This window comes from Protomyctophum bolini (assembly GCF_963924005.1).
Source record: "Protomyctophum bolini genome assembly, chromosome: 11".
NCBI lineage: Eukaryota > Metazoa > Chordata > Actinopteri > Myctophiformes > Myctophidae > Protomyctophum > Protomyctophum bolini.
The window spans coordinates 377,904-449,992 of record NC_137872.1 but is presented as its reverse complement, the minus strand read 5'-3'; the positions used below and the strand labels follow the sequence as shown (position 1 = coordinate 449,992).

General features: G+C 44.2%; 2 protein-coding genes across 3 annotated transcripts; one reads left to right on the top strand and one right to left on the bottom strand.

The window, feature by feature from the left end:
• Positions 1-21,074: 21,074 nt before the first annotated feature.
• Positions 21,075-58,808, top strand: epn2 (epsin 2). 2 transcript variants are annotated; one of them, XM_080777016.1, is made up of 10 exons: positions 21,075-21,241; positions 34,866-35,664; positions 38,503-38,666; positions 46,316-46,428; positions 47,429-47,533; positions 48,366-48,498; positions 48,964-49,104; positions 49,464-49,493; positions 51,182-51,388; positions 54,277-58,808. In XM_080777016.1, the coding sequence occupies exons 2-10, from the start codon at positions 35,234-35,236 to the stop codon at positions 54,612-54,614; spliced, it is 1,662 nt and encodes a 553-aa protein (XP_080633142.1). In that variant the 5' UTR covers positions 21,075-21,241; positions 34,866-35,233; the 3' UTR covers positions 54,615-58,808. The 2 variants fall into 2 exon arrangements, with proteins under 2 accessions (XP_080633142.1, XP_080633141.1); XM_080777015.1 differs by having other exon boundaries at positions 49,464-49,556.
• Positions 58,809-60,638: 1,830 nt separating this feature from the next.
• LOC308323911 (B9 domain-containing protein 1-like) lies at positions 60,639-66,357 on the bottom strand (the record flags this gene model as incomplete). The annotated part of the gene is made up of 7 exons (XM_080775775.1): positions 60,639-60,871; positions 60,992-61,059; positions 61,471-61,533; positions 64,342-64,438; positions 64,864-64,975; positions 66,111-66,179; positions 66,295-66,357. 7 exons carry the CDS (start codon positions 66,355-66,357, stop codon positions 60,708-60,710), a joined length of 636 nt encoding a protein of 211 aa, XP_080631901.1. The 3' UTR covers positions 60,639-60,707.
• Between the last annotated feature and the right edge of the window lie 5,732 nt (positions 66,358-72,089).

Here is a 72,089-nt window from a genome sequence, read left to right as displayed (position 1 = left end):
ACCCCCTTTTAACTCTGGGAGCTGTGCACAGATTCCTGAACCGAATGGACCCAAAGGTCCATTTGGTTCCGTTTTGTGCTCTCTCTCTCTCTGTCTCTCTCTCTGTCTCTCCTCTCTCTCCTCCCTCTCTCTCTCTCTCTCTCTCTCTCTCTCTCTCTCTCTCTCTCTCTCTCTCTCTCTCTCTCTCTCACTCTCTCTCTCTCTCTCTCTCTCTCTCTCTCGGGGGTTATGGAATCAGGAACACTCAGGGTTCTATACAGTGTTATAAATTCATGTGTGAAGAGATATCACTAATAATAAGTTGGCAGGTGGATTGTGGGATTATATCCTTCATCCTGTTTCATGCTCTGCTTGGTGTTCCAGGGGAGCTTCTGGTGCTCTATATCCCTCTGTGTGTGTTTAACCCATTCTGACCGGGCACCCATTTTTGGTGTTGGCATCATGTTATGCTTTATCTATTGAAAAAACAGCAGATCTACAAGCTCATATCGCGCCACCGAGTGGCGCGATACGAGCTTGTAGGTCTGCCATTTTTGAAAAATCGAAGAAACGACTGACATTTTTTAGAATCTGATCTCAGGTCAGAATGGGTTAATCAGACCAGTGTGTGTCCCGTGGAAACCTCGTATGAATCTGATCTCAGGTCAGAATGGGTTAATGCTGCTGGCAAAGAGAGACCCCCACCATCTAGTATAACTGTGCTTCTCTAACTTTTTCATGTTTGATGTACATTTATTTTTACCCGCATGATAGACCCCCATCATGATAGACCCCCATCATGGATAGACCCCCATCATGATAGACCCCCATCAAAAGATGTCGTGACTGCCAGAAGAGAAGTAATAAATATCAAAAGACGAATTCTAAATAGCTCAACAAATTCAAATATTTTCACAGCCTTTCATGATAGCAGATGTATACAAGCTCACAGTGTGCCACGAACTTTACTTGTAGATTGGCTATATTTTCGAATATAGCTAAAGTATAAAATACAAGAGGTTATAGGGCCGCTGCCCTCATATCTACAGCTGATGTTTTGAGATAATTCAGACGTGTTCTTATGCTTAACCCATTCTGACCTGAGATCAGTTTTCTAAAAATGTCTTCTACATCCTGACAGTTTTCCATTCTGACCTGAGATCAGTTTCTAAAAATGTCTTCTACGTCAGTCGCTCTTCGATTTTTTTTTAAAATAGCAGACCTACAAGCTCGTAGCACGCCACTCGGTGGCGCGCTATGAGCGCTATGAGCGCTATGAGCTATGGGTTCCCGTTCAGAATGGCTTAAGTAATGCTCCATAAATAGCAGATCTATACGCTCTACAGTTTTGTACGCGACACAGTCATACACCAAAGTATAAATCAGGCTTCAAACGATTTAGTCTCTTCACAAATCTTTAATAATAAAATGAATCTGATCTCAGGTCAGAACGGGTTAAAGGATGTCTGATGTAGGCCTACCAGACACATGCCCGGTGGGGCAGAGTTCCCCCCAAACAGAAATATACTTTACTTGCCCAGTTTTATGATTATTAATGGTAATTATCAGAACATAAAGGCATATTTTGGTAGAGTATCTGCTATCTGCGTGCCGGTTAGTGGTGGGTTCGGTCTGGGCCAAACGTCAGGACCAATTTTGTCCAGACATGTCCAGGATCTGCTTAGTAACTAAGCAGTCCTGGAGTAGACAGACGGAGTTCAATTAGTTATAGAAAATATAAATTTGTTTTTTTGATACATTTTAATAAACGTTAAATGTAATATTCTATGTCTTGCGTGTAGGTGCACTGTCCAGTTGAATAAGTAAACATCCTCTTGGATAGTTAGCTACTGCACCGTAAGGCAGAAAACACCTATGTCCATATTTTGACTTTATATGTTTTTTTTGTAAAATATTGTCCTACTTCACCATACAGATGAAGTATCGCACACAAGTAGTGAAAGCTGATCCAAACTTGTGAGCTATATATTTATATATACTTATACACTATTTCACTATTTAAAAGAAGATGAAAATAAATTATAAATACGTCTATATCATGGACATACAAGGTTTCCATCTGACATGCTAGTGGTTCATTAATCTTGCACCTGTGGTGTTCACATTGCCACACAGGTACGCGCGCACACACACACACACACACACACACACACACACACACACACACACACACACACACACACACACACACACACACACACACACACACACACACACACACACACACACACATGCACACACACACACACATGCACACACACACATGCACACACACACACACACACACACACACACACACACACACACACACACACACACACACACACACACACACACACACACACACACACACACACACACACACACACACACACACACACACATGCACACACACACATGCACACACATGCACACACACACACGCACACACACACACACACACACACACACACACACACACACACACACACACACACACACACACACACACACACACACACACACACACACAGTACTAGTAGTTATTTATAGTTTAGAGATTGACAGGAAACAGGAGGAGAGATATGCAGTGCATGGTGTACAGTACACTGTACATTTACTCTAGTACTTTATTTAAATGACCACTTCACCACTTTTCAACCTATCTTCATAATTATAATAGGTCCTCACTAATGTTCAGTAACCCGTCCACCAGTGACATTGTTAAGCAGATTCTTTATCATGATCATTAGTGAGGACCATTTGAGTACCACAGACGAAAAACTGTTTTAAGTCCAAATTTCTTTCTGACCCCTCCACGAAAAGGCCTCGTTGTCCTGAACCCGTATCTATCATTTATACATTATGGATCAATAGTGTGGACTTGGACTGTTTTTCGTCTGTGGCATTCAATTATCTGAAGATAAAAGTGATCCTTTAAGTACAATGTATTTTTTATATATTATTTTACTTTGTACCTGAGAATTTCCAACACTTTTACTTCTACTCCACTGCATCTCAGAGCCAAATAAAATATTGTACTTCGTTTATTTGACAACTTAGTTACTATATAGTTACTTTGTAGATTATTATTACAAAATGCAATGTTATGTTGAAAATGTATAATATCGTTAAATGTCCAATGTCTCAGGAGTTCAGTTCAGTTCAGTCAGCTCTGTCTGTCTGTCTGTCTGTCTGTCTGTCTGTCTGTCTGTCTGTCTGTCTGTCTGTCTGTCTGTCTGTCTGTCTGTCTGTCTGTCTGTCCGTCCGTCCGTCCGTCCGTCCGTCCGTCCGTCCGTCCGTCCGTCCGTCCGCCCGCCCGCCCGCCCGCCCGTCTGTCTGTCTGTCTGCCTGCCTGCCTGCCCGTCTGTTGGTCAAACAAGTATCGTTGCTGTCGATCAGATTCCTCTTATGTCCATATTTTAACGTTTTGATCCTCTTTGATCACACTACAGTCTACCGTCTCATACCGTCTGTCTACACATTCTAATTCAATTCAAGTACATTAAACATGTCTAGGATTACTTTATGTATTAAATGTGACGTGAATACAGTAAACTCCAGTTGAAGAATGTATTGCATCATATCACCCCCACCTACCTCTCTCTCTGAGGTGTGTGTGTGTGTGTGTGTGTGTGTGTGTGTGTGTGTGTGTGTGTGTGTGTGTGTGTGTGTGTGTGTGTGTGTGTGTGTGTGTGTGTGTGTGTGTGTGTGTGTGTGTGTGTGTGTGTGTGTGTGTAAACGTGGGTCAAACGAGGATTCTGCCCGTTGCTCTTGGGCAGAATCCTCATATCTCCATATTTTATTTACTTTTTATTTGTTCATTTTCCCATATAGCTTCTGATCATACTACAGCGCCACACAACAGTAGCAAAAAAGATAGCAGATACAAGCTCAAACCACGTCGCATTGCAGATCTGCTATTTTGACTGAATTTGAACCTATAAATCGTGAAAAGCAACAGTTTTTGGACATATGAGGTTTTCTCCTGACATCATGGCACTGCCTGTGTGTGAACCACACACCTGCTAATGCATCATGACCAATCAAATGAAGCCAGCGGTGAAAACACCCTCGCGTGGAGCACATAAAAAGTCAGACCCAGACAGCAACACACCATCCTTCAAGGAGACCCTCGACCCGATCTCCACGGACACAGACCCTTCTAGAAGACCCCGACCCAACTCAGGCTGACATGAGTCCTCAACTCCTGTGCTTGCTAGGCCTCGTGGCGCTAGGTAAGATAATTGCTCTTTTATTGTTTCATATATGCTTCCATGTGGTGTTAAGGACCCCAGTTTGATGTAGCCGACATTCACTTCACACAAGCATTTTATCTCTGAATCCAATCACTGTAAAGTGTTCATTTTTTAAACTCTTGATACACTCAGAATATACAGAATTGTATACAACTTTAGCTTTTTTTTCCAACAAAGGTTCATGTTTTAGGTTGTTAATAGAGAAAGTAAAAATAAAATCAGTTGCTGCTTTCTTTTGTTCTAACGATTTTAGCAATTTTTGACAGGGGGCAGGGGCATTCAAACAAGTGGCTAAATATGTTATGTATTACGGCAATTTCTTTATTATTATTTACTATAGTCCTCCTAGACCCCAGGAAATCACATCTGACCACAACAGATCTTGGGATCTATTGATATACACAGTATGGCAGCCCAGTAGTCAGTTGTTCGTTCAGACACATGGAAAACAACTACTGTGGCCAGATGTAATTTCCTGGGGTCTATAGTAGGACTATGGTAAATAATAATAAAGAAATCGCCGTACAAATCTGTAAAATAAATAATACATATAGGCTAAAGCCACTTGTTCGGATGCCCCCGCCCCCCCCTGTCAAAAATACACTAATCTTTTATTTTCTCTAATAACAATTTAACCTAAAACATGAACCTTGGTTGAGAAAAACTAAAGTTCTCCTTTAAAACTACATTGATGGAGCCGGCACTATAGCAGATCTACAAGAGTGTGAGCTTGTAGATCTGCTATTTTCAACAAAGACATTTTGGTGTACAGTAGAGGGGGAAAAGAGGAAAAGGACCAAGATTAGTATTGGTCGGGGGGGTAGGACCAAGGGATTTGGGATTTGTTTATAAACATTTTGGTATTTGTTTATAAACATTTGTGATTTGTTTATAAACATTTGTGATTTATTTATAAACATTTTGGGATTTGTTTATAAACATTTGGGATTTGTTTACAAACATTTGGGATTTGTTTATAAACATTTGGGATTTGTAAGTCTCATGGGGGGGGGGGGTAGGACCACTACCAGTTGACATGTAGTAAGGCTCATGGTCGGGGGGGTAGGACCAAGGGATTTGGGATTTGTTTATAAACATTTTGGTATTTGTTTATAAACATTTGGGATTTGTTTATAAACATTTGGGATTTGTTTATAAACATTTGGGATTTGTTTATAAACATATGTGGCCCCCACCTAGCTTCTTAATTTTGATCTCAAAGTGCACCAGATTGAAGCATTTTCATGGCAAATTTACAATTTTTATCCGGCGTGGCAAAGCAGGAGGGGGGGGGGCTCTGTATAATATGTTGCCTAGGGCCTCAAAAGGCCTAGAACCGGCACTGGTAGAGAGACCCCTGGGCTATTTATAGAACCATTAAAATAAAAGTTTCTTTTGTTTCAATTTTCTTTGTTTGTTTATTTCTGGAAACAAAATGGCTAATCTTGTGTGTGTGTGTGTGTGTGTGTGTGTGTGTGCGCGTGTGTGTGTGTGTGTGTGTGTGTGTGTGTGTGTGTGTGTGTGTGTGTGTGTGTGTGTGTGTGTGTGTGTGTGTGTTGCGCGTGCATAGGCACCACCAGTCCCTCTGCTGAGGTGAAGCTGGAGCGTGGGAGCTGTCCAATGTTCTGGTTCCAATTCAACGGTCGCTGCTACAAGTACGTACCAGCGCTGACCTGGAACAACGCAGAGAAGAACTGCCAGTCTCAAGGTAACAATCAAGTCAATTCTGTCACCCCAAGACCTGTAAAAAAATCATACACTCATTCATATCCTCCCGCTTGGACTACTGTAACGGTCTCTACACCATGCTTAAGCATTCATCTCTATCCCCACTTCAACTGATTCAAAACACTGCAGCCAGAATACTCACAAACACCAACCGTATAGGGCCCACATTACCCCTCTATTAGCCTCGTTGCGCTGGCTTCCAATTAAGGCCAGAATTGATTTTAAAATCATTTTAACAACCTACAAAGCTTTAAACGGGCTGGCCCCATCATATATCCGTGACCTACTGCCCCCAAAGCCTAATGTACGACCCCTTAGGTCCTCAGACAAACATCTACTGCAGATACCGGAGGACTAACCTAAGAACTAAGGGGCGACCGGGCTTTGGCAGTGGTTGCCCCCACTCTCTGGAACGCCCTGCCCCTCATGCTAAAAGATGCTGAGTCAGTAGACTCTTTTAAGAGACAGTTAAAGACACGTTTATTCCGTTTTTATTTTCCCATGTAGCTCTTTTACCCGATTTATTTATACATACCTACGTTTTTGTAATTCTGACTCTATAGTTTTACCATTTCACATGCCTATGTTTTCAGTTTTTGTCTTGTTTATTCTTCGTTAAATTCCTTATTGTCTTTTTACTTTATTGTGCTATGTTTTCCTATGTTTGTTTTTAACTTGTTGATTGCTTGTTCCGTGTTCTGTTCAGCACCTTGTGACTTTGTCTTGAAAGGTGCTTTACAAATACAATGTACTTACTTACTTACCAAGGTGGCCACCTGGCGTCCATCCACAGCGATGAGGAGCGTGACTTTGTTCTGACCCTCATCCAGCAATATGATCCAACGCAGGGATGGACCTGGATCGGACTGAACGACTTCTACTTCGAGGGTGGATGGATGTGGACCGATGGCTCCAGTGTGAACTACACCATGTGGTGGAGTGGTCAGCCAGACGGTGGTACAAGTCAACAATGTGTGATGATGATGAAGGGTACAAATATATGGAATGACTACCCATGTTCTTATTCATGGCCTTCTGTGTGTAGTCGTACATAAACATGTCCTTGTTGAGTGGAGCGTGTGATTCAACTCTCACTGACCTGTAGGTACTGAGTCTCCACAATAAAAGAGCATGAAATAAATATAATCCATGTGTTTATAGTTTACTGCTGTTGTCATTTCAAAGTGTCTTTCATTGTGAAGCCCATTCAGAGACCTTCATTATTATTATTATTATAAATTAGCTAAGGTGGACTATAAGAAATTAGAATGCTTGAAGTGCATTATTCATTGTTATCTTGATGATCTTATCACAATGAAAACTCATTATTCAAGGTTTTGTTTTAAAAACACCATGACGTATTTGCACACATTATATTACATAAGAAATATGCTTTGAAAACTATTCCCCATTCCCCAGGGCCAGATGACAGTGAAGTGACAATTTAAGGACTTTTAAGACCTTTTTAATACCTACAAAAATAACTCCATCAAAAGCAAAAACAAACTTCACCGTCTGCTTCAACAACTGGTTAAACTTTGGCTAAATTGTGAAATAACAAGAAAGAGGCAAACATTGTGGAAATTGGGGTCCTAACTCCTGAGTTCAAATATCATGATTATTTTGGGGGTCACGACCTGAAAGGATGCAAACCACTGCTAGTGACTGTACAATAAACTTAGCTCATTTTAAACCACTGCTAGTGACTGCACAATAAAGTTAGCATTTTAAACCTGCATGCTACAGAGTTACTGGGAAATGGTCTTGTCTGCAAGTGTTTGGGTTGTCATGGTTACAAGCAAGTGGTGGACAAAGTACTCAGACACCTTATCAGACGATGTCACACTGATTAGCACCAACATGTGCGAGCAGGCCCGGGAGCAAGCCTGTGAGCAGGCCTGTGAGCAGGCCTTTGGGCAGGCCTTTGGCTACTATACTCGCGTGTAAACATCTAACTTTCAAGTGCTGTTTTTCTCCCAGTGTGGAGGAAGAATGGTTAGGATTGTGATCTCTCTTATGGTTAGGATCTCTTATGGTTAGGATCTCTCTTAATGGTTATGATTGTGATCTCTCTCACCCTTGAAATATATAATCCTTGGTTTCTGTTGTGTGTTAAACAATAATAGCAATTCAAAGCAGTTTTTCCCAGAATGGGTTAAAGCAAAATGGGGATGCACGTATACTGGCATCCATTTTATGAGAGCAGGTGTTCTGCTAATATTCTGAACTGGATGGATTTAGTTCGGTTATACAAATGGAGATCTCTTCAGCATCAGCCCACATTTCTTTCCAGTCCACATTATCAATAGAAACGCCAATAAGTCTTTCTCCCAGGACCATGCAGGCCTGGACTGGCCTCTTGATGTATAGTCTGGTGGGCCTACAAATGAACGGGTCGGTTTTCCAGTAAAACTGGTGGTATTAGGGCTTGTTTGTGTTTGTGTGCCTCGATGGAGTGGGCCGGTAGAGGATCTGTCGTCTCCGTGTCGGTATAGTGGTGAGCCGGTCTGGGCAAAATGTCAGGGCCCATTTTGTTTTACCCATGATGCAGTCCAGCATGGTTTTATTTGTGTTGCACTTTTCATTCACAGGGAATCTCAGAGTGCTCATAAGAGAGCTAGGCTTAACCCATTCTGACCGGGCACCCATTTTGGTGTTATAGCATCATGTTATGCTTTAGCTATTGAAAAATAGCAGATCTACAAGCTCATATCGCGCCACCGAGTGGCGCGATACGAGCTTGTAGGTCTGCTATTTTTGAAAAATCGAAGAACGACTGACATTTTTCTAGAATCTGATCTCGGGTCAGAATGGATTAATCAGACCAGTGTGTGTCCTAGTGGAAACCTCGTATGAATCTGATCTCAGGTCAGAATGGGTTAAGGCTTAGCCCATTCTGACCTGAGATCAGAAAACTGAAAATGACAGTTTTCTGAAAAAGCTATGTTTCTATCCTATGCGCTATGAGCTTGTAGATCTGCTATTTTTAAATAGCTAAAGCATAACGTAATGCTAACAATGTTTACTTTTGGTCCTAAACAAGATATCTTGAAAACTGAAGACCGGATTGCTGTGGAATTATAGCTTTGAGGATGAACCATATATGGGCCTTAATTTTCCTCTTGCTTTAGTGTTGTGTTTTTGTAGCTTCGCAGCCCCCCCCCACCCCCCCCCCCCCCCAAAAAAAAGGACACAGCTGTTTGAATTTAACAAAGTCTCATCATTCATGGCCATTGGCCATGATGAGAAGACCAAGGCTGTGTCATTGTGTGCACCACACACACACACACACACACACACACACACGCACACACACACACACACACACACACACACACACACACACACACACACACACACACACACACACACACACACACACACACACACACCACCATGGCCCTGTTTAGGCTGTGTTGTTGTTGTGGTTGTTGCTTCATTTAGAGATACAGTAGGAGGGCATAGGGAGACAGTAAATCATTTGTATTTACAGTAGCAGGGCATATAGGGAGACAGTAAATCATTTATATTTACAGTAGGAGGGCATAGGGAGACAGTAAATCATTTGTATTTACAGTAGGAGGGCATATAGGGAGACAGTAAATCATTTATATTTACAGTAGGAGGGCATATAGGGAGACAGTAAATCATTTATATTTACAGTAGGAGGGCATATAGGGAGACAGTAAATCATTTGTATTTACAGTAGGAGGGCATATAGGGAGACAGTAAATCATTTATATTTACAGTAGGAGGGCATAGGGAGACAGTAAATCATTTATATTTACAGTAGGAGGGCATAGGGAGACAGTAAATCATTTATATTTACAGTAGCAGGGCATAGGGAGACAGTAAATCATTTATATTTACAGTAGGAGGGCATATAGGGAGACAGTAAATCATTTATATTTACAGTAGGAGGGCATAGGGAGACAGTAAATCATTTATATTTACAGTAGGAGGGCATAGGGAGACAGTAAATCATTTATATTTACAGTAGGAGGGCATAGGGAGACAGTAAATCATTTATATTTACAGTAGGAGGGCATAGGGAGACATTTATCATTTGTATTTACAGTAGGAGGGCATAGGGAGACAGTAAATCATTTATATTTACAGTAGGAGGGCATAGGGAGACAGTAAATCATTTATATTTACAGTAGCAGGGCATAGGGAGACAGTAAATCATTTATATTTACAGTAGGAGGGCATATAGGGAGACAGTAAATCATTTGTATTTACAGTAGCAGGGCATATAGGGAGACAGTAAATCATTTATATTTACAGTAAGAGGGCATAGGGATCCAAACAAGGAACAACTTGGTCCACGAGGATGAGATGAGCCACTAATACTATACATGTACTACGTAGTGTATAATGTACATCATCCATAGGGTCATTGTACTATACTAATACTATACATGTGTGTATGTACAGTGTAGTGTAGTGTATAATGCACATCATCCATAGGGTTGGGGAGGTGCATTCATCTCATTACATGCCTGTCCTTCACTGATAACAGGAAGCTTGAGCATCAAAGTTGGACCATATTATATAGAATAGTCCCTTTGTGTCTCCTGTCGTCTGTCGTCTTCCCCTCTTCGTCACCTACCCTGAGAACATTGTGACACAACGCGGGGAGGAAACCACAGGCTGTGACTCAACACGTAGAGTATAGACTGACTCACTATACCAGCCGTGTTGCCAGGGCTGCTTATTATAAGCAAATGTGGGCCTGTTTGTCCTGTGAAGTTGCTTGTAAATATCGATAGTTGTGGGTTGCGTTTTCTTTTTTTTTGTCTAGTTCCTAAAGTGTAGTTACTTATTTGGGCTTGCTTCCAACTAAATAAACATTCCACTTTTTTTTTCTCCAGATGTTTTGAAAATAGCAGATCTATAAGCTCACAACATATTGCGACATGCTATGTGAGCTTGTAGAAGAGCTTATTTCTCTCACAGAATCTGGCCACACTGACTACCAGTAAACATGCAGTGATCTCATGACCACAGGACATGAAGGCACAGTGGCACATGAGAGAGAGAGAGAGAGAGAGAGAGAGAGAGAGATTTCCTCTGGCCTCACTCTTTCCTAGGGCAGCGGTGGCCGAACGGTTTGCGGAGCGGTCTTGATATCGGAAGGTCGCTATAGTTCGTATCCCCGGACCGGCACGTTAAAATTACCACCGCTGAAGTGCCCTTTGAGCAAGGCATTGAACCTCTACCATGAAATGTTCTATGAGCAGGGCCTGGCTGTAAACAAGTTCTTGAGCTTAGTCCAGTTACCCTGGGTAAACATAGTACCTTTCCTTTCCTTAGTCCAGTTACCCTGGGTAAACATAGTACCTTTCCTTTCCTTAGTCCAGTTACCCTGGGTAAACATAGTACCTTTCCTTTCCTTAGTCCAGTTACCCTGGGTAAACATAGTACCTTTCCTTTCCTTAGTCCAGTTACCCTGGGTAAACATAGTACCTTTCCTTTCCTTTATGTCCTGCTTTTAGTGTGTGTAAACACACACTTTGTCCTAACAGTTCAAAAGGTGCCTGTGCTGTGCTTGTTTGTGTGTGTGTGTGTGTGTGTGTGTGTGTGTGTGTGTGTGTGTGTGTGTGTGTGTGTGTGTGTGTGTGTGTGTGTGTGTGTGTGTGTGCACGTGTGACCTTTGTGTGAGTGGACAGTTCCGCTGGGGCAGGATGTTCCCAGTAAAACCCTTGAAAACAGATAAATAACAACCGCTTCCACAATTACAATAACAACAACAACTCAGTCACACACCCCCCCTTTCTCCTATAAGTCATAACAATCTGAACCGAGACACCCTTTCTCCTATAAGTCATAACAATCTGAACCGAGACACTATCTGGTGTTTTCTGCAGGCAAGCAAGGCTAATGTGACCCGTTTCTGAGATCCAAACAAGAAGGAGTGAGAGAAAGCTTTAACTTCTACAGTGATACTGATACGCCTTCAAACTCTCATGACTCAACCAACCATTTATGACAAGAAGGATGGACACAGCAAGCGTAGCTATAGGGTGTCTATTTTTACACTCTTGTGGGTTAAATTGTGGGTTAAAAAGTGAGCACTATATGGACGTAAACCAGGGGTAATATTACAATACTACAACTACTAGAATAAGCTGTAGTCCAACTCTATGCTAGCATTAGTGACAATGTTGTGATTGTATATAGACCGATTCACAGAGGGGTGCCCTGGGCGCGGCCATTACTGAGGTGTAATCCATGGAGCAGGTGCTCCGTAGGCCAGGTGTAGCTAATCAGTGCTGTTTGCACTTAATGGTACACCTCAGTAATGGCCGCACCCAGGAAACCCTCTGTGAATCGGTCTATAGTTTATACCAGTGGTTCCCAAACGTTTTAGCTCAAGAGTAGCCTAAGACCCAAAAGAGAAATTAGACGTTTGACCGGCACCAGAACTATAGTGAAAATAGCAGATGTACAAACAAGCTCACAATGCGTCGCAAGCTTGTAGATCTGCCATTTTCACTACTTCTTAAACTTTTTTTTTTTTAAATTTAGGCTATTTCTTTTTATTTTGAAATACTTGTTTAGAACATTTGTGGAATTGTTTTTAATTGATGAAAAGTATTTTTTCAAGAGGAGATACTCCGTCCCGAGCCACTGTTTGGGAAACAGTGGATTATACTATGCCATGTGGCAAGATATTTTTTCATGTGATGGATAATATTTTAATACTAAACCTTGCACCTTTTACTACACTGTGTTGAACCCAGCTCCCCCTTGGCAGAGTGTACGCTTTGATCTCGCTGGGCTATAGTTCCACACATTGCTCCTATAATGGCTGGAACTATCCCATTGAGATAGAATGAGCACTTCCGTATTCCATTGTTACAATGGGAGTCAAACGCTAGTGTCACGCGACTCGCGCCACTCTCTCTATACTATATTACTCTGAACCTTGGGGTTCAGTAAAGTTTTATCTTATTTAATGCTGTAGATATAGACTTATAGAGTGAGAACAACTATGACCTTATTTGGGCCATGCATAATGTTTAGTTTTATTCTTATTTAATGCTGTAGAATCTGTGCTGTGACCTTATCTAATGTAATAAGGTCATAGTTGTTCTCACTCTCTATCTACAGTGTAGATATAGAGTGAGAACAACTATGACCTTATTTGGGCCATGCATAATGTTTAGCCCTACATGTTGGATTTGAGTTGGTGTGAATGATGGTATGAAAGCAGGCAGACTGCATTGCTGTCATCAATAAGGGTTTCATACCATGGTCGCCACAGTTAATCACACCACAAAAGGACACTCGTAGTTTTGGAGCTCTAATAGAAAGACCTCCTGAGTGAGTTTCTCTGAATTTCTCCACATTATAAACTAAATCTGTCCCTTCTCCAATCAGTGTGTTTCAGAAGAACAGTACAACACCGCCCTCTTTTGGCTCAAAGTAGACATGCGGGGTGGTTGACGATATTGTGACCAGTAGTGAGAGCTGTTTAAAAGAATAGTGGCACCTATTCTTACAGAAATAATGAATAGCAAATTATTGTGGTACTTTTTAAAGGGACAAATATAGCTAAACTGCAGCCATATCCATGGATGAAAAGAGAAGTTTATACCGACTGTGCCCTATCATATAATAATAATAATAATAATAATAATATAATATAATAATACGTTTCTTCTATCATATAGAAGAAACTCACACTGTGGAGTAGCTACATTCCTCACTAAAGGATGATATTTATACCGACTGTGCCCTATCATATAGAAGAAACTCACACTGTGGAGTAGCTACTGTACATTCCTCACTAAAGGATGATATACAATTTACAATTTAGACAATTTAGGCATTTAGCAGACGCTCTTAATCCAGAGCGACTTACATTAAGCAAGAACAAAAAAGCATGGGAATACATCACATAAAAGCATTTAGCATGAAACATGCGTAAGCTAAGAAAGTAACAGTGGAATATCTATAATGAAACTATACATATAAGCTATACATCTATACTACTATGCTATACATATGTACTATGACGCGCTATGACAATAGCACATACAATGCACTTATGCTGTCTACATAACATGCTATAAGACTATCAAATGCTATCTAAGTCTACAGAATTGCTATCTAAGGGGGTGGGGTAAGTGCTATGGGCCATGATGGAGTCTGAAAAGGTTTTCAGACTACGGCGGAAGATTGGGAGTGATGCTGCAGTTCTGACTGCAATGGGAAGTGCATTCCACAGTTTTGGAGCCAGAAGGGAGAAGAGTTTGGGACGTGTTGAGTGTTGTCCCGGCGTTTTTAGTGAGGGTACTTCCAGCTTCCCTGCGTTGGCTGATCTGAGTGAGCGGGAGGGTTTGTAGGGTTCGATCATACTTGCAAGATATGGGGGAGCCAGCATCAGAGTTTTGTATTCTGTGCGGGCAGCGACCGGGAGCCAGTGGAGGGAACGGAGCAGGGGGGAGACATGTGAGAATTTTGGCTGGTTGAAGACCAAGCGAGCTGCGGCATTTTGGATATTACCAGTAATACACCCTTTGGGGCGAGGTCGCGTGCACGCATGCGCCTGGGTGACAGCAGACTGCTGGGCAAGCGCTGGCGCTTTGGCATGGGGGGTCAGATCAACATATGGAATTAATTCTGTACTGGCCATATATGCAGACTAGAGTGTCTTGAGTGAACAGGGTTTGATGAGGTCAGATCAACATATGGAATGAATTCTGTATTGGCCATAATGCAGAGTGTTTAGAGTGAACAGGGTTTGATGAGGTCAGATCAACATATGGAATGAATTCTGTACTGGCCATAATGCAGAGTGTTTAGAGTGAACAGGGTTTGATGAGGTCAGATCAACATATGGAATGTCAGAACAGGTTAGCTCCATATATGGAGATATAACGGGTTTTTTTTCCTACATTTTTTTATCCCACATTTTTGCAACCTACTTTTTCACCCAGTGTCAATTATCTAATGTAATCCTGGGTGCTACACTTCCTCTGCCAACCTGGGGAGTGGGCAGCAGACTGACCTCATGTTTCCTTCTAGGCATGAGGAGTCCCAACTGCTTCTTTTCACCTGACAGGGGGGGAGTTTCCCTGGTTGGACGTAGCGCGTGGAAGGAACACGTTATTCCAACCAGTTCCTTTCCCCTCCATCAGGCGCCCCGGCTGGCCAGGGGGAGGCAGTTTTAGAGACTATAGGATTACTGCTAGCTGTGGGACGACAGCAGTACCGACTGTCGCCACCGTGCCCCTAAGTATCTCACTGTGTACGATTTCATATAGTAAATGTGACCCGCGGTCACAATAACAACAACATCTGTGTCTCTCATTGGTTCTGTGCCTTGAGCCAGAACACAACGGAAACGCTTGACCTTCACAAGAGCAGCAGCACAGAGGTCAGGACATGCTACAACTTAAGTGGCCCCAGCCCACACTACACTGTTCCCAGGTCAGTCTAGGACACAATAAGCTGTTCCCAGGTCAGTCTAGGACATTTGAGCAGCCCACACTATGCGCTGTTCCCACAGGTCAGTCTAGGACATTTGAGCAGCTCGGGTAAACAAGATAAAAGTGCAAGGCCTCCGGAATGTTTCGGATTAGATTATTTGTTAAAATAAACAAAAAAGGTCATTGTGTGTGTGTGTGTGTGTGTGTGTGTGTGTGTGTGTGTGTGTGTGTGTGTGTGTGTGTGTGTGTGTGTGTGTGCGTGTGTCTGTGACTGTGTGAAAAATGCTAACAAGGTCAAACGTTTGATATCTAATCTTAGTGTTTTACTTGAGGTACGACGTGTTGTTTCCAGATTTATTTCTTGACCGAACATAAAATCTCAATCTAAAGCTCATTCTTCTGACGGTAAAGAGTTGAACACACCAAATGCCCATTAGAATAAATAAACTTTAATAAGCCTTTAGACTAAATTATTATTACATAGACATATGGTTGCCTGAGCTCACTCTATATCGTTCAATTAATTTCTTTTCAATTTAGGTTGGAAAAATAATAATCTCTCAAATGTTACTTTTTGTGTGCTATTTTATCGTGATCATTAGTGAGGACCAATTATATGAAGATAGGTTGAAATGTGGTGAAGTGGGCCTTCAATTTCTTATATAACTCATTGAAATGTCCATATGATACTCATCACTGCTTCGTGTACAACTCGCTCAATTGGTTGCAGCCTAAATCAAGAAGGCAATTACATTGATTGGTTTCTCTTCATTTGTAATGTATGTATTTATTTTAGGTGCATGCGCATCTTACCTGAAGCAGCACTTTGCCCAGTCTACTTCGTCTTATCCACTCAGACACAATATACCCCAACATCCTTAATGAGGTCTTTCTGCTACAAAGCTCCATTTGATTGGAATAATCTTCCTCTATATCTCTCATATCATTTCATCTTGATTCCACTTGTTTATGCTTCTAAACCAGGGGTCAGGGGTCAGGGGTGCCCATGCACACTCTTTTGACTTGAGAGCTACTTTCAAAATGAGTAGATCAGCAAGATCTACCATGAACCGAAAACATTATAATACCATTGCTGAAAATGGAATGGAATAGCGGCACTGGCATTACATGTAAGACATGTAATGCCAGTGGGGAATGGGAAGGGAGAAATGGAATAGGTAGAGATTTTGTACTTTGTAATTCTACCGACATTTGTTTAGAATCTAAACAGACATGTATCAACAATTGACATTTACGTATTTGCACTGTCCCCTTCTTTCCTCTGAACGTTTCTGAACAGCTGATGACGTGGTGGCTGGTGGGGTACGTGGGTGTGGGAGAGGGTGAGAAAGCTGTCTGTGTGTATATGCATGTATCTGTATACTACTGTATGTTTTTATGCATCCTGTTCCCCCTTGGAAATGGGGGACCCATATCAATACAAATCTGATATCTTTGGCTTGACACTGAAGTGTCTTCTCTGTTTTTTCAACAATGTATTTATTTTCCTTTTTTACACACAAATGACAATACAAACATACAAAGAACAACAATTACTAATATAAAGAAAGCAAAACAACAATAACCAAAAAACTAAACAAAACAACAACAACAACAACACTATACTCCTCTTCAGCTCCATCCGTTAAATGTGACAAATTATTGTTCTTTATGTATCTTATAAAACGGCCCCACACCTCCTGAAACACTTCTTGTTTGTCCTTAAGAATGTATGCAATCTTTTCCAAAGGTAAACATAAAGACAATCCCCTGAACCACTGAGTAATACTTGGTTTGTCTGGCCTCTTCCAGGACACTGAAGTGTCATTGCGAACGCAGTGAGCATAGCACTTACTATGAGACCTAGCAGATCTGTGTGTGTGTGTGTGTCTGTCCCGCTTTTGTGCCCATATATGGAGCTGAGTGATTTGTTTGTGATTGATGCAACACACTCCATATTTGGACGTATAGCTGCTTTGGGGACTCCTTATATGGTTATGGCTAAGTTAAAAACTTAACTTAAAAATAACTTAACTTAAAAAAAAAATAACTTAAAAATAAATCTTTAAAAAACCCAAATATGTACGAGCTGCGTTCGCTTCCCGCGTTTGCGCGTCTTACTTGTTTAAATGTAATATTGATATTAATTGTTTGTGATATTTGCCTCAGTATTGGTGTTGTGTACCGTTCCAGAAACTGCTAACTACTAAATTCTGTTCATATTGCAATCATTATTATGTTTTAGCAATACTGGATTATGCTGCTGAATCTGCTGATATTGTGTATCAGGCTGCGTCCCAAACTAATCTAATTCCTCACAAAACGGTTTACAATAGAATAAACTATGCAGATGCATTCTTTATATCACTGTACAATGTATGGAAATAACCAGATTTACTTTCTCAAAAGATTCTCAACATTTCAGTTGTACGGTAAAACAATACTACCAATTGAGACACTCCACACAGCTCTATGTTTATGTTCCCGTCATTTCCAAATCAATAAAGCCATTAAAAGCCTTTATGTTCAAAGCTCCTTCTGACTGGAACAACTTAAGCCTCCATTATACCTAGTTGCGTGCCGGTGACACGCTGTTCAAACAGAACCCTATTTTTTTCATGTTTGCTTGGGCAAGTTTTCATTTGATTCTCGAATAGAATATTGAAAAAGCGGTCCAGTTGCAACTCAGGTCTGTTTCACGAAGACTAGAAGGTTTAGAACATTTTAACACACTTTGTCATGGTAATATTATAATGTGATGACTTTGACCATTGCCTGTACATGATGACAAATATGTTGAGTCATTCTTCTCGCTTCCTAATTGTGCAATCATGAGTCGACAAACTCCCACATGAAGACACCACACCATGAGCAGCTAAATATTAACAGAGAGAGAGAGAGGCAGACACAAACATACCTGGCTGCCCAGAGAGGAGAGGCTGTGCTGTCACTGTGATGACGGAGCTATAGAGACAGAGTTACACTTTTTAACACAATGTAAAAACTACACACTGTGATGACGGAGCTATAGAGACAGAGTTACACTTCTTAACACAATGTAAAAACTACACACTGTGATGACGGAGCTATAGAGACAGAGTTACACTTCTTAACACAATGTAAAAACTACACACTGTGATGACGGAGCTATAGAGACAGAGTTACACTTCTTAACACAATGTAAAAACTACACACTGTGATGACGGAGCTATAGAGACAGAGTTACACTTTTTAATACATTTCTCAGAATTTTGAAGTATGACTGTTCTGGGGGAACAGAAAGAATGTGCAGTTTTGGCTGCAAAATATGTCAATTCCTGTCACAAGAAAAGGAACAACCAGTAGTGGCATACAGTATGCCGCTTTATTTTATATGTCATTGATATTATGTTGTTATGTTGTTGTTTGTCATATCTGTGATTGTGCTTTGGCAACACTTGTAAAACGTCATGCCAATAAAGCCTGTTGAATTGAATTGAGAGAGAGAGAGAGAGAAATGGAGAATTTAGACTATAGTAAACCATGTTTAAATGTTTCTTAGAACATATTCAAAGCAAACTTACAGTAATTGTAATATGCATTGCCTCCTTGTATTTGTTTTATGATTGGTAACACCATTATTGATGTTTTGTTATTATTGTTAGTATAGTCGTATTCTATCCACAAGCAGATTGACAGGGCTTTGGCATAATTCTCACCTGTACACGCGGTTACTGTAACTTGTGACGTTATTACATCATGTGACGTGTTATCGTGTTATGCAATGTGATGCGTCTGGTATACCTGCCCCTATTTTTAACCATCTCTCATATCTAGCTCTTTAAACATCTGGTTTTAGCCAGCTATTGATAGCTCCCCATTACAATTTTTTGTTGGTGGCACCTCCCTTCATATCTATTCACAGCATCTGCAGTGACTTCTTAGACTAGAGCCTTACAATACAATACACAAAACCTGTTTGTTTCAGAATTGTGTGCATTAGTTAAGCCTTTAATGGAGAGACGAGAGAGGAGAGAGAGAGAGAGAGAGAGGGGGGGGGGGGTTGTACAGTAGTGTGTATTAATTAATCGTATTCATTGCCTGCGACCCTTGACCCACCCTATGCTCTTGTTAATGTTTCTAAACTATTATGTATTCCATATATACCTCATTACGACAGGATTGTCACTCTTTTATATTAGGCATCATAGTCTGGTGTTTATGTGTCATTGTTATGTCTTGTTTTTTGTTTGTCATATCTATAAAAAAAACTAATATAATATAATACTGTTCTAGTGGTGGTGGGGAGATACTGGACACCTCAATGTGGTAGAATGCTGACCTCTCTCTCTCTCTCACTCACACACACACACACACACACACACACACACACACACACACACACACACACACACACACACACACACACACACACACTATTATTATTGATAAATAACGGCATGCATCTGTCCAAAGAAGTCACACCAAGTCTACTGACTCTGTGGTGAGGCTGGCTCTCGTCATGGAACCTGCTGGATGGCGCAAGACTCCAAAAGTATTTGCTTGAATAGAACCTGATTTACCTGCTGTGATGTAGTTAAAGACGGGAGTGGACCGACAGGTGAGACAGGAACTGGAGGAGAGGGAGAGAGAGAGAGAGAGAGAGAGAGAGAGAGAGAGAGAGAGAGAGAGAGAGAGAGAGAGAGAGAGAGAGAGAGAGAGAGAGAGAGAGAGAGAGAGAGAGAGAGATTTATTGACCTACATTGTGGAACACACACACACACACACACTCTTCAGGTGCAACCAATACATACATTACATTTTTTTTTACTACTATTACTTTTATTTTGTTATATTGCTGTTACAATGTTGAGGAACTGAAACCAAATAGTTGTACTCTTGTGCACTCTCTCATGCAGAGGATAAGAATGTTCACATATTTTCACACATGTGCAATAATTAATGTACAGTGACAAATACGCCAAAACAAGTAAACAACCAAGCCAGTACAGTACACTGAGTACAGTACAGTACAGTACAGCCACAGACACGTAACAATGTAACATCATACCAATTTGTTACTCTCAGCGGGTACAAAATACAGTTCCAATGTAATCACAGTATCACACTAATCACAGTATAATTACTGCATCAAAGATGTTGCAACAGTGACCTAAACAGGTTCACTTGCTCAATGTTTTTTATTTCTTATTTTATATTTTATTTTGAGTTTGTGTTTGTAAACAATTGTAAGTATTGCCTTTGTTAAATGTTAAATGTTTGTCTGTGTCGGACCCCAGGAAGACTAGCTTTTGTCAAGGCAAAAGCTAATGGGGATCCTTATAAACAATAAACAACAATAAACAATAAACAGTAGCCTATAACAAGTGTCTATTTGTAACTCTCTGGGTGGGTCATCATTCACCAAATGCAGTTTCATTTTTTATTCTGCCAGGAGTTTTAGTGATTTACAGTCCATCAAGGAAAGGTTCAGCAACAACAGTGACCAAAAGCAGGTTCAGTTGCACAATAATCCCACGAGTGGATTGTTCTGCAGGGAACGGTTTTGTCTTCTTCATGGTGAGTGAGTCAAACAAACGGCGTCGGTCACACCCTTCCCCGCCTGCCATCCCTCCCTCCCTCCCTCCGGCTCTGCCCGCCCGCCATGTTCTGGGAGCACAGACTCACTAAACCACACACACATCCATGTAGCTTTAGCATAGCAGCAACAAGCTCCTTCCAAACCAACTAATAAGTGCACTATCTGGACATTCCTCCTCGGGCTCGCCGACACCTGACTTATGGGTTTATACCCGTGGATCCGCCCGTCGCTCACAAAGTAACCAGAACACGGCGGTAAGTTGTGCATCTTGTCTTGAGCTGAGTTGTTTTGTTTTTTCCCAGGGAGTCAACACACACACACACACACACAGTCACACACGCACGCACACACACACACACACACACACACACACACACCGAGTCTCCAGATTGGTGATGTCTCGCCTTGGCAGTCTGGCTAACAGTTGCTGCTAAGTAGCTTAGCATGCTAGTTGTTGTTTTTTTTTATTTATTAAGGCGAACATACCCGATCCGATCAGTGTCGCTTGACAACAAACTGCGTCTTTTCAACTGGAAAAAGTGTCGACAAGGCGTGGCGGCGACACCTTTCCATCTGGAAACATGCGTTTTGTCGTGTTGTGATACAGGTTGAAGTACAGTGTGATACGGATGCATTAGTCAGCACAGCAGCGGTAGTATCATTAGCAACTTGGATGGGATGGAATGGATGGATGGTGGTGGTGGTCTTGTGCTGGGGCGACTCCCTATAGTGTTTCACGTCATCATAGCAACTTAACAGCTGGAGTTTATGTTCAATCTTTCAGTCAGTCAGTGTGTTTTTTTTGGGGGGGGGGGGTGATGATGATCAACAGTTGGCGTTAAAGACAGAGTACTAGCGGCGACAGACGGCTAGCTAACATCACTTTGAAGCGTCAGTCAGTTGGCTGGTGGTATTGGAATAGGGTCGCACGACCCTTCCTTCCTTCGATAAGTTACATTCCATAGAAATCAATAACGTCTATTGAACCCCCGCCCCCCCCCCCCCCCAAAGTGTCTAAAATGCGTCGATTTTGTTTAGCAAGAGGGTCGCGCGGAATTAGTAGAAACGAGCCAACATTAGCCAGCGAACACTTTTCTCTTCGCCAAGTTTTGATCTCTCGCAGCGAAAAGAAAACACTTCTAGGTTTGAATCAGGATCTGTCAGAGACATCGGTCTGATTTAATAATTATGATCTGTTATCATGCCCGACAAACAAGCAGCTCAAAACAGGTTCCATGTGATTGTGATATTAAGGTGGTTTACAGGTTTAAGCGCATTACTGACACTAACTGCTTCATAGAGATGCTGATAAGCTCTGCCCAGGCATAGCCTCGGTTTTATTTTCGTTCGCATTCATCATAGGTTTAGGTTATGTCCAAACTTAGGACATATAGGATACTTCACTGTTGCATATATTTTTTTTAAGTTGTACCATTCCCTTTAGCTCACATGCTAATAGTAGCCAACAGTCCAACGACTGTAGTAGCCTAGTGGTTCTATTCTGTTTTGCATACTATATCAAGTCATCAAGGAAGGAATTGTGCGGTGCTGAGATTTATTTATTTCCATGTGATGGTGGACGTTATTGTCAATATAGTCTACTGCTGTCCCATGCACGACAATAACTAAGATTAATGAACAAAATACATTCACGGCCAAATCGAATCTTTCTTGACATGTTTCGGGTGAAAAATGTGAAATGTCTAGGCGGGTTATAAGCGACCCCTCTTAAGTTAACCCTGCTGGTAGATTTGGCTAACTGTGCTGACTATGATTACTGTTTGCAATGCATGACTGGCCTGGGTGTGGGTGGTGATGTTGGCTAGCTGTTCCCTGGGCTGCACACACCGACTGAGTACACATGTAGTCGTGTATATAGTATGATATTATGAACGTGCCACTGGCCGGAGGAGAGGGAGACAGACAAACAGGGGCTGGGCTTTTGTCTATTGTCAGGACGATCAGTCAGTCACAGTGGGTGACCGATGTGATGTCCCGTTCCGGGCTTTGTCTCTCCCCCGGGACCCGGCATGGGCGGACAAAAGACTGGATGACGTGTCGATGTGAAGGGGGTGTCTTGTCCTGTCTCGTCTCCAGTGGTGGGGAAAAAGTACTCAAATGATACGTTTGACTTAAGTAAAAGTATCATTACTGCAACAATGTAGAAATACTCCGTTACTATAATACAAGTGAAAGTCTGGAATTCAAAATGTGCATGAGTAAAATTACAAAAGTATTGCCATCAAAATGTACTTAAAAGTACCAAAAGTAGAAAGTAATCATTATGCCAGAATGTCTCATTTGAAGTTTTTCAAATGTATACAAATCTTTTGAAAATCACAGTTCTATTTTACGAGCTCTCAAGACGCATTGTGAGCTTGTAACACCGTAATGTATATTTATATGTATATATAAATGTATATATAAATGTATATATATATATGTATATATAAATGTATATAGGGCTGAAGTGGGTAATAATGAACGATCAAAATCTACAAAAACTATAGTAACTAACGATACAGTTTTCAAATAGGCCTAATTGTAGTACAAGTATTGGAAATTGGAAATACTCCAGTAAAGTATAGGCCTACAAATAAGTCAAAATTGTAGCCTACTTTAAGTATAGTACTTAACCCATTCTGACCTGAGATCAGATTCATACGAGGTTTCCACTGAACACACACTGGTCTGATTAACCCATTCTGACCTGAGATCAGATTCATACGAGGTTTCCACTGAACACACACTGGTCTGATTAACCCATTCTGACCTGAGATCAGATTCATACGAGGTTTCCACTGAACACACACTGGTCTGATTAACCCATTCGATTTTTCAAAAATAGCAGACCTACAAGCTCGTAGCGCGCCACTCGGTGTCTCGCTATGAGCTTGTAGATCTTCTATTTCTCAATAGCTAAAGCACGACATGATGCTAACACCAAAATTGTTTCAGAATGGGTTAAAGGGCCACTTCACCCCATTTGCAACCAGATCTTATTTTAATGAGGTTTGGGAGACTAGAAACACTTTCCTTTGGTTTTAATGAGGACAATTTGTGTGTTTTTTTTTTTTTTTTTTTAGATATTTCATTATTTCAAAGTGTCTGTGATGTCATTGACAACACTGGGCATATACTGCTGGACGACTACAATGACCGCCACTCACTCACGCCACCTTGTGGAGAGGGAGAGGGCTTCATGTCTTCCAGGAAGGAAGTGAGACCAGTGTCCACGGTGACATCACTGGTGGCACTTTGAAATACTATTCTAAGTAAAAACACGTACTGCCCACATAAAACCCCCCAGGAAAGTGTTTCTGGTCTCCCAAACATCATTAAAATAAGATCTGGTTGCAAATGAGGAAGTAAATGTACTTAGTGTCTGATGTTCAGCGATGTGTATACTAGCACTGCTCAGAGAGACACTGTTATTCTCTCTCATGTGCTGCTGGCTGCAGCCCGGTTGGGGTTGGATCCCACTTTATACAACTCTTATAGGCTTGTAGGAAGTTATAATCCTCACACTGTGGTTAAGGAATGTTTACATGGTGCTTGTGGCCTGCACCATTTGGCTGGAAAGCGTTTTACTGGTGAATGAACAGTTGAGAAGCATTTGAGAATGGAACGGGTTCATGACTTGAGTTCTCTTCATCTGAGTAGATTCTGACAGACAGACTGAATCATGAACTGGCTAGTTGACTTGACGTCCCTCTTTTGCACTCTTTGGCTCTGACAGCTGCGCGTGTGCGCGCGGCGAGCGCCACACGTCACACACACACACACACACACACACACACACACACACAGACACACACACACACACACACACACACACACACACACACACACACACACACACGATTATGCAATCTTTATCTCTACATCAGATTTATCCTTGCTGTTTGAACCTGGTAGGGCAGGCCTGTTCTAGCTGTACTGCTTCTTAAACCTTCATCACAGTTTATACCTGAACTCTGCCAAGACACACACACACACACACACACACAATGCAGTTTAGTTAGGGTAGTTTTGGCTGGACATCGTTAATGGGTGTGTTTTTGTGTTGCTGACTCTGCCAGTGGTCACTCACTCTCAATCCTTTTTGCTGGAGGGTCAGAGTGAGTCCAGTGGAGTGGAGTAAGGAGTTAGTGGAGGGGTCATTGATCAGTTACTGACCGTAGGGTAGGCTAGCAACTTTTCAGTTGCTGGCCCCAAACTCTGGAACTGTCTACCCCCTCATATTAAGTCTGCTCCTTCCTTAGAGGCCTTTAAGTCTTTACTAAAAACCCATTTCTTCTACCTGGCTTTTAATGTTTGACCTAATTAACCTGTGTACTTTTTGTGTTGCTTCGATTTTGTAATGTAACCTGTGTACTTTTGTGTTGCTTTGATTTTGTTTTACTATGTTACTTATGTCATGTTTCCTGTACAGCACTTTGGTTGGCCTCCTGGTCTTTGGAAATGTGCTCTATAAATAAAATTTGATTTGATTTGATTTAGCCAGACTGGTCATTGATCAGTTACTGACCGTAGGGTAGGCTAGCCAGACTGGTCATTGATCAGTTACTGACCGTAGGGTAGGCTAGCCAGACTGGTCATTGGTCAGTTACTGACCGTAGGGGAGGCTAGCCAGACTGGTCATTGGTCAGTTACTGACCGTAGGGGAGGCTAGCCAGACTGGTCATTGGTCAGTTACTGACCGTAGGGGAGGCTAGCCAGACTGGTCATTGGTCAGTTACTGACCGTAGGGGAGGCTAGCCAGACTGGTCATTGGTCAGTTACTGCCCGTAGCGTAGGCTAGCCAGACTGGTCATTGATCAGTTACTGACCGTAGGGTAGGCTAGCCAGACTGGTCATTGCAGTGAGAGGCTAGCATGCAGCCAGCCGCCAGGCGCCAACACCACGACGATTACACAACAAAGTTGGAACCGGCGCTAGTGAGACCACCAACGCCGGGCTGGGAAATAAATAAATAAATAGAACAGTTATTCCCCAATTAGTGCGGGACTATTCAGACCCAAACGACCCCCTCTCTCCGTCTGGGACTATTCAGACCCAAACGACTCCCTCTCTCCGTCTGGGACTATTCAGACCCAAACGACCCCCTCTCTCCGTCTGGGACTATTCAGACCCAAACGACCCCCTCTCTCCGTCTGGGACTATTCAGACCCAAACTACCCCCTCTCTCCGTCTGGGACTATTCAGACCCAAACGACCCCCTCTCTCCGTCTGGGACTATTCAGACCCAAACGACCCCCTCTCTCCGTCTGGGACTATTCAGACCCAAACGACCCCCTCTCTCCGTCTCCGGGCGGGACTACTCTTTGGCCACTCAGAACAGCCAAATGGCATTGACCACGCCTCCAGGTCTTTAGTTTACTCAAGTTAGGGAATAAGACCTGGTACTTAAGACACGCAAAATACAGCCCTGACCGTCTACTGTGAGTTCAGCCGGCGGCCATGTTGTCAGGACTGGGATCTGCATTATCCTGCTTTACTTTTACTTTGACTAAAAAAATAAAGAAAATGTATTCACCTTTTTGAGTGCTGACACTCAACATGCACAGCCACCCAGCACGGTGGACACGCCCCTCAGTCAAAGCAAGCGTTGTCAGACTATAGTACGTTTTTAAGTTGTCCTTTCTTTAGCAAGCTTTCCGTCTACCGACCTTCTTCAGGCTTTCTTCAGTAGACCCAAACAAAGCTTGCTAAATAAATACATTGATTGTGCAACAGATCTGAGAGTGCGCGGAGCTTCCCTTTATTTCTTTCTCATGTTCCCTTCGTGGCTCCTGAGCACCTCTCCTCTTAACCCATTCTGACCTGAGATCAGATTCTAAAAATGTCTTGTACATCCTTACAGTTTTCATTCTGACCTGAGATCAGATTCTAAAAATGTCTTGTACATCCTTACAGTTTTCATTCTGACCTGAGATCAGATTCTAAAAATGTCTTCTACATCCTGACAGTTTTCATTCTGACCTGAGATCAGATAAAAAAAAAAGTCTTCTATGTCAGTCGCTCTTCGATAAAAATAAAAATAAAAGCAGACCTACAAGCTCATAGCGCTATGAGCTTGTAGATCTGCTATTTTTCATTAGCTAAAGCACGACATGATGCCAACACCAAAATGGGTTAAGTTTTTTCAGTGGATGAGCGGTGGTTCTTTTTCCATTTTCGTCTTAAGTTTTCTTTCTTGAAAAACACTCCGCCTGCAATCGGTTCTAATTTTCTGATTTTCTCATAATTGCGTCCCCTATACCGAGGGGTATTTGACAGGGTTCTGAAGGACTCCTCTCTGCCTCTCTGCCACATATGAATGTGCAACGAACACTTCACACACACAGATCTGGCCTGTGTTGTGAAGAGTCTCTTCCAGGCCGATATAAGAGAGAGGAGGCGAGGGGAGGAGGGAGGGAGGGAGGGTTGTGGGGCTTCCGGGGGGGGTAGGATATGTGGGACAGGCTCTCCTCTCTTCCTCCTGTCTGCTGTGGGTGGAGACAGGCTCTCCTCTCTTCCTCCTGTCTGCTGTGGGTGAATAGGTGATTATAACAGCAGATGTGTCATTAGGCCTGGGTTGTATTCATGGGGATGCAGGGGGGAGAAGGAGACACTCCACAGGAATCACATTTCACTGGCTTTAACCCAGGCAGGACTGAGGTCCATTAAAAAAAAAAAAAGGCTTCAAAATCCTAACATTTTTCGGGGAAAAACCCATGTTTCTGTGTCAGCGGGGCTCAACCTTTACCATGTCAAGGACCCCCAGAATTATCTCTATTGGGCCACAGACCCCTCATCTCAAAATATGTAGTTCCAGGGACCCCCCCCCCCCCCCCCCCACCAGAAGCCAATATTTTAGTTAAAAACGTTCGCTCTGAAATATATATTCAAAGATTTGTGACACATTTTCACGACTTTTCAAAAACAGCAGATCTACAAGCTCGTAGCGCGCCACCGAGTGGCGCGCTACGAGCTTGTAGATCTGCTGTTTTTCAATAGCTAAAGCATAACATAATGTTTAAAACACCAAAAGGGGTTCCCGCCCAGAATGGATTAAGTGAATTTACGGGATGTGCCAAGTCGTTTTGTCCCCCCCGTGCCCCCCCTCATCTCTCCCCCCCCCCCAGCTGTCATTCCACAGCATGGCCAAGCAGGAAGCTTTGACATACACAGTACACACACACACACACACACACACACACACACACACACACACACACACACACACACACACACACAGGAGCACTTGTTGCCCTGAATTCTGTGCTGCAAACATACAGTTACTATGTAGAGACACACATAAATATGACGGATGCACAAACAAACCCTTCCTCTAATGTGAAAAGGGTCTGGTTTGCGGCCTGCGGGGCACGTGTGCGTGTGTGCGTGCTCACCGTGACTTTGCATCAATCGGATTACCGGGACAACTCACTGTTGGGCCTTCCTAGAGCTATGATGCACAGTTTGGATAAATAGTAAGTAGCCTTGCCGAGCCATGAGTCCCATAGGGGCAGGAGCCTATCTCCTGTTTCTGTAGCCATGAGGCCCATAGGGGCAGGAGCCTATCTCCTGTTTCTGTAGCCATGAGGCCCATAGGGGCAGGAGCCGATCTCCTGTTTCTGTAGCCATGAGTCCCATAGGGGCAGGAGCCTATCTCCTGTTTCTGTAGCCATGAGGCTCATAGGGGCAGGAGCCTATCTCCTGTTTCTGTAGCGTGAGGCAGTTGATGTACAAGTACACCCCCTGGACATGACGCTAGTTTGTCTCAGGGACTTACCCCCAATCCAACCCTTGATGTTGAGTGTCAAGCAGGGAGGCACTGGGTCCCATTTTTACAGTCTTTGGTATGACCCGGCCGGGGATCGAACCCCGACCTCCCAGTCTCAGGGCGGACACTCTAGGCCACTGAGCTGGTTTTGGATAAATAGTGGACTGATACTGTCTCGATTGTATTCTCGACCAAACGTTTATGATATATTCACATTTCCTTTGCTGAATATTGAAGTTGTAATAATTATGATTTGATGCTACTTGAGAACAAAGCTTTGTGTGAGCAGAAAATTCATCACACTCGTCGTGCATGCATGGTTTGATCAATGTGATTGATTGAATACTTATTATTAGACAGAAATGCAAATGGAAATGGAGTTTAGAGTAAACTTTATTTGTATAGCACCTTTCATACATAAATGCAGCTCAAAGTGCTTCACAGGGCAGGACACAAAAATAGAATACAATAAAACACAAGTAGTTAAAATGATAGAACAATGGCAAAGAACAAAATTGAATATAAGAACATAAAATAAATAAAAACAAATAAAAACACCACATGCAGCAAATCAGTCAAGACAGGGTATAGGAACGTGCATATTAAAACTCAACTAAAAGCAAGAGTGAAGAGGTGAGTCTTGAGTTGAGATTTAAAAATGTCTACAGAGGGTGCGTGTCTGAGCTGGAATGGAAGTTTATTCCAGGCTGTTGGGCCGTAGAAGCAAAAAGCTTGAAGGAACACGACACGTTTGGTTTGTTTGATTTGTACATGATCAAATGTCGCCATTGCTCTGCACACCTACGTTCCACTTATAGCAGATCTACAAGCTCGTAGCGCGCCACTCGTTGGCGCGCTATGAGCTTGTAGATCTGATATATTTTTTTATAACATAATGTTTAAAACACCAAAAAAAGGTTCCCTTCCCGCACAACATGGGTTAAACTTTCAGAGGTGCAAGCTGAGGTCATTTGCAGTACACACTTTTAAAAGTGTGCAGAGTTCACAGGGATATGGCGCTGTTGAATAATAGATAGAGAGACTGAGAGAGAGAGAGAGAGAGAGATGAGTTCTAACTGACTGAAGACCTGAAATGCTTTGATCATCCAGCAGGATGGTGTGTTTGTGAGCATTGCTTCCAGTAAACCTCCGTTTTGACCTTTGACCTGTCGTCCCTGCAATTGAAATCAACCCTTTGTTTAACACCTCAAGCTTCCCCGAAAGCCTGGAGGGAAAGCCCGGATCACATGGATCCGCCACCAGAGTGCCTGGTTCCCCCGGGCCTGTTTGGGGAAGCCCGGATCACACATAGAGCCGCCATCAGCTCTCCTCTACTCTCGCCCTGCCTTGTAATTTACCGTTGAGACGCCGGGTTACTTTAAACTCAAGTGAGATTCATCAAAGTGGAAAAACCCGGTTCACGTTGAAAGCACAGCCTGACCATGCACTGGCCTATTAATAATATGTGGGTGGTATTAGAATAATGCTGATACAATTAATAATCACACATCTACTGTAAATGTGATGGCTTGTACAGTCAGTGGCACTTTTGATTGGTAAAGAATCCAGTCGCAGTGTGCCGCGGGTTCGACTCCCGAGCCCGACACAGCCTTCACTGCATGTCTCCCCCCCCCCCCCCCATCTCTCTCTCCCGTTTCCTGTCAGCCTACTGTCTGTCCCTTCAATAAGCTGCAAAAAATATCTTTAAAAAAAAAAGAAAAGAAAAGAATGAAGGACCTTTTCTAACAGCATAATTGTTAGGTGTTGTACAGTACGGTGTCCTGCATCTCTGATAAACGGAACTATAGCTGTGTCTGCGTTTCATCCTGATGATACGTTGTTAAAACAAATCCATGATGTTAAATCATACTAAAGTCTCCCTCCCATTGGGGGAGGGGGGACTCCATTGAATATGTTCAGTACAGTAGATGTTGTTAAATCATACTAACGCCTCCCTCCCATTGGGGGGAGGGGGGACTCCATTGAATATGTTCAGTACAGTAGATGTTGTTAAATCATACTAACGCCTCCCTCCCATTGGGGGGGGGGGGGGGGACTCCATTGAATATGGTCAGTACAGTAGATGTTGTTAAATCATACTAACGCCTCCCTCCCATTGGGGGGGGGGGGACGCCATTGAATATGGTCAGTACAGTACAGTAGATGTTGTTAAATCATACTAACGCCTCCCTCCCATTGGGGGGGGGGGGACTCCATTGAATATGGTCAGTACAGTACAGTAGATGTTGTTAAATCATACTAACGCCTCCCTCCCATTGGGGGGGGGGGAGGACTCCATTGAATATGTTCAGTACAGTTAGGCCACTTTTACACATGTTTCTGCTAGTTTAGGGGCATGTCAGGCATGTCCTGACTGACGTCTAAATAAAAAGAAACCTTCTGAATTCGGACAGTTTTCTGACATGTTTTTGTGTTAGTACGTGGTGCTCAATTTTTCAAAAATAGCGGACCTACAAGCTCATAGAGTGGCGCGCTATGAGCTTGTAGGTCTGCTATTTTTCAATTGCTAAAATATAACATAATGTTTAAAACACAAAAAGGCGTTCCCCCCCCCCCGCCCGGCCCAAAATGGGTTAATCTGAGCACGGGACGAGTGAATCTCAAATCAATAATGCATAATCTCCGTTCTCTCCTGCCCTGCCGGCTGGCTGCCTGCCTTCTTCCCACCCAGACTTTATGGATGTGATTTTCAGACTCCATCACTGGTACAACTCTTTGTAAAAAGCTTGCAATGGAAGTGCATGATATCCATCCGTCTTTGGTATCGATTGGTTTATAACTTTATGTTCCCAAATTTCTTTGGCACCAACTCTCCGCCTTGGTTCTTTTGACGGAGCTAACAAGCAGGTGGAGTTTAACCCATTTAGGGGGTGGGAACCCCCTTTTGGTGTTTTAAACAATGTTATAATTTGGCTATTGAAAAATAGCAGATCTACAAGCTCATAGCGCGCCACCGAGTGGCGCGCTACGAGCTTGTAGGTCTGCTATTTTTGAAAAAATAGTGAAAATATTTTTTTCAGAAAACTGGAGGATTTTTTTAAATTTATTTCGAGGTACCCATTTTGACCTGAGATCAGATTCTAAAAAGGTTCTTCTAGATTCTCAGTGACAATCTCAGCATCTAAACAGAACATGTAGTATACTATAGAACAGAACAGAACAGAACAGAACATGTAGTATATTATTATACTTGGCTGTGTCTGACTATACCTTATATTCTAAATGTATATACAGTTGGAAAACTATATTTACCCGTATAGTATGTGCTGTGTGCTGTATATACTTCGCTATGTTAGATTATATTGTCACACACGATTCTTTGTCGATTATTAATTAATTATTATCTTTCTTTTTACAAAGAAAGATTTGGGATTTTATTTCTTAAATGTTCAGATTAGATTTAAAATGTCCACCAGTGGATCCTGTGACTGCACTAATCACTAATGTAAAGTACAGACGCTTAACCACTTCAACACCAACATAACATATTCTGGGGCAACGCAACAGAAATGGCAGTTAAGAGTTGACTGTGAGAGTGAGAGTGTGTGCACTTTGTATGCAGCCTAATATTATATAATGCACCCTTTAAATATATAGCAGGGAAACTCTGCGCGGGAACTGCAGGATTTAACCCATTTGGGGCGGGAACCCCTTTTGGTATTTTAAAACCTTATTATAACATTGTTATAATTTAGCTATTGAAAAATAGCAGATCTACAAGCTATCCACTCGGTGGCGTGCTATGATAGCGCTTAATGTAGGTCTGCTATTTTTGAAAAATCGTAAAAATGTGGCACAAATCTTTGAATATATATATTCTTTCAAAGTGAATGTTTTTAAACTCCGGTCAGTGCAATCACTTTGTGACTCTTCTCAGTCCCCTTAAGACAGACAGCCGGACACGGTAACAATTTGCCTGACCACAACACATTTTAACACCATGGGTGCTAAAGTATACATTTGTTACTTACACTGCGTTGGTTAGTATAATGACACCTGCTCTGCACTGTTTTTTTTCGGCAGGTGTTACGATAGGGCGGCGGGCGCGATTGTCATTAATTTATTCTTCTGGTTGCCTTCGCAATCAATATTGGTTGGTTTACTAGATTGAATTATATATCTTTGACCCCATTAGTGCATTCTGGGTATACACTGTCAACACTGACACCGCATTTCTGAGCAGCAAGTTGTGGTTGAGCCTGTATTTATAGACAGAATTTCACTTAGTAAGAGTCTAAGAGGCCACACCTTCGCTCAAGTCCAACCCTTTATTAAATGATAAATGGGGGGAGGAGGGGAACCCGATGGGTGAGACTCAGGATGGGGGGTGTAGTCTCGGGAGAGGACACCGTGTATGTATGCGCGCTCGGAGAGTGGGCGTCTCTGCTCCGGAACTGCCCGGGTTCCTGAAGGAGAAGGAGAGAGAAGTGTGATTATATGGAGATGGAGGTAGAAGGGGTGGATGGAGGGGTTGTTCTGGAGGTGGAGGTAGAAGGGGTGGATGGAGGGGTTGTTCTGGATCACGTAGGCACTGAGAACAGGTAGATGTCGGCGCACACAGGTGTGTTTATACTGTGGTGATTGTGGCAGGATTGGCCAGGTGATAATAATGAAAGGCAGGTGGGTTTGATAAGGAGGGGAGTGATTGATAAGGAGGGGGGGGGGGGTGGTTAAGGTCGAGCGGAACTACGTTGTATAAATACGACTTCCCATAATGTCTTGCTATCAGTGGATGACGGGTAACATTTACCTTGTAATGACGGGTAACATTTACCTTGTACGCTGATTAGAACAAGGAAATGTTCCCGTCTGTGGTAAATCAATGCTTGTTTTAATTCTTCATTGTCTTTACCTCAATTGTGTTTTGCTTACCCGACGATAAGCAAGCTGTTATATTTGTGCGCAAAACAGAATGCAAAGTGAAGCTATATTAACATTCAAAGGATTTAGAGTTTAGACCCTTCCTCTCAGGAGTCAGCACAGCTCCTTATCCAGAGATCAGTCGTATTGTAACTCTCTCCCTACCGGGTTAGCGTTAGGGTTAGGGTACAGGGTTAGGGTTAGGGTACAGGGTTAGGGTTAGGGTACAGGGTTAGGGTACAGGGTTAGGGTACAGGGTTAGGGTACAGGGTTAGGGTTAGGGTACAGGGTTAGGGTTAGGGTTAGCCTCGATACCCAGGCTTTTATTTCGTCTGCGCGAAAAATGAAAGCCTGGAGGAACGCATTGGCTGCCTTGGTCTAGAAGTGGGAGTCAACGCTTCCGGGTGGGTGTCGCTCCAAATGATGTGACGTAGCGCTTCACTAGGTGGGAGAGGAGTGGCCAGGGCTGACGGACAGATCGGTGAGATCCAATCAGGGCGTGCGCTAATCTCAGCCGCGACCCACCCCTATAGACCAGAAACGTAACACGTTAGCTCAGGCTAGGGTTAGGGTTAACCCTAACCAGCTAGGGTTAGGGTTAACCCTAACCCTACCGGCATGTGCACTTGAGCCTCTCCAATTGATCCAGAATGCCGCTGCTTCAACCAGCCAAAATTCTCCCATGTCTCCCCCTCTGCTCCCTCCATTGTCTCCCACTCGCTGCCCCGCACAGAGTACAAAACTCTGATACTGGCCCACAAAGCAACCAAAGGTATGGCCAGGACAACGCTCCACACGTCCCAGACTCTTCTACCTTCTGGCTCCAAAACTACAGAATTAACTCTCCATTGCAATCAGAACTAACCTTCCGCTGTAGTCTAAAAACTCACCTCTTCAGAATCCATCTTAGCCCGTAGTAGCACTTGTCGTAGCCCTTGCTTGTAAATTGTAAATTTAAGCTACGATTAGAAAGTTGAGCCAAAACAATGTGTGATTGAGTTTAAATGCCCGATATTAACATAAAATGAGGTGGGCGGGTAAGACACATGTCACTCACAAGAAGTGAGCCGTGTTGTTGGTTCATTGATTGTCTCTTCTCATGTCTTCTCCTTCACCAACCAGCTGTCTTCTCTGTCTGTCTGTCTTCTCATGTCTCTGCTTTCCCAGGTGATGGCGTGGTCATGTGTGTGTCTCATCTCATGTCTTCTCTGTCTGTCCTCCTCCAGGTGATGGCGTGGTCCTGTGTGCAGCCAGCGCTCTGCGTGTGGAGATGGTTTTAACAGGAGACGTTCTGGAGGACTCGGGAACTCGGGTTGGAGAGGCCTCGTAAAAATACACACGACAGGCATACGTGCTTTTTACACACACACACACACACACACACACACAGGCCGCCTTCGTGCCGGGACAACGGACACGGGTGTGTGTGTATTAACGCAAACCGTCGCCCTTCGGAGTGACGGATTCACTAAAAAACCCTCCCTGACTCTGACTCCTGTGTGAGTCCACCCTGACTCTGACTCCTGTGTGAGTCCACCCTGACTCTCCTCTCCTGTCTTCAGAGAGACCCCCCCCCCCCCCCTCCTCAGCCACCATGCCCAGCTCCACCATCCGGCGCCAGATGAAGAACATGGTGAACAACTACTCGGACGCGGAGAAGAAGGTGCGCGAGTCCACGTCCAACGACCCGTGGGGCCCGTCGTCGTCGCTCATGTCGGAGATCGCCGACCTGACGTACAACGTGGTGGCGTTCAGCGAGATCATGAGCATGATCTGGAAGCGCCTCAACGACCACGGCAAGAACTGGCGGCACGTCTACAAGGCGCTGACGCTGCTGGACTACCTGATCAAGACGGGCTCGGAGCGCGTGGCGCTGCAGTGCAAGGAGAACATCTTCGCCATCCAGACGCTCAAGGACTTCCAGTACGTGGACCGCGACGGCAAGGACCAGGGCATCAACGTCCGGGAGAAGAGCAAGCAGCTGGTGGTCCTTCTGAAGGACGACGACCGGCTGAAAGGGGAGAGGTGAGAGGCACGCACACACACACACACACACGCACACACACACACACACACACACAGCTGGTGGTCCTCCTGAAGGACGACGACCGGCTGAAAGGGGAGAGGTGAGAGGGCACGCGCACACACACACACACACACACACACACACACACACACACACACACACACACAGCTGGTGGTCCTTCTGAAGGACGAGGACCGGCTGAAAGGGGAGAGGTGAGAGGTCACGCACACGCAATTTACAATTTAGGCATTTATCAGACGCTCTTAATCCAGAGCGACTTACATTAAGCAAGAACAAAAGCATGGGAATACATCACATAAAAGCATTTATCATGAAACATGCGTAAGCTAAGAAAGTAACAGTGGAATATCTATATAATGAAACTATACATATAAACTATACATATAGTTTCATTATATAGATATTCCACTGTTACTTTCTTAGCTTATAGACGAGGACCGGCTGAAAGGGGAGAGGTGAGAGGGCACGCACACGCACGCACGCACACACGGGCAACGCAGGCACGCACGCACGCACGGGCAACGCAGGCACGCACGCACGCACGGGCAACGCAGGCACGCTTCTGGGGGAGCCTAAAGTCGGCTCTTCGGTGCTACTGAAAATTTCTGACGAGGCGAAATCATTTCGGCTCTACAGCGCCGAAACAGCGGTAAAATAGGAGTATGAATCGGCCCTTAGACTCTGGCTCGCATCTGTGTTACCTTAGCTTTTAACCACTTTAAGCATTATTTTAAACTTTAGCTGTTGCACAAAAAATCATAAACGTGCACAAATCTTTGTATATATTTTCTTTCACAGGAAATGTTGTTTTCTTTTACTTGTATCTTTGCTTCTGGGGGGGGTCCCTGGTACAAAGATGGGGGGTCCCTGGTACAAAGATGGAGGGTCCCTGGTACAAAGATGGGGGGTCGGCGGCCATAATACATATAATCTTGGTGGTCCTTGACATGAAATAGTTTGAGACTCACCGATACAACAAATACATGTGTTTTTCCCCCCGAAAACAGTCAGGATGTAGAAGACATGTGTAGAGGCTGGTCTCAGGTCAGTAACATGGCATTGTGTCCGCTCAGGTCTTTAGAGTCTATGTGTAGTCTGATCTCAGGTCAGTAACATGGCATTGTGTCCGCTCAGGTCATGGCCCTCATTTATCAATCGAGTGTAAAATCTGCCACAGATTGGAGTGCAGGTTTCGTAGTACACCCACGTCGCCACGGCATTTATAAAGTGATCGCAAACAGCTGATCCTTCCTTAATTTCGTTCTGATGTTAATAATTGTGACGGCTGAAATCTATCTGGCACGCCCTATGAAATCAAGCCTCGCCCTCGTTTTTGCGACATCAAAACGGCAATACGTTTCCTGAAACCATGGTAACATGAAAAAATAAGTTTCTCCCGTGCCTTGCTGCTGCCCGCCTCACCCCCCTCTCTCTTACACACGCACAGACGCACAGCACGCAACTTGCAAGCTGCCCAACTAACTGGTGTGTTGTTAAATAAATAAAAAACGAACACCTGCATGAATTAAATAAAGTTGTAGGCCTACCCTGTCTGTTTCCCTCTCACCTCGCTTGCCTTGCTGTCATGCACGCACGCACCTACATGACACATTAAATAAAGCTGTCTGTTTCTTGCTGCCCGCCTCACCCCCCGCACGCCACGCACGCACGCACATATCGCAATTTGCAAGCAACTTTCACTGTGTGTTGTTAAAGTATTAAAGTATTTTTTATTTAATCTACAACAAGATATATTAGTGAACGAAAACCTGAACCTGAACCATAATTAAATAACAAATAGGCACACACACGCTGCTGTTTTGCAGGTGCTCCTCCTGTCCTGTCTGTCTGTCTCTCTCTATCACTGTGGTCCGTCCGTGACCAACTGACCATGCACGTTCGACAGTCTATTTAGATTGCCTCGCAGTCGTTAGTCGCTGCAGTGGCCAGGCTGTCAACTGTCATTATATATGAATGTGCAGCTAAAACCGTATATAGCCTCATGTGGCTGGTGGTGGGCTGGCTGGGTAGCCTATACCTATATCTCGGATGCAGTTCCCACTTGCGCTGGCAGCCATGGCACGGTACATTTGGCATTCGAGCGACGCAGGTTTATTAGATTGCAAATACCGTAACTCCAGAGTCCAGAAAGACATCGGCCTGCTGTAGATTAGGCTACAGTAGGCTACCCACGTTGGGACTCTCCACAACTGCAGCACTGCACTATACTCTCCAACGTCCCGTCATGGAAATATTTCAGCACAGACAGCCCAAATCCTTGCATGTATGCGCTCATGCAAAACACTGTTTAAATGGCTTAAGCATCTCTTGCAACATTGTTTTTAATTGCGCGATTTTATCTCCTACTAATTTCATATGACACAAAGACACATCGTTGATGTATTCTTTAACTTTTTATTTTATTTATATATTTTTTTACATGTAGCCCCTTTTATCTAAACATTTTAGGAGTGAATACATATATGTTTAGATGCCTGTGACAGCCTCTCAGCTGGTCAAACAATGCTGCTCCGCTGTTCTACCACAGAAAAACAGGTGAGGACAAAGCGTACGACAGGTCCCGACCAGACGTGACTTTTTGTCCTACTCAAGTTCAATTTCAAGCTTTGCCGGAAATGGTAAATGCCGAAAATGTCGGTAATTTCGGCGTGCACCCATATTTTGGCGTACGCACGGTTGATAAATGAGGGCCTGTGTAGAGTGTGGTCTCAGGTCAGTAACATGGCTCTGTGTCCTCTCAGGTCTGTGTGTAGAGTCTGATCTCAGGTCAGTAACATGGCTCTGTGTCCTCTCAGGTCCTCTGCTCTGAAGACCAAGGAGCGCATGGCCCAGGTGGGGACCGGCAGCAGCCAGGCCCAGGCCATGGGCTTCGGGAGGGGCTCGTCTCAGCCCAACCTCTCCACCTCCTACAGCGAAGAGTACGGCCGCTCAGAGGGCTCCCCGGCCTCCTACCACGGATGTGAGTACGCACGCACACACGCACGCACGCACGCACGCACGCACAGCACGCACGCACGCACGCACGCACGCACGCACGCACGCACACGTTCCATTATGTTCAAGCACATGGGCAAAGGATGGCACGCGCACACACACACACACACACACACACACACACACACACACACACGCCCCTCTCTCTCTCTGTCCCAGTTTGTGTAACTTTGGCCTACATCCTGAAATGAGCCCCTCCTCCTGCTGTTTCTCTGGCTTTCAGGCCCACAGTAAGGCTGCATTCCTCAGCTTCCACACGTGCACATTAGTGTGCGCGCACACACACACACACACACACACACACACACACACACACACACACACACACACACACACACACACACACAGAGCAGAGGAGGAAGTAGAGTTCACCCCTCCTTCTCAACATGACGGAGGAATCTGCTTTTTTCGCTAGAGAGAGAGAGAGAGAGAGAGAGAGACACAACATCTTTTCTGAGAAATTAGATAGAGAGAGAGAGAGAGACAACCATCTCTCCTGAGAGATTAGAGAGAAAGAAAGAAGGCTAGTAATGTCTTGGTTTAGTGTTGGTTTAGTTTGGGGAAGAGGTGAAGAAGAGAGACAGACAGACAGAGACAGACAGACAGACAGACAGACAGACAGAGAGGAGGGGGTGGTGTTCTCCCACAGAGCGCTTTTTAGAAGGCTGTGCCGATGAGTTTGATATTAATTAGACTCAAATGTTTATACGTTTTCGCGGTGAAATCTTGGACGATAATTTTGTCAAACACGTTTTTTTTGTTGTTTCACTGAAAAACAAAGAATAATCATTGATTTATTATTGGTACCTTGGTTTGTAGAAAAGGGTCCCGGCCCACTGTGGTAACCTCAGAACAGTGTTGTGTTCTGCGGTGCAAACGTAAAGTACGGGCTGGGCAATATATCACAAATCAATATTGTGACCAGACACAAAGAGCCTGTCTTATCGTAATACAACGTATTGTGATATTTGCTTTTGTCCATACTGGAATTTATATCCCGTCAAACTGTACTTCAAGTTCACTTTCAATCAATTTGTTTGAAAATGTACTTTGTTCTAGAATAAGACGGAAAGGGAACAGAAAAGAAGTCATTAGATGAGGAGAAGAAGAGAGTTGTAAAACTAAATGGAAAGAGGGGGGGGGGGGTCACCCCTGTCCTTTCCTATGACCTCACACACGGGGACACGCATTCACTTTTGACCTTTGACCTGGGATGCACCACGGGGTCACTGTGTAGTCGTATGTCTTATCTTTAGAACATGTGTATGTGCTTTAGAACGTGTGTGTGTGTGTGTGTGTCCAGTCATTCTGTGTGTGTGTCCAGTCATTCTGTGTGTGTGTGTGTGTGTTTGACATAGAGGGAGGAAGTTGTAGCCCGCTGACTCATCAGTTGAGGGAGGGGAGGGGGGGGGGGGGGGGGGGGGGGAGGGCAGGCTGGCCAATCGGGGCGAGCCTGGCGTGTCGTCGCGGGTGTTATACCACAGGGAGATGTTTGGGATTCCAGCGGAAGTTTCCGGTTATTGTTAGAGTTCAGCTCAGGGTGTGAATGACCGACCACGCCCCCACGCACAGAGAGTGTGTGTGTGTGTGTGTGACCCACATCCACTCTGTGGCTGTGGACCCGAGGTTCACCAGCCGGCACCACAAGCCACTTTGTCTGTGTGTCTAGTCTTAGTTTTTTAACGATGCCTTTCTCTTCTGTTCTGTCATCCCGTGGTTCTACATCTCAGATACCTACAGTAGTAGATACCTACAGTAGTAGATACCTACAGTAGTAGACAGTAGGATACAGACAGTAGTAGGTATCCTACTTGCTACGTTTGACAAATCGTTGCTGTCATATTTAATCAAAAGTATTCGCAGCTGAAAAGTAATGGTTTTGACACACAATACAAGGTATACTGCCCAGCCACAGGCAGTGTCCTCTGTCCTCCGCCGTATATCCGCTCATAACTAAGAGTAGCTTATTGTGAAAGGGAATGCAGAGCACATTTACCCAAACCGATGAACTCCCAGATTCCATCCTCACTGCACCACCTTAAGTAACCAGTAACCCTGGTTGTCTGCATACTCCTGCAGTCTGGCTCCCCTCCCTGAGGCCCTGTTCAGGCTGCAGTCTGGCTCCCCTCCCCGAGGCCCTGTTCAGGCTCCTACTCCTGCGTTCAGGGCAGCTTCTTTTGGATGTGACGCCTCATATTTCTGCGTAACACTCTTTGCTTTTCTGGTGACACTTCAACCACCTCACAGCCTTCCTTTAAAACCAGGGAAATCCCCTGGAAATGAGAGGATAGACCGATAGATGGATACGTAGACAGACAGACACTATGATGGATGGATGGATACAGAGTCCTCCAGACTTCACCAGACTAGGAGAGAGAATTGAGTGTGTCTGTAACTGTGGCGGTATTTAGCGGTCTGTAACTGTGGCGGTATTTAGCGGTCTTTAGCGGTCGACACCCGTGGATAAAGCAAACCCTCCTCCTCATTTATATCATCATCATAAATCTGGCACACACGACGGCACCGGTGTTTACTGTTTACTGTTTAGGCCATTTCTCTTAACCCATTCTGACCGGGCACCCGTTTTGGTGTTAGCATCATGTTATGCTTTACCTATTGAAAAATAGCAGATCTACAAGCTCATATCGCGCCACCGAGTGGCGCGATACGAGCTTGTAGGTCTGCTATTTTTGAAAAATTCGAAGAACGACTGACATTTTTAGAATCTGATCTCAGGTCAGAATGGGTTCATCAGACCAGTGTGTGTCCAGTGGGAAACCTCGTATGAATCTGATCTCAGGTCAGAATGGGTTAACTTCTAAGATTATACTTCTCACAGCTCAGATTCTCTCACAGTTTTGGGCCTGGAATCCCAGAGAGTGGTACAGTTCAGTTCCACTATTGCTTTGGAAATGTAAACGTACGTTTTCTTCATGCCAATAAAGCTCCTTTGAATCTGAGTGGTACAGATGCACATACGTATCAGTGTTGTTTTCGTCGACTAAAACTAAGACGAAAAATGTTCGTCGACTACCTTTTTTCACTGACTAAAACTAAATAAAAACGAATCTATGGTGACTAAAAACTAAGACTAAATATACTGACAATTTCGTCAACAAATGAAAACTAGACTAAAATGTTAGTAAGGGACTAGTGGACAAGAGATCCAGTTTTATGCTGGGTTGCACGCTGAAAATAGCAGATATACAATCTCACAACGCGTCGCACGCTGCGACGCGTTGTGAGATTGTAGATCTGCTATTTTCAGCGTGCAACCAAAGTGTAAAATATGTCATTACAACGACATCAAGGCCTGTCAAAACACATTCAAAACAGTTTGCTTTGATTGAATAATTGATTGAACACGTATGTACTATGGTTTGATTTGGCTGTGTTGGTGTTGATTATCGTGTATTAATTATTCATTATAGTAAACTAATACTATTATACTAAAAAAAGATCAAGGGAAAAGAGACCTTTTTACACATGTATACAAATAAACAGGCATAAACAAAATTAGTTTGCCTCTTCTACAAAAGTTACTGTCGTATATCTTATGCCGATTATCCATATATGGTATGCTAATAGTTCCATATACAGTATGGTATGCTAATAGTTCCATATACAGTATGGTATGCTAATAGTTCCATATATGGTATGCTAATAGTTCCATATACAGTATGGTATGCTAATAGTTCCATATATGGTATGCTAATAGTTCCATATATGGTATGCTAATAGTTCCCATGATACGAGTTAAGAAACGGGCTTGTTTCAACGTTCAGCCTTAGGTGTTATTCTGCTTTTCTCTATCTAGTTTTTTTTCGTGAACCGTTAGTAGTTTCTTATCAGGCAGTTGGGCTGTTTATTATATTATTATTATATATGTATTAGTAGTGAAAATAGGCTGGAGCTGTGAGCTTGTTGATATGCTATATTTTATGCTAACCCTAACCCTAACCCTAACCCTAACCCACATCCACGTACCGTATAGGTGGATGTGGGGCGTCCTTTTTTTTTTTAAGATTATTTTTTGTCTCTTCTGCCTTTATTGATTGTATGAAGTGAAGACTGACAGGAAAGAGGGAGAGAGAGAGAGAAGGGGAGAGACATGCAGCAAAGGTCGTCATGAACGGGACTCGAACACGTGACGCGCCAAAGCCTACATGTGGGCTGTGGCATGCGCCTGGACCACTAGGCTAGCGGGTGCCCCACGTGAAGCGTCCTTTAGGCTAGCGGGTGCCCCCTGGGGCGTCCTTTAGGCTAGTGGGTGCCCCCTGGGGCGTCCTTTAGGCTAGTGGGTGCCCCCTGGGGCGTCCTTTAGGCTAGCGGGTGCCCCCTGGGGCGTCCTTTAGGCTAGTGGGTGCCCCCTGGGGCGTCCTTTAGGCTAGTGGGTGCCCCCTGGGGCGTCCTTTAGGCTAGCGGGTGCCCCCTGGGGCGTCCTTTAGGCTAGCGGGTGCCCCCTGGGGCGTCCTTTAGGCTAGTGGGTGCCCCCTGGGGCGTCCTTTAGGCTAGTGGGTGCCCCCTGGGGCGTCCTTTAGGCTAGTGGGTGCCCCCTGGGGCGTCCTTTAGGCTAGTGGGTGCCCCCTGGGGCGTCCTTTTGACTGATGCCTGCGTGTCAGTTCCCTCAGTACAAGCTGGCAGGGAGTTAACCGGTGCCGGTTAGTCTCATTCTCCTGATTGTTATCTTCTCTGATACTGTACTGATACTGTACTGCCCTGCCCTGTACGTTGTGTCCATCCTGTTTGACCATCAGCAATTATGTAGCATTCTGGTCAATCTGGTGTATAGCAGAGGCTACACCAGAGGCTATTTTAACAGTAGCATTGTGTCATAGTGTTTCCACTGGTGGTGACTGACTGGGGATATTTTCATCCCCGTGTGGTATTTGTCTTGCTTTATTTTTTCCTCCTTCCGCTTTACTTTCTACCCCTAATAATACTAATCGTCATAATAATACTAATTGTCACGGTACTAGTAAGTCTGATTGCATCATCGCATAGACAATTGGGTTTGGTGACTAAAATAAGAACAAATTTTAGTTTGCAGAAGTGAAAGCCAGTGATTTTGTTCCATGCTGGCTCATGCCATACTGTCCTATAGGGCTATTAACCAACTTGAACCTCAGACAAAATAGCAGATCTACAAGCTCGGAATGCGGTGATGTGAGCTCGTAGAGTGACTGTGTTTGGTGTAGAGTCAAAAAGGCGTAATACGTCAATCAATCTAAGATAAAAAAGGGGTGTGACCCAAAATAAATTGCAATGGTAATCGTTCAAGGAACATCCAAATAACATATTAAAAATTGATTATTATATACATTTTGGATCATGGCAAATTCAGGGGTTGAACGTTGGGGTACCATTAAAAACCATGTAGCATGTCAAACTACGAAAAACCACGAGAAACACTCCTTGGGTGAAAAACGGCCATAGAAACTTGTCCAAATGTGCCCAAATGTGATGACCTCATCACATTTGTCTCACTACCTTCCTCGACTACAATTCCCATAATTCTTTGGTGCACTGCTCCTCCTTGTGGATAGGGTGAGAGCTGTCTTACTGAGACAACATGTAGTACGCACTGAAAGTGCGTGCGTGAATTGTCCCTTTAAAGGTAGAGTCAGTGATTTCACTTAATTCAAATATCACTTATTTTTTTGTTTTGTTGTGATAATCCTCCCTACTATAGAGTGTGCTGACCATATAAGGAGTTCCTCCCTGTCCCCAGTTAACCCCTGGGGGTCAAAAAACCTTAGGTTTCGTTTTTGTTCTCTATCCTGATTGGATGAAAGCTTGGGTCCCACAGCCAAAAACGAAACCTAAGGTTTTTTGACTGAAATCACTGACACCCCCTTTAAGGTGTGTGCCCGATGGACGCGAAGCTAATTCTGTACTTGCATCATTCATTTGCATCGTTGCATGAACTCCACGGTGTAAAAATGACCACCCCAGTCCAGTGGGTCAGGTGGAGCGTACCTAGAATAGTCCACATCCTAAATGTGATCCTCTATTGGTGTGTGTGTGTCTGGGGAACGCCCTTATTCTTGAAAGCAAGTCACGACAAGTGAAGAACGGAGAAGGTTGACAGTTGGAAACCGTTTCTTTGGAACGCTCGTATTTGATCGAGCGTCAAAGTGGAACAAATCTGTCGGGACTGAGAAGAGAATGCTGCTGCTGTTGTTGTTATAGTTTCATGGCTCATTTATTGTAACATAAATAGCTTCCGTGCACAGACAGCACAACACCTTAGCTCACCTGCAAAAGGTCAAACTCACCCAAAACAGAGTTGCTGTTTCACATAAATATATATAAAAAATCACACACGTGTGAACTGAGTGGTGCAATCCCCCCCCCCCTCTCTCTCTCTCTCTCTCTCTCTCTCTCTCTCTCTCTCATTAGAGACACAGCACTACCCCTCTCTCTGTTTCTGGCGCCCCCTACTGGTATGAAAAGTAACATACTCGTGCTCATAGGCACAGGTACACAGGTATGTACACGGACATTACTGGTTGTAGGAGTGGTTGCACCACTCAAAAATGAAATGCCCTCAAAATGAAAAGTAAATTTGACATTTGTTTCTGCGCTTCTACAGACCAATCTAATCTAATCTAAATGTCCACTTCAGGCTCAGCCAAAGGGCTATAATCGCACGAGCGCGCACACAGGCAAATGTGTTTTTGCCCAGTGCCCCCACACACACACACACACACACACACACACACACACACACACACACACACACACACACAGCTGTGTGTGCTAGGAGCCATAGCGCTGTGGTGGTAATAAGGCCGCAGATGGTTGTCCTCTAATCTTCACAGCCCTCCATCGGGGTCGACCAGCTCTTCTTAATGGTTCAAAGTGACCATAATGTGAATCTGGCTCAGATTACTTCATTACACACTCGCTAAAACTCAGTCATCGCTGTTCATTTATCAATTTGGACCTCTTGACGGGCAGTGGGAGGGATGTGACCAACATTAACCTGACCTCTTGACGGGCAGTGGGAGGGATGTGACCAACATTAACCTGACCTCTTGACGGGCAGTGGGAGGGATGTGACCAACATTAACCTGACCTCTTGACGGGCAGTGGGAGGGATGTGACCAACATTAACCTGACCTCTTGACGGGCAGTGGGAGGGATGTGACCAACATTAACCTGACCTCTTGACGGGCAGTGGGAGGGATGTGACCAACATTAACCTGACCTCTTGACGGGCAGTGGGAGGGATGTGACCAACATTAACCTGACCTCTTGACGGGCAGTGGGAGGGATGTGACCAACATTAACCTGACCTCTTGACGGGCAGTGGGAGGGATGTGACCAACATTAACCTGACCTCTTGACGGGCAGTGGGAGGGATGTGACCAACATTAACCTGACCTCTTGACGGGCAGTGGGAGGGAGAGTTCCATTTCCGTGGCCAAGTACAGATAATTCCGGCGGTGTTTGACATGAAAAGGTTTGAGCAGGACTGATGTATAGGAATGATAACTGTGACCTCGGCTACGTTGAAAGTGAGGGCTTTGCCCTCAACCCAGTATAAATAAAGGTGTATTTAGTATAAACGAGTAGAATAATGTTGTTATTATTATGCGTGTGTTTCAGCCACATCTCCCAACGCCGGCTCAGAGCTGGAGCAGGCCAGACCTCAGACCAGCGGGGAGGAGGAGCTACAGCTCCAACTGGCCCTGGCCATGAGCAGGGAGGCTGCAGAGCAGGTACGCACGCACCCAGCACGCACGCACGCACGCACCCAGCACGCACGCACGCACGCACGCACGCACGCACGCACGCACCCAGCACGCACGCAACCAGCACGCACGCAACCACGCACGCAACCACGGATACACTAACATGGTAGAGCATGAGAACACAGATTATTGTACATAATGGGTCATTTCACTTGGGATTCTTATTTTATAAATCACACCCCGGAAGTTCCAGACCCCACACGGGAAAGCGGGCCAGGGTGCCGGCCCGGTTCCGGCGAGCCGCCCATCGTTCCGAAACAGGACAGAGTTACCTTGTGGGTGGTCCCCGGGCGGGTGGTCCCCGTGGGTCCCCGGGTGGGTGGTCCCCGGAAACATCCAGACCCCTAGAAACGCGCCCAGGGGGCCGGCCCGCTTCCGGGCCCACGTTTTGGGGGCATCGTCCTTATCTCTGTTTTCCTCTTATTCTATCTCTGCCCGGCACCTGGTGTTCAGCTTTATTTTATTGTACTTTCACTGAAAACAAAAGTTTAATAGTTCCAAATGACATCTTTGTTTCATCACTTCCCCTGGTATCGTATCCCTTGTCTTGAGTATCCTGTATGAGTTCTCTCTTCCTGAATTGGATAACATTTGTAATCCCATGCCCTGAAAATGCATTTTCAGGAAATAGCATTTGCAAAGAGCTGCGGAGACTGGGAGACGCCTAATATGGCGTCCGCTCCCCACCAATCAGACCGCTACAGCAGCAGAGATCACCGACAGGCGTCTACCATGGTACTGCTGCATTCTGGGAGCTCACGGCGCACCGTCAGCCTGTAGAGCCCTCCTCACCGGAGCATACTTCCGGTGAAGAGATTTGGTGTAGGGGGGTGGGGGGGAAGTGGAGGGAAAAAAAGACAGGGCCAAGTACAGAGCCAGCTCTGGTCAGGTTAACCAGGTTTACTAGTTAAGGTCAGGTTTACCAGGTTTCCTAGTTAAGTGGTTAACGGTGATTGAATCATTACAGGAGGACCGAATGCGCCGAGGAGACGACCTGAGACTACAGATGGCCCTGGAGGAGAGCAAGAAGGGGGGGCCGGGGTCAGGGAAACTGGGCAAGAAGAAGAAAGAGGTGAACACAAACGCACACACACACACACGCACGCACGCACACCAGTGTTGTTTTCGTCGACTAAAACTAAGACCGAAAAAATGTTCGGTGACTACCTTTTTCCAGTGACAAAAATGAAATACACTAAGGCAGTGTAATGTTGACAGCTAGAGGCCTTGTTAGCTGCAGAGTCAGACAGAGAACTGACTGATCCCATAAACAACTGACTGGTCCCATAAACAACTGACTGGTCCCATAAACAACTGACTGATCCCATAAACAACTGACTGATCCCATAAACAACTGACTGATCCCATAAACAACTGACTGATCCCATAAACAACTGACTGATCCATAAACAACTGACTGATCCCATAAACAACTGACTGGTCCCATAAACAACTGACTGGTCCCATAAACAACTGACTGATCCATAAACAACTGACTGGTCCCATAAACAACTGACTGGTCCCATAAACAACTGACTGATAGACAGCACTATAATTGCATTGTATGTAGTCATAGCACGTCATAGTACATATGTATAGCATAGTATAGTATATATGTATAGTTTATATGTATGGTTTCATTATATAGATATTCCACTGTTACTTTCTTAGCTTACGCATGTTTCATGATAAATGTTTTTATGTGATGTATTCCCATGCTTTTGTTCTTGCTTAATGTAAATCGCTCTGGATTAAGAGCGTCTGCTAAATGCCTAAATTGTAAATTGTTGGCAGAAGGAGAGTAGCGCCCAGGATTACAGTTTAGAGACAATTAGCACCGGGTGAAAAAACCGCGGGATACAATTTTAAAAACCATAATAATTGAGTATTTCTTTCTCTTCCAGCCCCAGTCGTCTCTCCTGGATCTCATGGACGCTCCCGAGGGGAGGAAATCTGGGAGTTCTGCGGGGGCGGGGCCTGACCCCTGGGGAGGCGGGGCTTCTGCTGCCCCGCCAGCAGACCCCTGGCAGTCCTACGGTACACGCACACACGCACACACACACACACACACACACACACACACACAGCATGTCTTGGAGTGGTAGCCTTAACTAGTAGTTTGTGTGCATATGCAGGCACAACTTTTGTGTGTGTGTGTGTGTGTGTGTGTGTGTGTGTGTGTGCGTGCAGGACCTCACCTGCAGAGTACTGGGAGTCTTTGTTTAATAGGAATGCTGCCTCTCTGGTCCAGCAGCATTACTGAGCATAGAGCGAGGGAGGGGAGGGGTGGGGGGGGGGGGGGGGGGGGGGAGGAGCCGGCTGTACTGGCGCCTCCTACAGGTTGGTCTGGGCGTCTGTTCATCAGGGTGTAGGGTGAGCTAATGGGATAGGTTTCTTGTCTAGAGGGGAGGGTCGACGAGGCAGAGATTTGCGCACGCCCTGATTGGATCTCACCGATCTGTCAGTCAACCTCTGTGTCTCTCTCCCCCTCCCTCCCTCCAGGCTCGTCTCCTAAGCCAGCCACTCCAGTGGACCCGTGGGGAACTGCCTCTGTTCCCCCCGTGAAGAGCACCGATCCCTGGGCAACCAACGCTGCGCCTGCCGCCGACCCCTGGGGCGCCCGCCCCAAGAACTCCAACGCAGGTGAACTAAACGAACGCATACATGGATGACTCAAAATATGCACCGTTTGTTCACTCTTGTGCAACGGTGGCGAAAATATAAGCCGTTTTTTGGCGAGGGACACCGTCGTACAACCAAAGTATAAATCAGGCTTCACGGTGCACATGAGAGAGGGAGATTCCACAGCTTGCATTTCAGATGTCTTTTTTGTTTCCCATTTTTTTTCCAAAGTTCCCATTCTCATCCATTGTCATTTCTCTGTTTTGTTCCTCCACTATCCATCTGCTCTGTGTGCGTGCGTGCGTGTCCGTCCATCCGTGTGTGTGTGTGTGTGTGTGTGCGTGTGTGTGTGTGTGTGTGTGTGCTGTGGTCCCTTCCAGGTAGCTTTGACCTGTTCAGTACGTCCAACGGTACGTCTAAAGAGGACTTCTCAGAGTTTGACAGCCTGCGTTCCCTCTCCTCTGTCCCCACTGGTACTCACCCTGTCCTCCTGCCTTCAGACGCACTGGTTCTCAAAGGGCGGCCCGAGGGTCGCCCCCAAAGGGACCCTCAAAGGGACCCCCCTAAAGGGACCCCCCAAAGGGACCCCCTCGAGGGTCTTTCCGGGGGTTCCAGGGGGTCCCCGGGCTAAATGAGTTAACCCATTCTGACCTGAGATCAGATTCTATAAAAATGTCTTCTACATCCTGACAGTTTTCATTCTGAACTGAGATCAGATTAAAAAAAAAACGGCTTTTATGTCAGTCGCTCTTCGATTTTTCAAAAATAGCAGACCTACAAGCTCGTAGCGCGCCACTCGGTGGCGCGCTACGAGCTTGTAGATCTGCTATTTTTCAATAGCTAAAGCACGACATGATGCTAACACTAACATGGGTTAATGTAGCATCACAAACACATAGCCATATTTTATACTTCTATACATATCAATTTGGGGGATTGAGAACCACTGCATCTAATGGCACCTCATGGAGTGTGTGTGTGTGTGTGTGTGTGTGTGTGTGTGTGTGTGTGTGTGTGTGTGTGTGTGTGTGTGTGTGTGTGTGTGTGTGTGTGTGTGTGTGTGTGTGTGTGTGTGTGTGTGTGTGTGTGTGTGTGTGTGTGTGTGTGTGTGTGTGTGTGTGTGTGTGTGTGTGTGTGTGCCATCCTGCACAAACCTCTGTATCTGACCAAAAAAATTTGATCAAGATTTTATTTTGTACATGAAATGACATGAAATATTGAGAACCACTGATATAGAAACATGTGGTTTTTCAGAAAAAAATACATTTTATAAATCTCGACGTTAAACAATTTAGAGACGGCCAAAGCAGCGTCCCTTTGCTCCACCGGGGCAGTTCGTTACGAGTGTCATTCTGGTTTCGTCTTCTTGGTTTTGTATCTACGGTGATTTTTGGTGTTTCACGGTGGTTTCAATACAGTACTTTTATCCCCCACTATTAACATCTTCTCGTTGGTCTGTAGTGTGTATTACAGCTACTTGTTGTGTTTTTATATCCATTGTTGTTTAATGAAGCAATATAAGCCACGAGAGGTCTCGGGTAAAGGTCTCAGTGTAAAATACCCGGTAAGCTGGGGCCTCCAGTGGCTTATTGCTTTTCTAAAACGGTTACAAACATATAGCAATATTAACCTAATAAAACGATTGAATTCACAAAAGTAGCTACGCTTCGCGCCACCAGAGCGAGACACATCACTTCCTTGTTGTGTTCTGCAAGTAGGCTATGTGACGGGAGAATAGAGCTTGATGTCTTTACGGGGCTGCCTGGAGCCACACGTTCACAGTCGTATGAGCCGGGCGGTGCTTATAGACGCCCGCACGGCATGTGTTTGTAAAGCAATCAAGCGCTCCCCTTCCCCACAGTAAAGCTGGAATCAGCTGCGAATGATATAAAGTGATTGAAGGAGTGGCTTATCGGTGGAATTTACACCGGTCACGTGACGGTAACCAGCCAATCAGAATCACGTATTGGGGGACTACCCGTTTTAGAATGCGTATTTATGAACTGATTGTAACCTCTCTGTGGGTGTCAGGTGTCATATATAATATAGTATTATTACAGTATTGTAATACTGTAATAATCCTCTCTCTGGGTGTCAGGTGGTGAAGGCCAGTCGTCCCTAGCCTCCAGCAGCAGTCTGGACATGTTCGACCCGCTGCCCTCGTCTCTCTCCTCCACCTCCAACCTCATCAGGAAGACCCCCGAGTCCTTCCTGGGCCCCAACGCCGCGCTGGTCAACCTGGACTCGCTGGTGACCCGGCCGGCGCAGCCCGCGCCCATCGTTAACCCCTTCCTGGCCTCAGCAGGTATATTAGGAAGGAGATGTAAATCCTGGTCTCTAAACTGCCTCCCCCTGGCCAGCCGGGGCGCCTGATGGAGGGGAAAGGAACTGGTTGGAATAACGTGTTCCTTCCACGCGCTACGTCCAACCAGGGAAACTCCCCCCTGTCAGGTGTAAAGGAGCAATTTGGACACTCAGGCATGAAGGGAGCATGAGTTCAAGTCCGTTGCTCTCCCCAGGTTGGCGGAGGGTGTATAGAGCCCAGGATCACAGTAGATGATTGACACAGGGGTGAAAAATGGGTTACAAAATCGTGGGATAAAAAATATTTAATTTAAAAAAAGGAAGGAGATGTGTACTGGTGTATACATGCATGCATGTGCGCTCGTGCACACACACACACACACACACACACACAGTAGGGATGGGAAGATGATTTCTTATTTTCGATTATCGTGAACAAAGACAATAATCACATGGTGGAGATTTTATTCATGGTGAAATTGATCCGTCGTGAACTAGAGGGCGAATTAGGTTCTGTTGAGCTGCCGTTTTGTAAATGCATCAACGATGCGAATATAATCCATCTGTAATAATGGATGAAGCCTTGGCCTGGAAGAGAGGTCATCAGGTGCTCCCCAGCCTTCTTAGGTCACATTCTCACCTAATACTTCGGTAGACTCGAATGCGTATAGGTGGGGAAATTGGGATTCTTGCATATTTAATTGCCTGCGGTTTGCCTTCACACTGTCAATCATCCGCAGCAATTGGAAACGCAGCAGGGGGGACCTTTATCAATGTGTTCCATTCATAAACTAGCTTACACAGTGAAATCTATGTTGATAAAATTACACTCATAACGTGCATGTGTCGTGCCGTCTGGGACCCCCTCCCTCTCTCTCTCTCTTTCTCTCTCTCTACGCACTGTTCTTTTGGCACAGCGCTGCATGAGCGCACTGATATAACTCCCCACACAGCGACAGCACTCCATGTTTACGGCACACACAGACAGACAGACAGAATATTCTGTAGGCTATAATAGGCTACACTGCAGTGTTTTTATGTGTTTTCTTAAGCAATTGATTAATGTACTCGTCCTCATTTCGATCAGGGCTTCAGTCTCCTCATTCGACCCCACATTAACGGGACATCTTTGCGCTGTGTAAAATATGCCTTCTCCGTCTCCAACTGTGTTCAGCTCCTCACCCGCCACAGTTTGCTTCATTTCCTTTATTTGCTGCGGATTGCATTCACACCTGCACCGAATCGTAGTCAAGTGCGATTGGAAGCGAAGCGAAACCCCCGTTTTTGGGCGGAGTAAAATGCGGTTCTTTGATACGCATTAGGATTCGAATGAGCCTTCACACCTGCCAAATGAAGTGCACTTTCTGAAAATGTGCAGCAGGATTCGTTTTAATCGCAGCAAAGCTCTCTGGTGAGAATGTGACCTTAAAGTGTTTCAACCCTTGATCACAACACTGGGTGTTGTGATTACGTGATTGGCCACATCATTGCCCCTCTCATCCAGGCTATCCTCCTTGCCAGAGCCAACAGGAGGCTCTCCCTGAATTGTCTGTTTTTGGGGGATTGCAGGCAACGGGAGAGTCTCTAGTCTCTAGGACTATAATTTTGCTTTGCAAATTCAGCACCGCATAAACCCTGATAAAACATTTAGACAATTCAGTGGTTTACATACAGTATGTCTGTGCTGGTAGCGGACGTTAAAACACTGGCAACAACAGCCGGGGCGCCTGATGGAGGGGAAAGGAACTGGTTGGAATAACGTGTTCCTTCCACGCGCTACGTCCAACCAGGGAAACTCCCCCCTGTCAGGTGTAAAGGAGCAACTTGGACACTCAGGCATGAAGGAAGCATGAGTTCAAGTCCGTTGCTCTCCCCTTGTCCCCCATATATGGGGACTAGGTTGGTCTCCCCTTGTCCCCCATATATGGGGACTAGGTTGGTCTCCCCTTGTCCCCCATATATGGGGACTAGGTTGCTCTCCCCTTGTCCCCCATATATGGGGACTAGGTTGCTCTCCCCTTGTCCCCCATATATGGGGACTAGGTTGCTCTCCCCTTGTCCCCCATATATGGGGACTAGGTTGGTCTCCCCTTGTCCCCCATATATGGGGACTAGGTTGGTCTCCCCTTGTCCCCCATATATGGGGACTAGGTTGGTGGAGGGTGTGTAGAGCCCAGGATCACATTAGATGATTGACACAGGGGTGAAAAATGGGTTACAAAATCGTGGGATAAAAAAAATATATAAAAAAAAACAAAAAAAACACTGGCAATAAAAACTGTTAATATGTTGTGTGTTGCGCGGGTTACAGAACCCTTTGCTACAGCAGCCAGAATTCTCACCAACACCAACCGTCGAGCACACACCACCCCGGTCTTAGCCACACTCCATCAAGGCTAGAATAGATTTTAAAATCCTTTTAACTACTTTTAAAGCCCTACATGGACTGGCCCCGCCGTATATGTGTGACCTTCGGCCCCCCCCCCAAAGGTCAATGTGAGATCCCTGCGATCCTCTGATAAAGGCCTCCTAATGGTTCCTGGGACTAAGAGAAAGAAACAGGGTGACCGTGCCTTTTGCAGTAGTTGCACCTACTCTGTGGAACGCCCTGCCTTGCACTTTGAAAAATGCTGAGTCTGTCAATATTTTTTAAAAGTTTGCTTAAAACGTTTTTATTTCAGGAACATTTTTCTGATTTTATTTGACTTGATTATGTTGTTCTTATTTGCTTGTTGTCCTGTTTTAATTATGATTGATTTCATTGTGTTCACTGTACAGCACTTTGTAACATTGTTAAGAAAGGTGCTTTATAAATAAAATTTACTTACTTACTACTTACTTACTATAATGCACTCTCTCTCTCTCTCTCTCTCTCTCCCGTGTTCACAGGAGCCTCGGCCGCCCCAGCAGCGCCAGCGGCCCAGGCCAACCCCTTCCAGATCAGCCAGCCGGCCCCGCCCACCCTCAACCAGATGCGGGTGAGCCCCATGCCCGTGGGCTTCGGCAACATGTCCTCCGTGGCGGAGCCCATGTCGCTGTCCTCCCAGGTGGCCCCCCAGCAGCCCGTCACCATGGTCCCGCTGGCCGGCATGGCCCCCATGGGGGGCCGCATGATGGGGGGGCCCGTGGGAGGCTATGGGGCCGGGTCCATGCCCCAGCCCCTGATGAGCAGCACCATGCACCCAGCACCCGGGCCGCCCGGAACCACCAATCCCTTCCTGTTGTGAGAGAGGAGGAGAAGAGGTGCGGCCGACATCTATCACTGTGGTTCCCCCAAGAAGCTTCTCCAGGGTGGGGGTGTGCAACCAACTCCTAGCCAGGTTTTAGTCCCCAAACACAAACCCTTCCTGGCTGCCCACAGCCACACAAACTCTTTCTCTGTCTCTCTCTTTCTATCTCTCTCTCTCTCTCTCTCTCTCTCTCTCTGCTACGAGCTGCCTAGTCCCGTGTTCTCCGATCACAACGTTGTCTTGTTGATGACGACGTAGACGTTCCATCTGTCTACAGACCCTCTGGAGGTCTACAGACCCTGTCTACAGACCCTGTCTACAGACCCTGTGGAGGTCTACAGACCCTGTCTACAGACCCTGTGGAGGTAGTGGCAGTGTTTACAGTTTACAGATGCTGTAAACGTCTGTTACCCTCCCTCCCCCCCTCCCTCCTAGACATTTTTTTAGACTGGATACTCTTTACTGTACTAACACCAGGATCTTATCTCTTCTCTACAGCTAACCTTTTCTAACCCCTGTGTGTGTGTGTGTGTGTGTGTGTGTGTGTGTGTGTGTGTTTGTAGTGTGTGTGTGTGTGTGTGTGTGTGTGTGTGTGTGTGTGTGTGTGAGTGTGTGTGAGTGTGTGTGAGAGAGAGAGAGAGAGAGAGTGTTACTAAGCAGGGATTTTGCACACTTTGCTTTTCTGTTTTGGTTGTGTGGTTCTGCTGGGTTCACCGTTGGACCTTAGCTCTGGAGAGGGAAGGTTCTGCTGGGTTCACCGTTGGACCTTAGCTCTGGAGAGGGAAGGTTCTGCTGGGTTCACCGTTGGACCTTAGCTCTGGAGAGGGAAGGTTCTGCTGGGTTCACCGTTGGACCTTAGCTCTGGAGAGGGAAGGTTCTGCTGGGTTCACCGTTGGACCTTAGCTCTGGAGAGGGAAACGTCACCCCATGGTACCGCTGGTACCGCTCACTTCAGTCACAACTCTCACCAGGTCACCTACTTACTCTTCACCTTTTGACCTTCTCCCAATGACCCTCTAGATGAACTTTGACCTTTGGGGGGGGGGTTGCTCTTTAAAAGGTTCTGAAGCAAACGCGTATTTGTTATGGAGAGGTGTAAAAGTCTACTCCCCCCCCCCCCCCCCCCCCCCCCCCCAACACGTTGTGAAAGGCAAAATGACCACCGCTGTGACGGCGTCCGTATTCCACTGCTTTTTTTAAGGGTTAAAGGGAAGTGGGAGGAGCCAGACGTGTGTATTATTGGAGTGAAATACATTTAACCTACGTTAAAAAAAGTGTACTTTAACTAGCGGTACTGCCTGTTTGCCATGCAGTACAGTACAGTACAGTACAGTACATTGGGACAGAATGTTGACTTCAAGGGCAGAGATAAGTTACTGTTACACACACACACACACACACACACACGACTGTTGCGTGCTAGCTAGACATTCAGACTACACCCCGAGGGCTGTTACTACACAGAGACAACGGTTGTGTTTAGAAGACATAGTGAAGCCAGTCTGTATCACGGCAGAGAGATTTGAGCTCTGGACTTAGCCACGCTAATCTACTTTAGCAAGAACATTAGCCAGAAAACACACACACACACACACACACACACACAATCACACACACACACACACACACACACACACGTTCCTGTAGTGTTTGGGGGGAATCCCACAGCAGTTAGAACCTGGCATCATGTTAACAAATAAAGTGTTTAACTTTTTTTTTCCTTTTTTTTTAGTTTTGTTATGATTTTACTCCATAGCCAAACCTTTCTGTGTTGGGGGGGGGGCTCTATACTAGCTATATGATGATGTAATCACTGTATATCATCATATCACTGTATTTCTCTCTCTCTCTTTGTGTGTTTCTCTCTCACCCATGGGGTGTATATTCCTCTTCTCTAGAAGCAACGCCTGTTACCAAAGTCATGGTGACTAAAACTATGATGACGATGTGGCTGAAGCTTCATTGAAAGAGAGAGAGAGAGAGAGAGAGAGATGTTAAAACTTGCCCATAATATCAAAGACTATTTTATATATACCTATTATAAACCATGACTATTTTACAGTTGGTTTTTGGGTGTCAGGATCACCATCTCCTCCTCTGGCATGAAGACCCCCCCCACCACCACCACCTCCTCCTCTCTGCGTCCTTCTTCTTCTTCTCTTCTTAGATTCTGTTGATCACTGCCAATGTTCTCTCTCTGTGGAAAAGGGATCTGATGATTTAAGTTTGTTCCTGCTCTGGTGAGCTCTGGCGCCCTCCCCTGGTCTGTTGCTGTAACTACAACAGACAGACCTTCATTTCTCTCTCTCAGGCAAAAGCGAGGGGGGGGGGGGGGCGGGGGGCGGGGCTCGGACTGTGATGTGATGATGTGGGCGGGGTCACGAATGATTGGATGTAATAAGACCAGCAAACCAGTTTTATCCTTAACTAAATATATGCAAAAATTGGAAAAATTTGTGGTAATTGAGAAATGATAAAGACTTTAACGCTTTGGACCGTGTGTGGTTTATGCAAACTTAGTTTTGCTGTTTATTGAGATGCTACACTATGATATATACTGTACTATAGCCAAGACACGGTGTCTGTTACTTTCTCAAGGATCTTTTATACTTTTGTCACACAACCGTTTTGACGACATTTTTTAAATGGGAGAAATGTTGTGTCGCCATAACTTCAGTTGACTAAACACCATTTTTATCGCAACGTCGTTGTTGTTTTTCTGTTAAGACTTTGTCAAAAAGGTTGTGCAACACCAGGGTATAAATTAAACCTTCACTGGTCTCGCTTTCACTGTGGCCTAAACCTTTTTCTCTCTCTCTTTTTTTTTTTTCCTTTCTTTTTAATGGTTGTGGAAAAAATGTTTGCGTCATCACTTAATTTTAACACGGTTTATAATAATTACATGAGGTAAAACCATACCACCACCACCGGGACCATTCAGTAGATTTCACAGCACAGTATATTAGTCTCCTTGCTCTGGAGGGAACGAGGCCTATGTGTAGCTGGCTAGCTACAGGTAGAGGCCGCAAGGAAGCTCTGAGAAGGAAGGGACGTGGTCACGTGACTGCGCTGCGCCGCGCCATGACACTTTCATGGGAGCCAAACTCACACAGGAAGTGCAATGAATACATGGCAGTGAATGGAGCCGGCTGGACCAGCTCATAACAAACATTATTCATGAACAATTGAGACCTTTTGTAAAGTAATCACTTCTGGAAAAATAACAGAAGACATAATTATCACAGGTTGTTTTCTGATCACTTACTTTTCGATGTGCACAGTATATAATTTTATCTGAGGATCTAAACAGCTGCAGGTATATCGTTTCTGGCTCCGAAGTATCGCGATATTTGGCTGCCAGACAGGAAAACGGTGGGAAGTCTCGCGATACTTGATGCGTTCAGAAATGTACTTGTTAATCTTTTATAGAGGTATGTTATCTCTATAAAAATAGAGATACCATAGCTCTATAAAAAATTACACAGTGTACACATCGAATAACAACACAGCAGACAATAATGTACGTGTTACATGTCTTCTGTTATTTTCCAGAAGTGATTACTTTACAAAAGGTCTCAATTGTTCATAAATAATGTTTGTTCATGAGCTGGTCACTATGAGCTCTCATTGACTCAATCTTCCGGGTAGTTTGGCTCCCTTGAAAGTGTCCATGAAAGTGTCATGGCGCAGCCCAGTGAGTCACGTGACCACTTCACTTCCTTCTCGGAGCTTCCTTGGGAGGCCGTGGGGACGAACGTAGCTAGCTAGCGCCTCCGTGTTACGAACGATGTACTCGCTATGCTTTTATCAAGAGGACTAAACTGACATTATGCATAAAACAGACACCTTCGTCTCTTTTTCCACGTGTCCGTCTGTCTATTTACCCTTCTCATAGTACTGGGAGCAGGCTGCTTTTTTTATTGGATACGTGCTCAAACTTTGTTGGCATTATAACTGTATAATATAATTTATCATTTGTACTATTGTAACATACTGTGTTTCTTCTGTATACCTTTATTATTCTGTGTAATGGGTTTTTTGTAGGAAAGTCACCGTGGTATTTTAACAGCATCTAAAAAAAAAAACTACAGAAAATGAATTAAAAAAAAAGAGCGCAGTGGAAACCCGTGATGGACGACTATGACAAACTGTAGCTGCATTGGTTCAAAAATAAAACATGTGTATCATTTATCACAGCGCTGGGACTCTTTTCTACTGTACTCTAGGGTTTAAATGTGTACCATTCAGCTCTGGGACTCTTTTCTACTGTACTCTAGGGTTTAAATGTGTACCATTCAGCTCTGGGACTCTTTTCTACTGTACTCTAGGGTTTAAATGTGTACCATTCAGCTCTGGGACTCTTTTCTACTGTACTCTAGGGTTTAAATGTGTACCATTCAGCTCTGGGAGTCTTTTCTACTGTACTCTTATAGGGTTTAAATGTGTACCATTCAGCTCTGGGACTCTTTTCTACTGTACTCTAGGGTTTAAATGTGTACCATTCAGCTCTGGGAGTCTTTTCTACTGTACTCTAGGGTTTAAATGTGTACCATTCAGCTCTGGGACTCTTTTCTACTGTACTCTAGGGTTTAAATGTGTACCATTCAGCTCTGGGACTCTTTTCTACTGTACTCTAGGGTTTAAATGTGTACCATTCAGCTCTGGGACTCTTTTCTACTGTACTCTAGGGTTTAAATGTGTACCATTCAGCTCTGGGACTCTTTTCTACTGTACTCTAGGGTTTAAATGTGTACCATTCAGCTCTGGGACTCTTTTCTACTGTACTCTAGGGTTTAAATGTGTACCATTCAGCTCTGGGACTCTTTTCTACTGTACTCTAGGGTTTAAATGTGTACCACTTCGGTTCAGTTCAGTACTAGTTTAACCCATTTAGCATTTAGGGCGGGCGTCGAAATGTCTTTCTGAAAAATCTCATGTTTCTATATCGGTGTTTCTCAATAATATTACATGTAATATTATATGTAATATGCCGCCGACCCCCATCTGAAAACGCGCTGTTCCACGGACCCCCTCAGAAGCAAAGATTTGAGTTAAAAACTGAAATCTTAGCAGACCTACAAGCTCGTAGCGCGCCACTTTGTAGATCTGCTATTTTTCAATGGCTAAATTAAATGGGTTAACTAGTGTACAATTGTTCCAGAATGGTGGGGGGGTGTTACAACTTACAATGCTCAGAATTATGAAGTCAAAAGTACAAATGTATTAAAAATACAGTAGAAAATATAAAAATTCAAATGCTTGCAAACGGGTTTCTCATGACAAAAATACATGGCCTAAAAGGAGACATTGGCATGATTTGTCCATTCCTGTTATAAGACACTGTGGCTATGGTACTGTGTTAAGTCAGAGGTCACCTTTGCCACTATTATCGGCTTTAACTTCACACTTTTTCTGGCATCACTAAGACTGATCGTGAAGCTTTCCTCCATGATGCTTACACGATGGTGAGGACATGGATATATTCGACTATTCCACCATCTCTGGATGCTACAGAGTCTGGAACTACACCTCCCCAAATCCCATAAGAGCACCAATACATAATTAATCATATCGTGGTATATCGCTATTTGGGCATGTCATTATAGGCGAAGGTTCTCAAACAGTCTAGGCCTATAGAGCGTTGCAGTCCCGCCCCCTCGAGAGACCCGGGAAAGAAATCCCCGTTCATTTTCCGCAGACTTTTCAGAAAGTATTTATTTAAAGACGTTTACGCCGCAGACAAAGACAACTCTTGTCGTGACCAATCGTGACAACAAACATTTTTTTTCGGACCAAACAAAGAATTAGAAAGTAGAAAAGAACTGCCGGTTACAACACTTTTGTTGTTTTTCTTCTTTGTAATTATGTGTTTGGTCCAAAATATTGTGTGTGTTGTCATGATTTGTCACGACAAGAGTTGGCTTCGTACGACGCGAGAAAATGAATGGAGAATCATTTCCTGGGCCACTCGTCGTTCTGGGACCCCTTATGTGGCCCTCAGGTCCCGTACAGCTGTTCCTGGGACCCCTCATGTGGCCCTCAGGTTCCTGGGACCCCTCATGTGGCCCTCAGGGACCCCTTATGTGGCCCTCAGGTCCCGTACAGCTGTTCCTGCGGTGCGAGGCCAGACGAGGCAGAGTTCTCCAGCGTGTTGGCAGGGTTTGTGGGCGTGGCGTCGTATCCCAGCTTCCTCATGTCTTTGGTCATGGTGTTGAAGGACAGCGTGACGAAGCCCTGGGATCGAACCCGCGTCACTGAGGGACAGAAGACAAAGGGTTTACCGGTATTTAAGCAATGAGCCACGAGAGGTCTCAGGTTACCGGGTATTTTACACTGGCTGGGGGACATTGCTCCCTCAGGTTTACAATACGTACCTTCTCTGCCCTCTCCCTGGGCCACCACTTTAGGATCTATGTATTCAGGACGCCGGCCGAGCAGCCAGCTGTATGAGACGAGACAATCACAACAGTGTAAATACTAGTAATGTTATGAGGAAGACGTTGCAGTGAGAGGGGGTTCCACCATCACAGGGGATTCATCTTCATTTGAGTGTCTGGGAATGTGCTTAAGTTGCAGGCTTTACAGTTTACACTAGTGATTACTCAGTATGGACAGACTGGATGCATACTAATGATCTCATTAATATGGAACAGTTGGATAATTGCATTCTACACGCAGTGCTAGACAAACACAGAGAGCAGCAGTAAATATTTGATAACGCTACAGAGATGGGCTGCATTATCCAGAGCCATTCTTCTTCTCATCTTCAAGCAAGAATATCTGATCAACTAGATCGCTCTGGCTTCATGGATAACACTCGCACAAACATCAAAGACTGTTCACTTCGTCTTACCTGGTCAATTTCTGAAGTCTGGACGTGGATTCGGGAACGAACATGGGGATAGTTCTTGTGTGTCTGATAAATAAAGAGAGGTTCATTTCACAAGTGTTTTCATATTGAGCCAGAGCACACCATTTTACATTCTGTGTTGCATACAAGTCATCAGGATACATATTTTTTCCCCTTCTTCGTACAACAGAGTCACAAGCTGAAAATAGCAGATCTACAAGCTCAGACATGTCACATAGTGATGCATTGTGAACTTGTTTGGTTCATTTCGATAATTTAATTTTCGACAAAAGCATGAATCCGGCTTCAGTCAGAAGCTACCAGTAGGTGCAATGCCCAAGATGATGTTAGAGTGAAGCGACTTCTTTTTAAATGACTTTGATTAATGTACTGATGAATATTTCAGTGGGTAGAAGTGATGTGAGGCAATGGGGGAATGGAGAAGACAGAAGGATAATATTAGACTGAGCACAGGCTAGAAGCATATATAGATTCTTTATTTAATAATAATAATAATAAAAACCGAAGTCTGACGTCAATATCGGTAGAGGGCACACGGGTTCATGTACTGTTTATTTGCATTGTAATCCCCATAGGAGGATTTTAGATCGCCTCATATAAGAACTGTGTTTGAAAAATAAACATGTCATCCCGGCCATTTCACTCATATGGATATGAAGAATCAACTGAGAGAAAACGCTAATGTCACTGCTGCTGAATTAGTTACATTTTCACTAGAAACAGTCGGTATCAAATATGAGTGACTGACGGTCGTAAACGACACAGAGCCACCTCTGACAATTTCACTGAGACACTTTGTTTATTTTTGGACGATTTAAAGATGACCCCAAGTTATTCTCCATAGAGAAATTACTTCTGTGAAACCAGGGGATGAGCGAGTGACGTCAGGACTTCGGCGCTCCTATCGTAATCTGTTACAGAGAAAGCAGGGCAGAATGAACCTCATACTTCCTCATACCCAGTCTGTCTATCCTGCATTGTATCTAAAATGGACTGTGGGTGTTTTTGATGTTGCTAATAGAGAAGGAGAACACATACACACCATCTTAAATGTGCCCAAGAATAAGTATTTATTCACGTTTCGGCCTCTACTGCCTTTATTTATGTTTCTTATGCACTAGAGTAGCCACAATTTGCAATACTAGATTATTTTTTATAATGGGATGAATCTAGACTGAGAATACCCTCCATTGACAGGCAGCCCATCTGGCTGATGGGCAATCACAATGTTTGAGCCACCTGGGGAGTTTGACTCTCTGACTCTGTCAGTCCAGAGTGGAGGTGCAGAGAGAGACAGACAGGCTACTGGAGAAGCAAGAGGAATCTTGCCATATTTTCTTTCTGGAGTACTTTCCTGAATATTGGATTCTACCCTATTGGAGTTAGTGACCTTCTTTCCATTTTGGATTATTTCCCTGGATATTGGACCAGACTTTACGAAGGAGTTTAAGGGAGGCCACGCTCCTACAGACTGGTTTGGATTTGCTTTATTTTTGGACACATGAGTTTAGTTTTGGACAGTGCTAGGACAAGTGAACATTTTGTGATGGAAAACTTTTCTTTTGATTTAATAAATCACAGTTAAGCTTATTTACTGATTTCGTTAGTGATTCTTATTCTGAACTGACCCACCACCTCCCTCATGTTTGTTATAATCGTTTCCTTAATTGTTATTGTTGCAACCGTTATATAGAATTGGATCTGCTTGTATTAAACTCGCCAACATTGCCGTTTAGTGACTTCGACGAGCGCTTCCAAACTCCAACACTTAGAAAAGTAATCACGTGCACAGTATTTCTTGACAGAAAGTAGCTCATAACATGTCTACTCTGAGTCTACGGTGGATTTTTATGAAACAAACGCTTTGCAGATTGAAAGAGGATAATTCAAGCTTGCCCTACACAGCTGCAATGTTGGGTGAGTTTAACGTTGTTTAATACAAGCAGATCGGAAATTCGATTTGAATCAATGGGCTGTCAATGGAGGGTATTGCAACTCTAGATTCAACCCATTATAAAAAATAATCTAGTGTTGCAAATTGCGGCTAGCACTAGAGGTGCCCCGATAGATCAGCCACAATATTATATGGGGTGTCTGTCTGAATATTATAGAGAAGGAGGAAGCGATACTGACTGTCCAGGGGTGATAATATTATAACATTAGGGTGGGGAGGATAGAGATACTGACTGTCCAGGGGTGATACTATTATAGTATTAGGGTGGGGAGGATAGCGATACTGACTGTCCAGGGGTGATACTATTATAACATTAGGGTGGGGAGGATAGAGATACTGACTGTCCAGGAGTGATGGGGATGTGTGTGATTATTAGGGTGGGGAGGATAGAGATACTGACTGTCCAGGAGTGATGGGGATGTGTGTGATTATTAGGGTGGGGAGGATAGAGATACTGACTGTCCAGGAGTGACGGGGATGTGTGTGATTATTAGGGTGGGGAGGATAGCGGTACTGACTGTCCAGGGGTGATACTATTATAATATCAGGGTGGGGAGGATAGAGATACTGACTGTCCAGGGGTGATACTATTATAATATCAGGGTGGGAGGATAGCGGTACTGACTGTCCAGGGGTGATACTATTATAATATCAGGGTGGGGAGGATAGAGATACTGACTGTCCAGGGGTGATACTATTATAATATCAGGGTGGGAGGATAGCGGTACTGACTGTCCAGGGGTGATACTATTATAATATCAGGGTGGGGAGGATAGCGGTACTGACTGTCCAGGGGTGATACTATTATAATATCGGGGTGGGGAGGATAGCGATACTGACTGTCCAGGAGTGATGGGGATGTGTGTGATTATTAGGGTGGGAAGGATAGCGATACTGACTGTCCAGGGGTGATGGGGATGTGTGTGACTCCGTAGCCCCGGACCACATCGTTGCCAAACGTATCTGGGCCGTATACGCTCACCACCACCTGAGGCCCTTTGGACATACACAAAGAGAAATACATATTGTTACTAGTAGTAATGTTGCTCATTAGTTCTTGTTTTACTTATTGGTTATCAATTACAATATGTCGTCAATAGGGTAGGGTTGTAAAAAGCTGTGTGTGTGTGTGTGTGCTTTTTGATTGATTGATTGAAATACTTATTAACAGTTTGCAGAATTACAGTACATTTCAAGCACAAACTCAATACAAAGACTGTTAACTGTGAGTGGACGACCCAATTAAGCATTACACTTGTTTACAACAGGGTCCACCATGTATATGTTCAATTCATCAAAACATTTAGAGACGTACAAATAGACACTTCAATATAGTTAAAGAACAGAACAGGAATTCATCATAGTGGAGGTAAAAAGGGAAAATAAACATATACAGTGAGGGGGGAAGTGGTGCTACTCACAGCCAGATGGATTGGTGCTCTTGAAAGTGATTTCCAGAGGGAAGTTCCACACTAGTCTGTGGGGGGGGCGACTGCCTTTAGAGGTGATCTGAGAGATGCCTTCCTCCAATCCCTAGAGAGGAAGAGCAGGAGAAAGGTTGGAGAAAGTTACAGCTTGGGAACATTCAACATTGGGATCATTGGGATGCACATTGTAGGCTAGACGCAATTTGCAACTCTAGATTTTTTAAAATAATGGGCTGAATCCAGAGTTGCAATACCCTCCATTGACTCCCCATTCATCCAAATTGCTTTTGCGATCCGTTTGTAATATTAAACAACGTTAAACTCACCAACATTAATTGCAGCTGTAGGGAAAGCTTGAATTATCCTCTTTCAATCTGCCGAGCGTTTGTTTCATAAAAATCCACCTTAGACATATTATGAGCTACTTTCTGTCAAGACATCCTCTGCAGGTGATTCGTTGTGTTGGAGTTTGGATGCACTCGTCAAAAGTCACTAAACAGACCCGTTTTACATTTTGCACATAATGCAGGAGGCAGCAGCAGCGCGACCGGTTAAAAAAAACGAGTGCTTCCAAACTACTCCAACACTTCAGAGAAGAATCACCTGCAGAGAATGTCTTGACAGAAAGTAGCTCATTAAACATGTCTATATATTTATGAAACAACAGTGTTGGTGACAGGTTGGACAGCTCGATGGGTTGCTATGGTTACTATGGTCACGTGGTGTCAGACAGGTAGTAAAGTCAGCTGTTCACCGGTGGCATTTCATGAATGGAAGGAGAGGGGGTGAACGACGGGGAAGTCCAACTTTGCTGACCGCTTTACAAACGCAAACGCTAAGACAACACCATGCTGCTATCTGTATAGGATTCTGCACAACGCACTTTGTTATGATGCCAAATCCATTGTTTTAATATACCTTTAATAAATTAATAAAACGCAGTACACTGGAGAAGTGACATGCAGCGCGTCTGGCAGTACATTTCCCCGCTTTTAGCCTCTTTCGGTGGCTTAATAAGTTCGTCGCCATACAAACAGCCTGGCAGATTGAAAGAGGATAATTCAAGCTTTCCCTACAGCTGCAATGTTGGTGAGTTTAACGTCGTGTAATACAAGCAGATCACAAAAGCAAATTGGATGAGTGGGGGGGGAGTATTGCAACTCTATACATTCATCCCATTGTAAAACAAATTTCCAGAGTTGCAAATTGCGGCTAACATGATTCATTGCTACAGTACTCACCGACGTAGGAGCCCAGTCGTGCCCGTAGACAAAACAGTATTTACAGTACAAATCGTCGTAATCTGGAAACTGAAACAAACACAGCGAACATCAACATTGCATTATCTAAAAGGATATAAAACCAGCACGCTGCAGGCTGCACACATGGAGGACACTATATACGGCTATAAACCAGACCACTCACGTTCCCTCCCTCGATCTGTCCGTTGACCACGAGAAGAAACACCGACGGGTTGTTTGTAGCCATCACTGCTTCGTGTAGTAACACTGTAATCACACATGAATCCTATTTCACTTTTTCCTCTTGTCAATAAAGCTATAAGAGCTAGCCCAGTCCCACTGAGGTTTAGCGAATAAAGCTATCCGTTGCCAGGGCAACGTTTGCTCTCCCTACGGCTGGTTGCAAGGATCAAACTGAACGCGGCAGATGGTCGCGAAACAAGAGCCGGTGTCTCGCGTCACCCAGTCTGGGAACCCATTGGCAAAACAAAGGACAAACAGCGCCCCCTATTCCATCCTGAGTCCACAACAGTCCCACATACGAGAGACTACAGTACTTGTCACCAGTCAGACAGGCAGACACAGACACCAGACTAGAATACTAAGTTACTAACGGGTCCATTTGAAACGGCCTGGCCCCCGTTAAATCTGAATCCCCCCCCCCCTCACTGTATATGTTTTTCCCCATTTTTACCGTCTCTATGATGTTTTCCTGTTTATGGCTATAGGAGTGTTTATTTGTACGTCTCTAAATGTTATGAATTGAACATGGTGGACCCTATTGTAAACAAATGCAAATTATGTAATGCTTTACGGTGTCGTCCATGCAATTAATAGTTTTGTATTGAGTTGTGCTTGAAAGTTACTGTAATTCTCCAATCTGTTAATAAATGCAATCAATCATTCAATCAAACAAACAAACACTCAGAGATTTTACGATATAAATTGGGGTCCCAGAGATAAAAAGAAATGCCATTAAATGCAGGTCCAATGGGTCCTTAAATGAAAATGGCTGAGAATCACGAATGCTAGAACCGTAATAAAAATCTTCTCTTATGGGGGTCCCTGGCATATATTTTCAAATGGGGGTCCGTAGGCTAATAAATGTCGATTTTTAGGGCAATTAATTAGGGGTCCTTGACATGAAAAGGCTTGTGAACAGCAGGTGTTCTGTCTTCCTAGTATGAGCACACGGCTACTGTATGTAATGTAAATTATGTAGTTCCCAGAAGGAGGCAGAAACATGTCAGTTACATTTTAATTTAATGTTCTTCATAGAACCCACTGCCAATTAAATGATGATGCCTTTAATATAGGATTATGAAGTTCCTTATAAGCTCTAACCAAAAATCACTTTGCTCTGTTCCATGGAGTTTTCAATGCGATTTAAAAACCATTGAAAGACTTTTACATGTATTTCAATGTAGCCTATTTCAAAAGATCACTTTGAGGAATTTGAGCATCTTCACCAGCAGGTGGCGGTAAACATTAACACACCGCACGAGCATGCGTTGACTGGCCTATGTCAGAAACAAAACAAACCAACGTGTCCACAACTCCACACAGACAGCTTGCAGTATATTTAATTTCCCCCATGCTTTCTGACACCATTACGTCTTCTAACATGAGTTTACTAGAAACGGTGAAGTCATTGATATGCTTGAAGCAACGCATTGAGCAGAAACGCAGGAGACTGCAGCTGCTTCTACGTCTTTTACAGAAGTCAGTGGTTTCTGAGGAGTTCTTTGGAGAGGTTGAAAGAACTGTCCGAGAATATGAGGAAGAAGGTGTCTGCCTGAAGCAACACATTGAGCAGAAAAGCAGAATACTGAAGCTGCTTTTGCAGCCAGTCGTCAAACTACACAGAGCAGGTTGGTACTAGTCACACATCACTACACTGATGAACAGAACAGAAGCCCACCTTTGTGTGGGACAGACAGTCCCTCATTTCCAAGAGTTTTCAGGCGTCCCAGACTCTCACAAATTGAGACCCTGTCCCACATTGTGACTGGCAGGCAATCAATCAATCAATCAATCAAATGCCCTTATAGTTAGTCCCCTAACAGTTGGCTTTCTGTTGTAAAGCTCTCTCATTGTCTTGTGTTTTTATTAAGCCTGTTAAAATAACATGACAAATATCCCCTCTTAGGCTACAGTACCATTAATTAAGTAGGCCATACCACCCATGACCAAAAATACCATTTAAAACAAAATGGTAGGTAATCTTATACCTCCTTACATGATTTCCTGTTTTCTTTTTAATAGTGTATACTTGTACGTCTCTAAATGTTCTGATGAATTGAAAATGGTGGCCCCTGTTGTAAACAAGTGTAATGCTTCATCAGTGTGGCGTCCACAGTAACAGTTTTTATAATATGTTACCAATCGGCTGAAGAGCCATCATTTAATAACTCTAATATTCTTGTATGATGACTCACACCTATGCTTGGGCATCCCCTGCCTAAGCTTCTCCACTTTATCCATTAAATAATTATTAAAATAATGTGCGATATTTAGTGGTTTGGTGATGTATGCCCCTTCTGATTCTATAAAGGATGGTGTTGAGTTATCTTTCCTGCCATGAGTAAAATAAACATTTTATTTTATATATGCAGATTGGTGACTATACTACTAGGCCTATTTATAGGCAAGGAAAGGAACTATAAACTATGACCAATTGCACTTATGTTACTTTAATGCTCAATGAGACTGGTAGTGGTATACATTTATTATTATTTATTATGTTACTTTAATGCTCAATGAGACTAGTAGTGGTATACATTTATTATTATTTATTATGTTACTTTAATGCTCAATGAGACTAGTAGTGGTATATGTACATGTTGCATACATGTAGTAGTGGTACACATTTCGTGCTCATTTTCGTACCCATCTCCCGTCTCATCAGCAGTGAAAGAGGAACCAGAAGTAGAGGTTCGGATGGTGTACAGAAAACCCAAAAAGATCCGGACCATTTACTCCAGGTTCCAGCTGGCAGCTCTCCAGAGGCACTTCCAGACTGACCAGTACCTCGCTTTGCCTGAGATGGCCGAGCTGGCTGCCCAGATGGGCCTCACACAGACACAGATGAGCTGGCTGCCCAGATGGGCCTCACACAGACACAGGTGAGGTGGATGGACATGCTGCCCAGATGGGCCTCACACAGACACAGGTGAGCTGGCCGCCCAGGTGGGCCTCACACAGACACAGGTGAGGTGGATGGAAATGCTGTCAAAAATCAAGTTATGAGGGCCACTTCACCCCTTTTGCAACCAGATCATAACCCATTCTGACCTGAGATCAGATTAAGAAAATGTCTTCTATGTCAGTCGCTCTTCGATTTTTCAAAAATAGCAGACCTACAAGCTCGTAGGTGCCGATGATTTTGTAGATCTGCTAGATCTGGGGGGGTTAAACATTATTAACCCATTCTGACCTGAGATCAGATTCTAAAAAGGTCTTCTACATCCTGACAGTTTACTGAACAAGCTATGTTTCTATGTCAGTCGTTCTTTGATTTTTCAAAAATAGCGGACCTTGTAGATCTGCTATTTTTCTGTCTGGGAACGGAGGGTCAACGGGTGCTCGGGACGCTGGAATCTGAGCCCGATACGGACTATGACGCCGCCGTGGTGCTTCTACAAGGACATTTCGCGGCCCCGCAGAGCGCTCTTCTCCGACGTTTTTTGTTCAGACAACGACGCCAGCTGCCCGGTGAGTCTGTTCACCAGTATGTGGCTAACCTGCGGGGGCTGGCTGGCTCGTGCAAGTTCGGCGCGCTGCAGGATGAAATGATACGTGACCAATTGATTGAACACACAAGCAACGTGAAAGTACGTGAGAGACTGTTAATGGAAAAGGATGAACTGTTGCTGTCCGAGGCTGTTGCTATTGCCTTTAATGTTGAGAGTGCAACTGAGGTCTTCTACATCCTGACAGTTTACTGAACAAGCTATGTTTCTATGTCAGTCGTTCTTTGATTTTTCAAAAATAGCGGACCTTGTAGATCTGCTATTTTTCAATAGCTAAAGCATAACATAATACTAACGCCAAAAGGGGTTCCCACCCAAAATGGGTTAAAATAATATCTGGTTGCAAAAGGGGTGAAGTAGCCCTTTAATGGAGCCCAATATCAGTCCAAAATACAATACATTGTATACTTTTATTACAACCATGGCATGAGTTACACTGTAGCTACTGGCTAGAATAGACAATACAATACAATTATTATTGTATTGTTGTATTGTATTGTATTATTATTAAATACAGTGGAGTGCACATCCACTAACAGATGAAGATGAAAGCATGTTTGTCAGTCAGCACCAGAGATTCCTATCAGTAAGTTGATGTGAGGTGAGTGTAGTTTCTCTGGTTAGAATTAGGCCGCTATAACCTTTTATTTACATGTGCAGTGATACAAATCAGGGCCTAACATTGCGTCGTCAGCCTTTCTTTCAAAATCCTTTTATTCAAGTTTTTGTGACAACCCCAGGGGCACGTATTAAACAGACATATCAAAATATGAAAATAAAATAAATAAACTCAATCCCCTATCCCACCCACCCCCCACCCACAATCCCAAGAATAGTCGGATCAAGACAGTCAAAATTAAATACATATATCTATATACACATATACACGAAATGCATGCATACTGTACATAATTACAACAAAAAAATTCAGAAAATCAGAGCAGATTTAGTTTCTGTTGTGGTTTGGAGTTGGCCGAGGCATTGGCACACTATACAGTTTGTGTGTTGTGGTAGAATGTCATAAACCTTAACATCTCTGTAGTAGTCTCCATTCTTAACCAGTAGCATCCGGTCTATACCGGCCTACACCTAACTGTATCCAGTCATTTCCATACTGTGTATACATGCACGCGCAGACCGTTTCCATATCTGGCAAAGCGACTTGATCCAAGTCTGATCAGTATACTGTACATGCCATGGGTGCGTTTGCTATTTCACGAGCAGTGAAGCACAGACAAATGTGACATTTCAGTCATGCTTAATTTACATTTAAAGAACATTTTTGTTGACCCTGTTCTGTCTAATGGCATCCTAGTCTAAATCTACTATTGTGACACCTTATCCAGTTGATAATTTAAACATCAATGTAAACAATTGAGTACAAGGATTATGAAAAACCCTCCTCCCTTCGTGGCCCCTAGTAGTTGTAAATTTTACTCCTGTATGGTTTTAGGTTGTTTTATTAATGTCCATTTTTATATCCATTTTACCATTGGGTTTTAGAGTATGGTTTCGGACCATGGTTTAGGTATGCGGTCTAGTCTAACTTTGACTCAGGGGGGTGGACGCCTCTGCCTTGCATAGTCCCCAGTGAATAGGCAGGTTGCCCTTCACTGGTAACACTATTTTGGACTTATTTTTAAATATATTAAGGTATTGCGGGCAGGGATGTTTACAAAAAAGCCCCCCCTTTTAAAATACATACACACATACATACATTTTAGAAGTTGAAGCAGTTTTTAAGGACTCACTTTTAGGCCAGTGCATGAGTGCACCAGAGCAAGCTTTTGCCTTTTTTTAAACCCTACCCATTTTAACCAAATACATACATTGCACAGGGTCGTTCAGGTAACCCATGCAGAGACATCCTGCATTGAAACGTGCACTTCATGTCTCTTCTGCAGGTCAGATGCTGGTTCCACAACAGACGGTCGAAGCTCAAGAAGCTGAAGAAGAAGAAGCTCTATAAGAACGGTGAGTTCCCGCTTGGAGAAATCCCCAAGGACCACAGCCCAGACCCCAGACACCCCAAGGACCACAGCCCAGACCCCAGACACCCCAAGGACCACAGCCCAGACCCCAGACACCCCAAGGACCACAGCCCAGACACCAGGGACCCCAAGGACCACAGCCCAGACACCAGGGACCCCAAGGACCACAGCCCAGACACCAGGGACCCCAAGGACCACAGCCCAGACACCAGCCACCCCCCCATGGCCTGCAACTC

What these genes read in the sequence shown, in the direction of transcription:
- epn2 (XM_080777015.1), top strand. Translation starts at nt 35,234, where the DNA reads ATGCCCAGCTCCACCATCCGGCGCCAGATGAAGAACATGGTGAACAAC. An exon ending in GCAGGGAGGCTGCAGAGCAG is followed by an intron (nt 46,429 to 47,428) that starts GTACGCACGCAC and finishes GAATCATTACAG; the next exon opens with GAGGACCGAATGCGCCGAGG. An exon ending in CCCCTTCCTGGCCTCAGCAG is followed by an intron (nt 51,389 to 54,276) that starts GTATATTAGGAA and finishes CCGTGTTCACAG; the next exon opens with GAGCCTCGGCCGCCCCAGCA.